Source organism: Dendrobates tinctorius, unplaced genomic scaffold (assembly GCF_039654945.1).
Source record: "Dendrobates tinctorius isolate UK_male_01 unplaced genomic scaffold, ASM3965494v1 ptg000145l, whole genome shotgun sequence".
Taxonomy (NCBI): Eukaryota; Metazoa; Chordata; class Amphibia; order Anura; family Dendrobatidae; genus Dendrobates; species Dendrobates tinctorius.
The window spans coordinates 15716096-15788184 of NW_027361812.1; the positions used below are offsets into that span (position 1 = coordinate 15716096).

Genomic DNA, 72089 nt, shown 5'->3' on the forward strand with positions numbered 1-72089 from the left:
CGATGAGCTTGTGCAAATTGTAGCCTCAGTTTCCTGTTCTTAGCTGAGAGGAGTGGTACCCGGTGTGGTCTTCTGCTGCTGTAGCCCATCTGCCTCAAAGTTCGACGCACTGTGCGTTCAGAGATGCTCTTCTGCCTACCTTGGTTGTAACGGGTGGCAATTTGAGTCACTGTTGCCTTTCTATCAGCTCGAACCAGTCTGCCCATTCTCCTCTGACCTCTGGCATCAACATGGCATTTCCGGCCACAGAACTGCCGCTCACTGGATTTTTTTTCTTTTTCGGACCATTCTCTGTAAACCCTAGAGATGGTTGTGCGTGAAAATCCCAGTAGATCAGCAGTTTCTGAAATACTCAGACCAGCCCTTCTGGCACCAACAATCATGCCACGTTCAAAGGCACTCAAATCACCTTTCTTCCCCATACTGATGCTCGGTTTGAACTGCAGGAGATTGTCTAGACCATGTCTACATGCCTAAATGCACTGAGTTGCCGCCATGTGATTGGCTGATTAGAAATTAAGTCTTAACACACAGTTGGACAGGTGTACCTAATAAAGTGGCCAGTGAGTGTATATATATATATATATATACATACATATAGGTCATAAATGTGCATACTACAGTTCACAATACATAGACATGGAATCTCGTATGTGATATAGTATAGAGGTAGAAAAAAATTAAAGGACCTAGGAGATAAATATATAGTACACAGCAGAGAGAAGCAGAAGAATAGACTATTAATGTAACTCCAGATCTTCAATATTATGAATACATAAAGGATATAGCCAAAAGGAAGGGCATATAAAGTCAAAATGAATATGATGAAAACAAAACTTTACCAGATAATGGGTCAATTTAGGTATTAGTTGCTGTAAAAGCTGAAAGAATAATAAATATTGCTATGAGTCATATGGCCCAGATTAAATCTGTCCAAACCAAAGCTCAGTGCTTGGTAAATAGATAGAATCTAACAGCCGCCCACCAAATAAGTCCTGTGCAGAGATTGAGCAAACCTTGCAGAGGAAGAAGCACAATCGTGCTTATGGAAGGGCGCTGAGAAAATTTGCTCCGCAATCAACTTAAACAGAGACCCACACTGGAATGAGCGGCGTTATGTACTTTCGATTTAGTCCGGTCACATCCGGTCACATGATGCTGGCATGTGTACATCACCGGAAGTGATGCGAATAATGACAGATGTCGCCGCTAAGCGCCATATTGGTGGGGAACAAGTAACGCTTCCTGCTGTTATATTGTTTCTAGATTTGCTCACATATTATTAGCGCATATATAGCTCAATAGTAACCAAAAAAATGGTAAATATCACTCTTAGGTATCATACTAGTGAGAGACTAGGGTTAAAGAACAATTACAGTATATTAAGGTCACATGAGCAATCTTTCTGATGCAACACCAGTTGCTACTTGAGATGTATAGATAGTGAACAGGATCTCAAATAGAGATTTAAGACAAATAGAATGTAATTATAAGTGTGAAATAAGAAGAAAACATAAAAAATAGAAAAAAATATAGAAATAAAATAAAGAAAAAGAATAAAAAGGGGAGATTAAACTAAAGGGAAAAAACACACAAACACAATGAAGCAAAGCAAGATAAGGAAAAATAATCAATCAATCATAACCAGCCCAAAAAAACTAATGTGAAACAATAAAAGGCTCAGAAAAAATAATAATGCAAAATTATATAGCAAAATAATAAAAATAATAAAGGTGCCACTGTGGGAGGAACGGCCCCCGTCAAGTGTCCGGGCCGGAACCAATGGAGCCGTCATCTGGGTTCCGGGGGAAACTGTCCCCGGGGGGAAAGAGTTCAGGCACGGACCGTTGTGACAGACAGCTGGGCTAGGGGAGGGACCAGTATAAAGGAGGCTGGGAAGTCCAAGGACGATGAGTCAGTAGACCGGGACAGAGGCAGCAGGAGACCGTGGGAGCGACTGAAAGCTAGAGGGATTTACCAGTGCCAGGGAAGGCACTCACTGAGGACTCCAGAGTGACGGCGCCAAGGCGATCATCCGAGACTTGCTGCCCCGCTCCAGCCCGCGGCCACTGCGGCCCCAGTTCGACCCGCGGCCGCTGCCGCCTCACCTCAGCCCGCGGCCTACCCGCATTCGCCCGCAGCCGCTGCCATCTCGCTTCAGCCCGTGGCTGCGGCCTACCCTCGTTCACCCGTGGCCGCTGCCATCTCGCTCCAGCCTGCGGCTGCGGCCTGTTCCCCACCACCCGCAGCCGCCCTGCTCTCACCAGTGGCCATGGCAAGTACAGTGCCGTCAGCGGCCACCACTGTCCCGCTCTGGTCCGCAGCAGGGGCCGAGCCTCTGCTGGCCATGGACACCCCGTCGCAGCCGTTAGCTGCGCAGGTGGCCTGTGATTCGCCACCCTACATCGCTGCCGCTTGCCCCAGTCCGGGGACTGCGGCCCATCCGTCCAAGGACTCCGTCGGGGCCTGTGGGGCTCCAGCATCATCAGCGTGCCGGAGCGCGCGAAGACTTCATCAACACCTCAGCAACTGGGCCCAGCGACTACTACGCCGAAAGACCACCATCCCAAACGGCGAGGGACGTCTGGACGGCTAAGTTGACTATATAATTAAGGACCCATAGTCGGCCATACTGCGGCCCTATATTGCCGGAAGTAGTCGTATTCTACCCGTTTGTGTTTGCTTGTAAAGAGCCCCTGCGAGGGCAACCAGTGTACCCCTTTTGTTGATCAGGCCGTGACTGAGGAAAGTTTCCTCTAGTCTTATAAACGTTAATATAGAAAGCACCAAATTGTCTCGCGACTCGTCACTGCATCCTGCGTACCTGCAAACAGCACATTTGGTGTAGTCGGCAGGATGCAGTCTCCGAGCGCAGACGGCAGTGCGCCTGATCAGAGTGAGACTGCTGGTGCTGCTGATGGGGGCCCCCGATCCAGCATCTCCCTGGGGGCTATGCTAAGTAACTTGCCCCGGTTTTCTGGCTCCGATACGCTGTTGTGGAGCTGGACAGAACGTATGCGGGGCCTCTTCTGCATGCACCCCATGACCCCCGATTTAGAGGCTGAGGTGGCCCTTATGGCGCTAGATGGGGAAGCCCGGAAGTTGGTAATGTTGAGACCCCCGGGGCGTCGCAACACCTTCGCCAGCGTCTTGCAGATCCTGGAAGAGACCCACGGGGATCCAACAGACGTGGGGGAGTTGAGAAACCGGTTGTTCAGTCGGATGCAGGGGGAGGGGGAGACCATCACCCAGCATATGAACGCCCTCCAGGAGCTATACACCGCCATAGAAAGGAAGGACAGAATAGGGGTAGGGCCCATCGACATCCCCATGCGTGACCTGCTAGTGACTGGACTCCGGGACCCGCTAATCAAGCAAGCAATGCGGGAACAGGTCCGAGTGAACCCACGTTTAGCCTTCTCCGAAGTGGGGAGTCAGGCCCGGGTGCGAGAGCAAGAGCAGGGGATGACGGCTCCCGGAGCATGGAGTCTTCCGTAAGCGTTGTCGAAAATCCTCAATGGATTGAGGAAATGAGACAAGAACTGAAGAGTATCCGGGGTGAGCTGGCTGAAGTGAAGAAGAGAACGTAGCCCGCGCCTGGCCGACATGGCTACAATTCCGGGCCCTGGGGGCCTCGCAATACCCGGGGTGGCCGAGCCTCACCGCCCCAGTGTTATGAGTGTGGAGAACTGGGCCACTTTGCACGGAAGTGTCCACGGCGTGGGAAATACCCACCCAGGCGGATATTAAACTAGAGGGCTCCGGGCATGGGGGACGCTGTTCGGAGCCGGAAGCCACAACAAGGGGTGGTGGAAGTCCAGAAGAACTGGTCGCTAAGTGCCCAATAGTATGGGGCGAAGTCGAGAGTCATGCTGTGCGGTGCCTAGTGGATGCAGGGCCGCAGGTAATGACCATGCCGGCAACGTACTTTTGGCAGCATTTCCCGGAAGTGGCAAGGCCTCAGTGGGGGCCCGTGATATGACTAGTGGCCGCAAACCAACTGCCAGTACCTGTCGCCGGAGTGGTGTGGCTTCAGATGACATTGTGTGGTAAATCCCTCGGCCGCCGGGGAGTGGTCCTAACCCAAGGAGAGACTAACGACCGTCATCCGATCATCTTGGGCATGAACATACTGTGGGAGTTCGGCAATCTACTCCTCAACGATTCCACGCAGGAGACCCTAAGTCAGTGGGGTTCTCGCACGTCCCAGGGGCAGGTCTTCCAGCGGTTGGTGCGGGAGGCACGAGTGCTCCAGGAGTGTCAGGAGGGTGAGGCGCTGGGCAAGGTAATCGCTCCGGCAGTCCCCCCGCTTGTGCTTCCTCCGGGGCAGACGGTGGTGGCTCTGCCGATCCGTGCCCCGATGCTACTGGAAGGCGTGGAGGTGCAAGCGGAACCATGTTACTCGGAGCACCTGCACCCTGGCATCCTGGTGTCCGTTCCTTGGCCACAGTGTGGGAAGGGACCGGCTTGGTATGTTGTGTCAACCTGGAAGATCAGGACATCGCCCTGAAGCCCCGGGCCGAAATGGCCAAACTAGTGAGGTCATTGGAGGAGATGCTGCCGGACCCCGCAGTCCAGTTGAGGGTGCAACCCGAAGATCCCTGGGCAGTAACGGTACGAACCCAACAGACTGTCGCATCCTCGGCCCAAGAAAAAGGTCGAGTCATCCTGGATAGAATGTGGGCTGAACTTTCCGGCCTAGCGCCAGCCCAGCTTCTCCAGGTAGAGACACTTCTTGGACAATTTTACAGTGTCTTCGCCAGCCACGAGGACGACTTTGGATGTACCATGGCCATCACGCATGGGATCCCCACGGCAGGAGCGTCCCCTATCCAGGAGCGATATCGGCAAAACCACCGCAGCTATACCAGGAAGTGAAAACTCTATTAGCCCAAATGCTCTGGAAGGGGGTCATACGAGAAAGCCCGATCCCTTGGGTGGCCCCTATTGTCCTGGTTCGGAAAAAAGATGGCACTCTGCATTTTTGCATGGATTATCGGAAGTTGAACGCCTGCACCATCAAGGATTCGTATCCATTGCCGCGCATAGAAGAGTCTCTGTCCGCCCTGGGGAGCGCGACGTACTTCTCAACACTAGACCTGGCCAGTGGGTACTGGCAGGTGCCGATGTTGGAGGAAGACAGAGCCAAGACAGCATTCATCCTTCCCATGGGACTGTTCGAGTTCAATCGGATGCTGTTTGGGCTGGCCAACACCCCAGGAACTTTTCAGCGGTTGATGGAGCGGCGCCTAGGAGACCTCAACTTTGAAGCCACGTTGATATACCTGGACGATATTATCATCTATTCCGCCACCTGAGGCGGTTGGGGCAGGTGCTCGGCCGGCTGCAGAAGTACGGGTTAAAGGTAAAGCCCCAGAAATCCCAACTGTTCCGCACCCAGATCAAATACCTGGGGCATACCGTCTCGGCAGAGGGCGTCCGACCATCCCTGGAAAAGCTCGATGCCATCCAGGGGTGGCCTACCCCCGAAATGGTGAAGGACGTGCGGGCCTTCTTGGGGTTGGCCGGCTACTACCATCGGTTCGTGAAGAATTTTGCACGCCGGGCTCGAGCCCTGCAAGACCTGCTGAAGGGGGCTTCCGCCGGGGCAAATGGACGGAAGATCCAGTGGCAGCAACCGCAAGAGGATGCGTTTCAAGATCTCAAAGCTGCTCTCTCTTACGCCCCGGTATTGGCATATGTGGATTTCTCGCAACCGTTCATCCTGCATACCGACGGGAGCCTCCAGGGACTAGGACCTGTGTTGTCACAGGTGCAGGACGGCCGGGAGAAAGTGATCGCCTATGGTAGTCGGTCGCAGCACGATTCAGAACGCATCCCGGACAATTACAGCTCCTTTAAGCTCGAGCTCCTCGCGGTAGTGTGGGCAATGACGGAGCGATTCGAAGAGTACCTGGCGGGCACCGAAGTAGTAGTGCAGACCGATAACAACCCATGAGCCCATTTGGAGAATGCCAAACTGGGGGCCCTAGAGCAGCGGTGGGTGGCTCAGATGGCCAAAGTCAATTATAAGATCATCTACAAACGGGGAGCTGAAAGCGTGCACACCGACGCGCTCTCCAGAATCCGACACACCACTTCAGGAAGAAGTCGAGATGACGAATTAGAAGCAGACGAGATGCCGTTCACCCTCACCACCGCCACGCTTACAGTCAGCAAGAAGCGCCTCATCCGGGACTCCTAGGAGGGATGCTGGAACAGCCCCGTGACAAATGGATTCAGCAGCAACAGGAAGATACAGAAGTTGGACTCCTACGCTGATGGGTGGCCACCGGTAAATTGCCCACGGGCTCACAGAGATAGACTTTGACCCAAGATATGTTGCTAATGTTGCGCCAGTGGGAAAAACTAATCATCAAAAAGGGACTTTTATATCGAAAAGCCATGTCACTAACCACATTAGCTACGATATGGCAGGTGATCGTGCACAGAGCCCATCTCAACCAACTGGCCCAGGAAGCCCATGGGAAGGGGTTCTCATTTTGGTGCTTAAAAGACTTTATAATGGTTGCAGCAGATAGCGTACCACCCACGCTTGCACGCTGCTGTAGAAGAAGTTTGCCGAACCTGCCGCTCGTGCGAGGTCGCTAAACCCCCCACGCAACGAGCCCCGATGCAAACTATTGTAACATCAGCCCCTCTGGAGTTTCTTATGGTGGACTATCTGACCATAGGTCCTGCCTATCAGGGATATGAACATTGTCTCGTTATGGTGGTCCATTTCACCAAGTTCGCCGTGGTCACCCCCACTCGAGACCAAACAGAGAAGTCGGCCGCTTATGTGATTTGCAAGAATTGTATTCAAGTGTATGGCTGTCCACAATGAATACATTCAGACCAAGGAGAGTGCTTCCTAGGAAAAGTCATGGAAGAGTTACACCATCTTTATGGTATCGATAAATCGCGGACTACGCCGTACCACCCGCAGGGAAACGGAGCCTGCGAACGATTCAATCATACGCTAATCCAAATGCGGCGCACCCTGGAGAGCGACCGCAAGGCCCGCTGGCCTGAATATGTCCCCGAGCTGCTGTGGGTATATAACAATCGAGGGCATCGAGTGACTGGTTTCACCCCCTACTCATTGCTGTTCGGACGGGAAGGCAAAGGAATTACGGAGGTGGAATTGAACCCGGAGGAGTCCCAACCCTGGACCGGTGTATCCTCGTGGGTCCGCAACCACCGGCACCAGCTGCAGACCCTCCACCGTATCGTCCATACGAAGCTCCAGGATCTAAAACACCAAGGGGGAGCACTGCCCCCACCCATTGACTTTCAGACTGGGGATCGGGTAATTGTACTTGATCAATGTCCCCAAAACAAGTTAGAACCACGGTGGGAGGTGAACCCGTACCAAGTATTGTGCTGAATAAGCCCCGACGGGCCTGTGTATGAAATACAATCTGAAGGAAACAACGCGCCCCTCACTCGGGTTGTGCACCGTAACATGTTACGGCCTTGTACGTCTACCGATCCCCCGCGGCTCGAACCGACCCTCCAGGTCCCCAACCCCCCGCCCATGGTCTGGGACCTGGATGACGAGGAGGACTTCCCCGTCGCAGCTGCGGGTCGCCCCAGTAGTGGCACTATAGTAGACCCGGGAATCCCACCAGAACCAACTATTCGACCACCCCCCACCACCCTAGAAGACTCCACTACACCCGAGCTTCGACGCTCCGAGCGGTCAACAGCTGGCAAACCCCCTGAACGTTATGAAAAGGACCAGTTCGCATGGCGACAAGGACTGTCGTCCCCAAAAACTAACCCGAGTCTATGAAAACCCTTGCCTAAGGACTGGCGAGCATACAGGGCAGGGGAGTGTGGGAGGAACGGCCCCCATCAAGTGTCCGGGCCGGAACCAAGGGAGCCGTCATCTGGGTTCCGGGGGAAACTGTCCCCGGGGGACAGAATTCAGGGACGGACCGTTGTGACAGACAGATGGGCTGGGGGAGGGACCAGTATAAAGGAGGCGGGGAAGTCCCGGGACGATGAGTCAGCAGACCGAGACAGAGGCAGCAGGAGACCGTGTTAGCGACTGAAAGCTAGAGCGACTTACCAGTGCCAGGGAAGACGCTCACTGAGGACTCCAGAGGGACAGCACCAAGGCGATCATCCGAGACTTGCTGCCCCGCTCCAGCCCGTGGCCACTGCGGCCCCAGTTCGACCTGCGGCCGCTGCTGCCTCACCTCAGCCCACGGCTGCGGCCTACCCGCGGTCGCCTGCGGCCGCTACCATCTCGCTTTAGCCCACGGCTGCGGCCTACCCGCGGTCGCCCGCAGCCGCTGCCATCTCGCTCCAGCCCACGGCTGCGGCCTGTTCCCCGCCACCCGCAGCCGCCCTGCTCTCACCAGTGGCCGCGGCAAGTACAGTGCCGTCGGCGGCCACCACTGTCCTGCTCCGGTCCGCAGCAGGGGCCGAGCCTCTGCTGGCCGCAGACTCCCCGTCGCAGCCGTTAGCTGTGCAGGTGGCCTGTGATTCGCCACCCTACATCGCTGCCGCTAGCCCCAGTCCTGGGACTGCGGCCCATCTGCCCAAGGACTCCGTCGGGGCCTGTGGGGCTCCAGCGTCATCAGCGCACCGGAGCGCACGAAGACTTCGTCAACGCCTCAGCAACTTGGTCCAGCCCTACTACGCCGAAAGACCACCATCCCGAACGGCAAGGGACGTCTGGACGGCTAAGTTGACTATATAATTAAGGACCCATAGTCGGCCATACCGTGGCCCTATAGTCACCAGCTATTGCCGGAAGTAGTCGTGTTCTACCCGTTTGTGTTTGCTTGTATAGATCCCCTGTGAGGGCAACCCGTGTTACCCCTTTTGTTGATCAGGCCGTGACTGAGGATAGTTCCCTCTAGTCTTATAAACGTTAATATAGAAAGCACCAAATTGTCTCGCGACTCGTCACTGCATCCTGCGTACCTGCAAACACCACACCACCATACCATGTCCCGTGAGCAAAAGGAAGAATCAACCTATCCGTGTCTGTAATGAAAAGATGGGGGGATAAAAATATATAAAATGAATAAGATATAATTAAATGAAACTAGAAACTTCATAATCCCTATTGAGTCCTCTTGGTTCAAGAGTGTCCAATCTGTGAATCCTGAAGGATTCTCAACATTTAAATGTTTTAATCCTATTGCCTCCTCTTCTAGGTATGGGGATATGTTCCAAAACTTGGAATTTAAATTTTGAAATACTATGTTTCATTTTCTCAAAACGTTATGGCAAAGGTAAGTATGTTTTTCCACAGTGGATGCTTGATTTGTGTTGTGTGACATGTGGTCTCATATATGCAGGGTAGTCTCACCAACATATGCGAGACCACATGGACACTTTATGGCATAAATAACATAGGATGAATCACAGGTAAAATAAAAGCCACGGATCTCAATTCCCTCGCCAGTGTGAGGGTGTAAAAATTTCTCCCCTTTCTGTACATTGCTACATTGTGGACAATGGAGATTTGGAAACGTACATCGTTTGGAGGTATTCAAGAAAGTCAGTGTTGAAGTTTTTTTACTGGAACCAATGTCAATACAAACCAGTCTATTTTTTGGTTGGTCAACAAAAGCAGGGTAAGAATGGACGTTTAAATTCTTCAATTTTGGTAGTAAATGCCAGTCTTTATGTATACTCTTGTGTAACCTGTATATAAATGGGTGAAAAGTATGTATGAATGGAGTCCTAGTGTCCATACTTTCTTTGGATTTTTTGGGAAAATATCTGCATTGACTAAGTAATGTCTGAGGATAACCTCTAGTTAAGAATTTATTTTCAATCTCATCCAATCTCTTATTTCTGGTATATGTATTGGAAACAATCCAGTTTGCTCGGCTAAACTGAGACATGGGAATAGATTCTTTAGTGGCTTTTGGGTGGCTACAGGAAAAAAAAAAAAAAAAAACATATTATTGCGATTGGTCTCCTTTACATATAACTCGATATCTAAATTGCCATCAGGTAATTTAATGATCATAGTATCTAAAAAGCTAATGGAGCAAGACTCATGATGTAAAGTAAGTTGAAACACTGGCCATATGTGATTAAGATCAAAATGATAGGACAGGAGGGAGTCCAACGTGCCCCACCAAATGCAAAAAAATCATCAATATATCGTCGACAACTCAAGGCATTATCCTGAAATTTATGGTTGGTATAAATGTATTGTTCTTCAAACTCAGCCATGTAGCAATTAGCATAAGGTGGGGCCACGTTGGATCTCATTGCTTTCCCTTGTATCGGAAGAAAGAAATTATCCACAAAAAAGAAACAAATTTTCTTGTAGGACCAAATCAGAGTTCCATGAAAAATGTGCCACATTAATGTCATACAAGGAGGTGGTAAGTAATTTTCTGACTACTGCCAGACCCTTATCATGTTGTATGGAAGTCTAGAGAATGTCCACATCCCATGTGACCAAAAAGAATGAGCTAGGGACCTGTTTTAATCTATGTATTGTACTAATGAAATCACCAATGTCAAGGTAGGATGTAGAGTTTCTGACCAACGGTGTCAGAATTTTCTACAGTAAGATACTAATTGGGGATAAAACTTAATCAGTTGATGCCACTATAGGACGTCTTGGTGGGTTATTGAGACATTTGTGAATCTTGGGTAATATATACAGTATGGGAGTGATGGGATGTTGATTTATCAAATACTCTCCAACCTTACGGCCCCTTTACATTTAGCGCTGCACCAGCGATCCCGACCACGATACGACCCGGTCAGGATTGCTGGTGCATCGCTAAATGGTCGCTAGTGAGCTGTCACACAGGCAGATCTCACAGCAATGCAGCAGCGATACAGCGGTCGTTACTTACCTTTCAGACGCGGCGATCCTGACGTCCTCCCGTCCGCGTCCACGCGCCGCTCGTCGGCGCCAGCAGGAAGCCCAGCAGGGAGCGACCGACGGTCGGAGGTAAGTATCACACATAGCGATATCGCTAGCAATATCGCTGCTGCATCACCAAATCGGTGATGTTTTAGCGACATTGCTAGCGATATCGCTATGTGTAAAACCCCCTTTACTGTCAATTGTACCGTTCAATAGATAAGGCTCAATGTTTTTTAATCTTTCAGGTAATGAGTTGTGGGGTTGGAAGACAATGGTTGATAGTGGAATCTGATAGTTGTCTCATCATTTCTTCCACATAATCAGTCTTATTCATAACTACAATAGTTCCCGCCTCATGAGCAAGTTTAATTATTGCATTTTTGGCCTTAATGAGTCAGTCTAGAGCTTGGCATCCTAGGTTAGCCATGTTAGTTGGTTAGTTAATTTTTCTTCTGAGTATATCCTGTTTAAACATATCAGCTTCCGGATTAATGAGGCTAATGAAGGTCTCAACGGGAGGACTGTTTTGGGTGGCATAAAACTACTTTAAATGTGCAGATTAAGGTCTCTAAGATTAATGGGTGTGGAAGCAGTCATACGGATTAATAGTAGCAAAATCCTTATTATCAAAATGTGTTTTTAGTCTTAAAGACCTAAAAAAGTTGTAAATCCATATTTAATTGAAAAGTGTCCAATTTATAGGTAGGGCAGAAAGAAAGTCCTTTTTGGAGAAGAGACTCGTCAGGATCCTGGATTAAGCGAGTACATCATGTTTTTTGTTTCATATCTGAGGGGAGGCCCTCATACATTGTAGGAACTAGTGTAGTGGGCTCTCATATAATTTGGGGGTTACTGCACGGGTCCTTCATACATTGTATGGATTACTGTGGGTGCCCTCATACTCTGTGTGGGGCCTCCATAATGTGTGAGAGCTATTATATATCATAGGAGCTAATGTGGGGGCCATCATAAAGTTAGGACCTACCGTTGGGGCCATCCTACGGTGTGGGGACTACTGTGGGGGTCATTATACAGTGTAACACCTAATGTGGGAGCCATTATACAGGTTGGGGGTGATTATACAGTGTGGTTGTCATCATAAAGTGTGAGGACTAATGCAGGCTTCATTATATTGTGTATAGGGAAGCAGTTGGGATATCATACTGTGTATAGGGAAGTTGAGGGCCTATCTGTCACGATGACCCGTCCTGTGTGACGCGACACGCAGGCTGGTAACTAAAACAACAAGACGCGGCACGTGATACTGTCCTGTGTGACACGGCCCTCAGGCCGGTAACTAAAACAACAAGACACGGGGAAAGGGGAAACAGTTACAATGGTGGGCCCTGCGATAGGGAAAGGGGACGTGGAGACCTCCTGCACTCCCCTGAGTCAGTGTCCCTAACGCTCCTAACGTTCCCTATGCCGGTTCCGCACCGGGCGCTGATCAGGAACCTGTCGCCCTAGCACACCCTACACCTATCCCTTGCTAGGGAGCTGGGTGGCGCAGGCACTGGCCCCACCGCTGTACTAATATACACTAAGGAAAAACACAAACAGGGAAACACCACTTAGCTTTACTCTGTTGCACTTGCTCCTGGCAACAGAGTCCACCACCAGAATGCAGCTCTCCTCCTGAATCGCTGCCACCAAGCTCTGTCAGAGCTACAAGGAAATTCCTTATGACTCCTTCCACACCAGGGCTAAGACAGTGCTGCAAGGAACGTTCTCCAGCTCCATCCTCCACCAAGGATGGTTGAAATAAACGCTATCACCAACACTGATTGCAACACCTGTGACTCTTTTATAGCAGCCAGAGCAATCACACCTGCATTATAATCATGTGCACTTAGCTAAAGAAACAAGAGTGCAATGACGCTCACCACCACTGGGGGCAAACTTGGAACAAACGACACCACAGTGTAATAATCCTAAAGGCCACCGAGGGCAAAAACCAAACTTAAGCACAGCTTAAGAAAAAAAAGGTTACCTGTGCTTTTTATCAGTCCTGATCCAGCATGGATCATGACACTATCATACTGTGTATAGGGGATCTGTACATGGGAGTCTCAGGCGACATTATTACATGTTAAATAGGCACTTGAGAAGTATTATTGTTATAGGAGCACTCAGAGTATTATAACTTTCAAAAGTGCACATGGGGCACCATCTCTTTCTAGGGGCAAAATATGGGCACTGTTTTCTAGGGCACTTACACAGACAGGGTATTAATATATCCCAAGGGGCAATTTTACCATCTAGAGGGCACAAAGGAGGCATTTTACTTTGTAGTAAGGGGCACAGTCGTCTCATTATTATGTGGGGCAATAAGAGGAGCCCTGTTTTTGTGACAAACAGCAGGTGCAGTAATAGGGACACATATGGCAGCAGCGGCTCAGCATTGGGGTATCAGTAGGATAAGGAGTTTGTGCAGGTTGGGAATAGATGGAGATGGTGCTGGAAATGTGAGAAGTCATATGTGCTTTTGTTGTAATTTCAGCAGACGAGCCCTGTTTGTAAGAAGATGTTATAGCAGTCTGGGCAAGATGCAAAAGATGGAAAAATTAACAATTCATTCAGAAAGAACTTCAGTTGTAAATCACCTTTTATAACTTGTATGCTCTGAATTACTGATATATACCACTATATGGTCACAATATGGTGGTAATATCGGTGTTGGTCTTTGTTTAGAGATTTGTTTTCAGTAACGGCAAAGTCATCTGCTGAGGTTCCCACACTTAGTGTCCACCACCATACTTGTAATCAGGGTTTCAGGTTAGGGATCCACTCAGAATTTTCACCCTCTCCCCTGAGCTGAACCTCTAGATACGCCTAGAGCATTAATTATTCTAGGTACATACTGTATACACACAGTTTTTCAAGGAACTTGGTAGGTAGTTTGCTCCAAACATCTTGGAAACTAACAACAGATCTGTGGATGTAGGTCTGCACAAATTTTTCTCTGACTTCATGATAATGATATTCAAGTGATGGAAGAATAAATACACAATTTTCATACAATCTCAATTTTTTCAAAATTGAGTATGAGCATCTTGTTCAGAAATTTTCACACTTACATACCTTAGCATGTTATTATTGAGGTTCTTTTTGGTTGTCTGGGGAATATCCTGCCACACTGAATGCACTTGGACATGTAAATCGTTAAGATTTGGTGCTGGCAGCTCACTTTGCTAATTTTGACCACTGACTTCCCAGATGTGTTCAATGGGAGACAAGTCTAGGGTTCAAACAGGTAACACATTTAGACTACTCAGGCTGCTCATAGTAGCGTGGTCCAAAATGCGATCTCGCTTGGTCATGTTGAGAAATGGGTCCTAGACACTTGAAGAAATGGCCATACCAGGCCAAATGAATGTAATGCCAAACTGTTAGTGTAACTGAAGCAAAGATTGAAGGGGTTTAAATATAATACATTTTGGCTCCCCACACCATAACCCCAGGAGTAAGGCTGGTGTGATGTTCAATTGCTAAGGCCTCATCATGGCATTACCCACATTGTCATCTGTCCAATTTCTAGCTACCATTGTGTTCAAAACAAAGAGGGACTCATTACTGAAGAGGATAGACCTCCATTCCATTTTCCATTGCTGTCTTCTTTGCACCATGATAACCTTTGAAAGTGCTTGGCACACGATCAATGGAACACCTGTAGCTGGATGTCTGGCTAATAGTCCAATGTTGTGATCTACTGGAGTGCTAAAACAATGTCTCTCATTCAGGGACTCTGTCTCTATCAGTTTAGGAGTAGTGATAAGTGGTCCATTGACAAACATGGGGCATGGCACAATCATCCCATGAGACTTGATCCAATTTTTGTGGGTTCATATGTCTACAAATAAATTTGACTTCATTCTAGATTTTATGTCTCTCTCACATGCCATAAATATGAACTATGTATGAAGAGCCAGTATTTGTGGACATCAAGTGTGCTGCTGGATTAAAAATGGATCCGAAGACAAACATAATTTAAGGTGGTTTATTGTTAATACCTTTCAGAATCAGATCGGACTCCTTCCTCAGGACTACTGTTTTTTAAATCAACAGCACACTTGAAATCCACAAATCCAGGCTCTTTATACATTGCATACCTTTCTGTGGATGGTACAGAGGCTGACAACTATGCTATGATAGTGGTTGTGTCACACAAACCTAGCAGGTGAGCAGATTACCCTATTACTCAGATAAGACCGTATCACACTTTATATCGTGGTTTTGATTTGAACTAAGTGATTAAAATTGGGGTCTTTTGTCGTTTTTAGCGACATCTGCTATTTGTTCATTTGCATAACCCCACAGCTTGTCCTTCTCGGTGTTGCAGTTTAAATGTTGAAGAGTGCATGGAGTATAAATAGCGCCTCAATAAACTTACATCTCACAGGCTACATCAAGGGATACATGAGAAGTCCATGTTCTACCATCTCTGGCAACGCAATTCATCCAACCTAAAAGTTTGAGCAATTTAGTCTGCTTTTGCTAGAAATATTCTGTGTGCCATGCTGTTTTAGCTTTACCACAGTGAATGTTTTATACTGGTTATTAGGCCTCATAATATAGCAATGAACAAGTTCCAAGCTGTAGTGCTGCACCCATGGAGGTCTACGAGATTCTGCTGTCCCATTTTAAGCCTTTTTTTTTCATACGTATCATTTAGTGGATTTTTTTACCTGTGCAGAACCCAAGGAAGACAAATTTATGTCTTGTTCTATAGGATGCCATACTATAGAGGGGTTCTTCCGTAAAAGCTTCGCTTTGGAACATAATCCCACATGGAGGACCAAAGAGCGTCAACAGCTCAGTAGGTCCAGAAACTTAGGGCCTTCATGTCCACAGTTGTGTGCGCAGCAACTTAGATTGGGTTCATCAACATGACGTGAAAAATCTTTTGTGGATTTTGTTGCGAATTTGCTGATTTTACCTTGTTTATTGGAAAGGGTGGGATGGCTTCTATGTTTTTTTTTAAGTACCCTATGTTACTTACATGTACTATTACTATTTGCGATACTTATTTGCTTACTGCAGGGTATTTGCTCATTTTGTTTTTCTTCTAGGTTATGTTTGTTAATGGCCACAGTGTGAATGTGCACCTAGACATTGCACTTACTATGTGCTCCAGATCATTTCTTTGGTTTTGCTTACATTTTTTCTACTTTTAATCTACAGGGGCCTGACTCCCCCTTTTTGGGCATTTAGTTTAAATATCGTTCCACGGGTAGGTGTCTAAACAGTCAGGCCTGGGTCTGCTCTGCCCTCTGTCTATTGAGGCCTCTGACACATAGAAAGGTTTAACATTATCCTGACTGGGCACACCTTGTCATGGTGGGATAGCTTTTATGCTGTTTTTTATCAAAACGGTCTCAGTTCTCTATGTTATTTATATGTAGTATTACTATCTATTTATTTACTTACTACATTGTATTTGCTCATTTTCTTTATATCCTATGTTATACTTATGCATTGGAAAGGGATCGAATTCATGGTGAAAAGCCACGGAAAGATGCACTCCATATTTCTGCACAGAATTTATTTTCACAAGAAGTAGATATCATTTGTTATGTCCACTGGCTTGTGCAATTTCCAACTAAAATAACAAATGAAAACTGATGGAGGAAATCATCCTATTGTTCACAATGGCACCCACCCCACCTGTTTGGCGAATCAGTTGTAGGTGGCTATCCAGAGGACAAATGATATTTCATTATATAATATTGTGATTATGTCATGCACCAACGCCTGTCAGAAACTGGTTAAAAAGACTGATGATAGCTGTTTGTCATTAGTTGTAATTTGTTGAGTTGCATCCAGATAAAAAAAAAATGAGCCTGAGGCAAATAATACATGAGAGCTCAGCCTTACAATGTCAATCACTTTTTTGCTTCAGTAAAATGCTGCAAATTGTCCACACACAAATCCAGATGTAAAATTCGCAGCATATCCACTACATGTGAACATGCCCTAAGAGTGGCTGTTAGGCTAAGTTCCCATAATGAGTTTTTGGTGAGTTTTTTTACATTGCATATTTTCAAAAAATGCAAGTAACCTATTTTGCTTGATGGGTGCTCAACTGGCGCAGAAAATCTGCAACATCAAAAGCTCATTGAAGGAACGTAGCCTTAGGGTTTCCACTACTAATCGTGTCACTGTTGCTAAGCTCTCCCATCTCTAATCCATCCTGAATATAACAGCCAGGATCATATTCCTCTCCAACCACTACACCAATACTTCTACCCTGTGCCAGCTATTGCACTGGTTGCCCATCTGCTACAGGGTCTAATATAAAGCACTCTCACCCACAAAGTGTTCCATGGTTCTTCACCGCCCTACATTTCCCCCCTCATCTCTATCACCCTATCAATGCCCTCTGTTCTCTTAATGACCTAAGACTAACATCCTCCTGCTTCTCTGGAATACGCTACCCAGGACAAGTGTGCCCTAAAAACACACTTCTTTTCACTGCCCTATCACCTCAGGTCACTTATGTAACTATTCCAGTTTTGTCCATCCAAAAATTTCTTCCAAATCTGGTTCCTAGTAGCATCTGTTTACGCGCCCTCAATACACTTGATGGCACTCTGTGTCTGTATACACATATCTGCTGATGACCGGTTCATGCAGCATTATGCGAATACCCTATTTATTATACTGATGGCTGGACCGTACAATATAAGCACATTTTACCATCCACCTTTCGTGTCTCCCTATTTCCTTGTAGATTGTAAGCTTACAAGCAGGGATTTCACTCCTCTTGATATCTGAGTAATTCTACAATGTCTTTAGTGTCTGTATAAGTCCCCTCCAAAATGTAAAGTGCTGCAGAATTATGTTGGTGCTAGAGAAATAAAGTTATTGTTATTCAGATGCAGATATGAATATAAAATATTTACATATTTATTCTAGTAAATCTTGTTTTATGAACGTATCACTGTATATTCATATAAACAGTATAATATACAACATCTCTATAACAAATACATGAATATATAGCATTACTTTGAATACTGCAAAATTATTGGACCCAGAGGAATAACTTGAAGATATTGGGTCCCAGTGAAAAATCTGCAACAGGGTAATCCCCTACTACGTGCCGCATTATACTGGTCTTTACTTACGTGACCTTTGTGTTCCCTCAGGTACCAGGACCTGCTATCTCTACACCTACCAGAGCTACTATAATGATTGGGGACGAGCTGAACAGTCCTGTACTACAGCCATGTCTGTAGTAGGCCAAGGATGTGGGTGATTAAATACATTTACGAGAAGGAAGATATGCAGTCAGTCTTCCTGTAGGCCAAACCATATTGTCATCCCTTGGTCCCTTGGTCTGATGTGTTCACATTGAAAAAATAAATAACATTATAAACATTTAAGTGTCTGTGTCACTGTTTAAAGTGCGGTGTACACTGTGTAAATGAAGTGGCATTTCTGTGTATTTTATAAAGACATTTGCCAACGTTTGCCAAAATAAAGGGAACACTATAAGTTGGATCAGCCCTTGTTCCCTTTATTTTTTTGAGCAGTATATATATATATATATATCATACTGTGCAGATGTACAACAAATGCTGCAAAATAGAAAATGCTCTAAAAAATTGAAGTGTTAATAATTTATTTTTATCAATTAATAAAATGCAAAGTGAATGAACAATAGATACATTTAAATCAAGTTAATGTATATTTAATTAGCTGTTGGTAAATGTGTATTTAAGAATATACATTTCTTTAAGTGCATACATTTTATAAATTTGCATTACATAGATTTCATTTTTCCTGTGTGAAACAGCATCTGGCATTACAGTTCAATACGTCTTCATATTGCAAAATTTAGACTATACAACATCCCATCAAACCAACATTTTCAGAATTGTATTATTCTAGATGTAAAAAATAAATAGGAAGACAGATTATTTGTACATAGTTGATTATTCATTGAAACACATCATTAACTTTCTAGATATTTTTTTTTATTCTGCCAAACTTAACATTATCTGCATGCATATGGACAACTTCTAATAGCATAATGTGTGTCGGTATATATAGATTTGCATAGGTCTTCATTATTGCATGTAGCCTCCTGATCATTATGGAGTAGGAACTCGTTTAACCTAACCTGACTGCAGTACTGTTATTTATGGATATACAATATAGATGGTAGATTTAGATAGACAGACATACTGAAAATAGATAGATAGATAATTCAGAAAAAAAAAAACAAGTGAAAGTGAATTTACTTTAATTTTTGGAGTTCTGTCTGTTTTATTCTGATTTTTCTATTTTAGAGGTTTGGACATCACCTTAACAGGTTTTATTGCACCCGGTTTCTTTTGGTAGTGCTGCCAAATTTTTCTTTAGATATGATAGATAGATAGATAGATAGATAGATAGATAGATAGATAGATAATAGATGAGTAGATAGATAGATAGATAGATAGATAGATAATAGATGAGTAGATAGATATAAAATAGATAGATAGATAGATAGATAGATAGATAGATAGATAATAGATGAGTAGATAGAAAGATAGATAGATAGGCAGACAGATTTAGAAATAGTCTCATACTACATCCTATTAGTTGGTAAGTGTGCTGTGGATATTCCTTTATCTGTCTTTATCTGTGTTTTCTTGTATCCAAGGGAAGAATGCTGAAACCTCCTCAGGCCTGCTGCTTTGTCTGAGCACCAAAAACAGCAATCATGTGAACAGCCCTGCAATTGACACATCCTGTCATAACATGTGCTATAACTGCTTGCTATCATAACTCCTTCTGTTACTCCATGGAACCACTCCCCACAATACTTCCTGCAGCAAATGGAGAAAATAGAAGGTAATTTTCCGGACACACTAACACATGCAAACTAAAATAATTTTTGAACGAATAATTATACTTGAACAAATATTTATTTTACACGTAATTTGCATACATTTAAAAATGAAAAAGATAGAACACTTCATGATTAAATCTTAGTACATGCAAGGTTATTTTTTAGAGTGTATGAGAATTTGCATAGTTAAATCATATAAATCTACATAACAGATTGTCAAAAGGAGCATGCATTGCAGTGTAATGTTTAAACTAAAATATATATCGTTTCTCCTTTTTCTCAACCTTCAATCTAAAGAATCTGTATTTTGAAACTATATGAAATTAAGAAAAAAATTTCACTAATATCATCCAGCTCTAGGAATAGATCTGAGGTGGTAAAATGTCAATAAAACCAGCGCAGCATATAATATTATTGCAGGGTATTGGTACTTTATAATAATTGAATCAATGTTTGGATGTTCTACAGAATGGAAGTGCAAAGGTCTGGTTGTGAAATAAAGCTCAAAGGGCATTAGTTTAATAAATATATATATATACATATATATATATATATATAAAAGCTGTGAAAATAAGAAAGATGGATTGATGGATGGATGGATGAATGGATAGCATTTTGCTGATCATAACATTTTTATTTTAAAAAATATATATTCCAGTTCCTCATATGAATAACTGACTATTAATATATGACTAAGTGAACACATTTCCATGTTTTATGAATCTGCTTGGGATGGCATCACTCTTATTTGCCATAAGAAGTAACAATACCTGCCTCCTGCTAGATTATGCCCTAATTCTTGTTCCAAACCATTTAGAATCCGGTGTCCTGATATGATTATTCTAGGTTTATTATAGCCCAGCCACTGAAGCACTATTATTCCTATCTGCTGAATTACTAGTAGTCTGGATGGATTTTGCAAGGTGCCGTGGTAATTTACCTTCCTTCTGTACATATTATCCTATGCAACCCGACATTGCCATTTTTTTTTTAGAATAAGTATTTTGAGAAGGTTTTGGCTAATAGAAACTCTCTCGATAGTGTCTTCTAAACGCTTCTTTGCTGCTCATAAATATTTGTGAAATACCCTTGACCATGACTATGCTCACACCTTATGACCTTGACGCCAAGGTAAAACTAATGAAGGGCACCGGTCTGGTCTTGTGGGCAGAAGACAGCACTGGGCACGGTAGGCTCAGGGCTTGTCAGCTTTGTGTTTATGGACCAACAAGGTGCCATTTGAAGTCTAGACATCCAGACTAATGGCCATCCATAAACACAGGGAAGGAAGTGGATGTGCGTTATGTCTTTTCTTCCCTTTGTGTGCAGCTCTTTCAAAGAGCTGAGCTGAGTGCAATCTGCCCCTCTCTCTGTGTCAGCAATGAGCTGGAGGGTAACATGGTCGTGTAAAAGTGATCAGACTGTGCACACTCCAAGCCCTACACTCATCGCCTGTGCTCTGGATGCAACTGGCTGGGCCACAAATAGGTAGGAAGCGCTGAATGTCGGTGTATTAGTCCATTCTTGTGTTGTCTCCTGCCTATTGGAGATGGGGGTAATACTATATTTGTGCCCCCTGTTTCCTATATTGTTAGTATTTATATGAGTGGCATTTTGTATGTGCAGCTTTGCACTATGGTATAACGCGTCCTCAGGCTGATTGAAGGGACTGTCTGTTAAATGAGTATAAAAATGAAATATATGCTTGCTTTGGGGAATCCTGAACATGGGATAATTTAATGGAGAGACGGTATCCTCTACTGGCCAGGGAGGGAAGAAGCTGCAGCAGCTGCAGGTCTCTTATCGGAACAGATCTCCTACAGCTGTCTGACAGTCTCTTCCCTCTTCTTCTCCTCTCTGTTGTCTTTTTGCTGTTTGGTCGCATTTTTTTTTTTTGCTTTTTTTTTTGTATAGTCCAGGAATAACATTATAGTTTCTTACAGCAGTTTTACAATCAGTTTTTATTTTTGCTCGAGTTTCCTCAAAGCTGCAAAAAGTATCATACCTTGTGAGGTTCTGGAAATGATGCCAACTTCTGTTTTTTTTGTATCAGTTTACATCTAATTGAAATGAGTAAGGTCAATTAGGAAATCAATTTGTTTTACTACTATAGAAGGAAAAACAAAGAGACATACACAAGAGGCTTTTATTATACTTCCTTCCCTTCTTTCATTCTTACTTTCTTTTTTCATCCTCTTTTCCCCTCTTTTGTTTGTTTTCTTTCATGTTTTGTTTTTTTATTTCCTTCCCTTTGCTCTATGCCAACTATTCATTCATACTCGGATATTTTTTTTACATCTCTCACTATATATTCATATCATTATTTAACATCATGTCTGTATTTCTCCAAGCCTCTTCTTTTCTAATATATATGTTTTTCTTTTTCATTGCTACCTTTCTGTCATCCAACAGTTTTCAGCTATCTGGATAATCTATATAGATATCCTTGTATTGTATGCTTGATTTTCTTTATGATCATTGTAATAATAGATGAACATTTTCCTCTATGTATGTCTCCATACATTGTTTCATTTCATTTCCTCTAGATTTAATCTATTTCTCCCATTCTCCTTACTCTCCCCTATCCCTATTTTCTGTTTCTTTCTCACTCTTTGCACCCCCAGTGTCTCTCAGTCTCATACCTCTTAAAAAGGTAGTGCAGCAGTCAGCATTTTCTGCCACATCTGTTCAATTGCAAACTCTTAAGATATGTTTTATTATGAACCCAGACCCGAGGTAAATGGCTCAATGTGCTGATCAGAACTGGACAGGCTCCAATAGAAAACATGCTGTCTAAAATACTTCAGCTCATGTGGAGGGGAACTTGGCAAATCTCTGATCATGGAGTATTTGGACAGCTATCCTAACAGGGGAGCGACACAATCCTACTTCCCATTGATCTCAATGAAGACTGGAATTAACTAGTCTTTTTTTACAGGAGAAAAAAAGGGGGATGGGGCAACTGGGAAGTGTGTGATCAATAAAGAGGCACAATGTGCTCATCTGCTGCTCTCCAATGTCACACAGCAGTGACAACTGAAATGCTGTTTTTCTCTTTATAGTGTACAGTATTTGTACTTTGCAAATTTAATATGTCCACACTATTGTAAGATATGGGTGAAGAAGAAAGAAAGAAAGAAAGAAAGAAAGAAAGAAAGAAAGAAAGAAAGAAAGATGAACAGTTCATAAAGGTACATGGATACTATAGATAGATAATAGATAGATGATAGATAGATAATTGATAGCTAGATAGATAATTGATAGATAGATAGATAGATAGATAATAGATAGATCGATAGACAGACAGATAGATAGATAGATAGATAGATAGATAATAGATAGATAGATAGATAGATACAGTAGATAGATACATAGAGAATAGATAGATAGGTAATAGATAGTTAGATAGATAGATAATAGATAGATAGATAATAGATAGATGATAGATAGATGATAGATAGATAGATAATAGATAGATAGATAATAGATAGATAGATAGATAGATAATAGATAGACAGATAGATAGATAGATAGATAGATAGATAATAGATAGATAGATAGATAGATAGATACAGTAGATAGATACATAGAGAATAGATAGATAGATAGATAATAGATAGATAGATAGATAGATAATAGATATATAGATAGATAATAGATAGATAGAAGATAGATAGCTAGATAGATAATAGATAGATAGATAGATAGATAGATAATAGATAGATAGATAGATAGTAGATAGATAAATAGATAGATAGATAGATAATAGATAGGTAGATAGATAATAGATAGTTAGATAGATAGATAGATAGATAGATAGATAGATAGATAGATAGATTAAAACAATGTAAAATTGTGAGATGCAAAATCATCTGCTAAAGAGTGCAGTGCAGTGGACTGTAATCAGAGACCGCTATTAGTGTCATCAGTAAGGCAGAATTTTTGCCTGATAAAGTGGAATTCGTTTTCGAATAAAGGCAAAGGGGGATGCACAAAAGCTGGTAAATAGCAAGAAGCCATGATCAATAAAGGTTTACAACTCCAAGCTATTTCTCTCCTGCAATCCTCCCCTCCCCCTCCGCTGTCTCAAGGACTCATACAAAGGGTTCCCTTAACACCCTAGACAATGACCTTGAACTGGAGCTTTACAATTTCATATCTTGGTTGTGTTTTAATATGTGTCTGCAAGCAGTCCTGCATTACAGCCACACTGGGCTGTCAGTGGCCCTGCTTTGGTCCTTTGGCATATTTCTGCAATGACTATCATTTTGGATGTATGTGGCCGGTCACAGCACATATTTATCATGAGACATTGCCTTTTAAGGACAAACTTTCAAGCCGACCCTTTATTTTCCTTCCGATACTAAGAACTGACACTGAAAGAGTTGCAGATTTGGTGTAGATCCTGAGACACCAACTACAATTTAAGTTATTTAGAAAGCAACGTAATAGTCTTGTGTACATATATATTATTAAGAGCAGCTGGATTTGCTGTACTCACATTTTCAAAATATAGCTGTGGGCATTTTTGTGTTCCTACAGTTTTCTCTCTATTTTCTTGGGTTCTTTTTATTTCAATTGCTCATCTAGCGATCAACTTGGATAGATGATATATGATCCTAAATTCTGAGTACATTGAGAGACAGTGATGGGGGATGGAGATGTCCTTCCACTCAGTATGATATGAAGTGATCTATTTTAAAAAATAATGACTATAAATAGTATTATTATTATTATTATTATTATTATTATTATTATTATTATTATTAATAGATTTTATTGATTATTATATTTATATTTTCCATATGTATGCATTTATTCATACACGAAAAATACATGCAAATCATAGGTAATGGGAAAAAAAATTCCAATGAACACTGTTATTGTTTTATATATTTTTAGATACTTAGAGATTAGAGATAATTACGCTTTTATATGTACCCTAACTACACTGGTTGAGTGTCCTTTGTGGGAATAATTACATATATAATCATGATGTAAATAAACACATTAACATGAATATGAGAGAATCCGATGTTTACTGTGATCTTATTCATAGATTTGTTGTCAGACCCTCAACACATGTGGATTCCGGCGGAGATCGGATCTGCAGATCCAAACTAAATGGACAGTAATTGGCAGCAATTATTCAACATTGCAGCCATAATGGAAGCCATATATATTGAGGGTGTAACGTATGAATATGAGTCTCTGGAATAAAACTTATTATTTATTATTTATATATTACTTATTTATGCATTTATTTAATTATTATTTCTAACGTCAGCTCGGATGTAATACTGTGCCTATATCTGTTGTCTAATTTTCATTAAAAAAAGAAAGTCCATGAGATGTACAAGTCACATAGAACGATATAGATAGATAGATAGATAGATAGATAGATAGATAGATAGATATTATTTAAAAAAAAAAAAAAAAGCAAACTAAAAAAAAACAGCTGGAGAAAAGCTCAGTATTGTGTTTGGAGCCGAAGTGTTACTATGTGCTATAGGTGAATAAACTTACGTCTATTTTTTATTGAAAGTTGGAGTGCTGTCTTTTATTCTTGGATTACTGGGTAATTATTGTATCCACATAGAATGTGCTGCTATAATAAATGAGTTTATAAATCTATGTAGATAAATGATAGATAGATAGATAGATAGATAGATAGATAGATAGATAGATAGATAGATAGATAGATATGATTAAACCATCTTTATGACTCTGCAGACAGACAGCTTTATGTAACATTCTGCCCCTCTTGCAGTAGATGAGCTGGTACATTTTGACATGTTTCCCAGCAATGAGCAGTTTGGGGGCAGCAGGGTGATAGCAACAATGTGGGGGCAGCAGTAGGGGCAGCAGCAGGGTGGGGGCAGCAGTGGAGTCAGCAGGGTGTGGACATCAGGGTAGGATCAGCAGTGAGGGGGGCAGCTGAGTGATGGCAGCAGTGTGGGGGCAGCAGGGTGTGAACATCAGTGTGGGGCAGCAGGGTGTGAACATCAGTGTGGGGGCAGCAGAGTGATGGCAGCAGGGTGGGGGCAGCAGAGTGATGGCAGCAGGGTGGGGGCAGCAGGGTGTGGACATCAGTGCGGGGGCAGCAGGGTGTGGACATCAGGGTGGGGGCAGCAGGGTGGGGGCAGCAGAGTGTGGACATGAGTGTGGGGACAGCAGAGTGATGGCAGCAGGGTGGAGGCAGCAGGGTATGGACATCAATGTGGGGGCAGCAGGGTGTGGACATCAGTGTGGGGGCAGCAGGGTGTGGACATCAGTGTGGGGGCAGCAGGGTGTGGACATCAATGTGGGGGCAGCAGGGTGTGGACATCAGTGTGGGGGCAGCAGGGTGTGGACATCAATGTGGGGGCAGCAGGGTGTGGACATCAGTGTGGGGACAGCAGGGTGTGGACATCAGTGTGGGGGCAGCAGGGTGTGGACATCAATGCGGGGGCAGCAGGGTGTGGACATCAGTGCGGGGGCAGCAGGGTGTGGACATCAGTGTGGGGGCAGCAGGGTGTGGACATCAGTGTGGGGGCAGCAGGGTGTGAACATCAGTGTGGGGGCAGCAGGGTGTGGACATCAGTGTGGGGGCAGCAGGGTGTGGACATCAATGTGGGGGCAGCAGGGTGTGGACATCAGTGTGGGGACAGCAGGGTGTGGACATCAGTGTGGGGGCAGCAGGGTGTAGACATCAATGTGGGGGCAGCAGGGTATGGACATCAGTGTGGGGGCAGCAGGGTGTGGACATCAGTGTGGGGGCAGCAGGGTGTGGACATCAGTGTGGGGGCAGCAGGGTGTGAACATCAGTGTGGGGGCAGCAGGGTGTGGACATCAGTGTGGGGACAGCAGGGTGTGGACATCAGTGTGGGGGCAGCAGGGTGTGGACATCAATGTGGGGGCAGCAGGGTATGGACATCAGTGTGGGGGCAGCAGGGTGTGGACATCAGTGTGGGGGCAGCAGGGTGTGGACATCAGTGTGGGGGCAGCAGGGTGTGAACATCAGTGTGGGGGCAGCAGGGTGTGGACATCAGTGTGGGGGCAGCAGGGTGTGGACATCAATGTGGGGGCAGCAGGGTGTGGACATCAGTGTGGGGGCAGCAGGGTGTGGACATCAGTGTGGGGACAGCAGGGTGTGGACATCAGTGTGGGGGCAGCAGGGTGTGGACATGAGTGTGGGGACAGCAGAGTGATGGCAGCAGGGTGGGGGCAGCAGAGTGATGGCAGCAGGGTGGGGGCAGCAGAGTGATGGCAGCAGTGAGGTGACAGCAGGGTTGGGCAGCAGTGTGGGGGCAGCAGTGCGGTGACAGCAGGGTTGGGCAGCAGTGTGGGGGCAGCAGTGCGGTGACAGCAGGGTTGGGCAGCAGTGTGGGGGCAGCAGTGCGGTGACAGCAGGGTTGGGCAGCAGTGTAGGGGCAGCATTGCGGTGCTGTGCACGGAGATGCCAGTGAGACGCGGTTAATGGTGAAGTTCACACTGATCAGTTCTGTGTTCAGCAGCCAAGAGAGGGGCGGGGCTTCCCAGGCGTCTCGGGCTGCTGCCCACATGACCGCTCTGGGCCAATGGGCGTGAGCTTTAGGTTTGACTATGTTTAATGTCAGATGGCAATAAAGTAGAAGCTGCTGGTGAGGCCCGCGGACATGGGCGAGCACAATCTGCTGAATCCCGGCTTTGTGGGACCGCTGGTCAATATTCACACAGGAGACACCTTCTATTTCCCCAATTTCAGGACCTCAGGGGGGCAGTTACCTGGGCTGCCCTCCTTGTCTTACCCTAGAAGGGACAATGTGTGCTCCCTGCCCTGGGCATCCACAGAGCCCTGCAATGCCTACCCTCAGCCCTATCTCAGCAGCCCCATTAACCCTTCCTTCAGCAGAGCCTGTGATCTGGCCAGGGTAGAGGACACCAAGTGCTACTACCGGGAGGCGTGCCCCGAAGCCCCCAGCCTGAAGCGAGAGGAGCGCCTGCGAGACCCCAATGTTCTGATGCCCCTGGACGGAGGGATCCCTAATGGCATGGGCGCAAGCACTTTATACAAGTACGACTATGGGGCCACAGCAGATGCCGCCCCCCACGACCCTCCATCCTGTCAGTCCCTGGAATCCGACTCCAGCTCTTCCCTGGTCAATGAGACCCCCAAGAATCAGAGCAGTGAAACAGTGACCATGGCTTCTCCGACCACCAACTCTGGCGGCAGCAGCCTTCCCTCCACTGGTGAGTGTGTCTGATCCTGCCCCAAATATACCTACTGATGAGTGTGTCTGATCCTGCCCCATATATACCTACTGATGAGTGTATCTGATCCTGCCCCATATATACCTACTGATGAGTGTATCTGATCCTGCCCCATATATCCCCACTCATGAGTGTATTTGATCCTGCCCCATATATACCCACCGATGAGTGTGTCTGATCCTGCCCCATATATCCCCACTCATGAGTGTATTTGATCCTGCCCCATATATACCCACTGATGAGTGTGTCTGATCCTGCCCCATATATCCACACTCATGAGTGTATTTGATCCTGCCCCATATATACCCACTGATGAGTGTATCTGATCCTGCCCCATATATACCTACTGATGAGTGTGTCTGATCCTTCCCCATATATACCCACTGATGAGTGTATCTGATCCTGCCCCATATATACCCACTGGTGAGTGTATCTGATCCTGCCCCATATATACCCACTGATGAGTGTATCTAATACTGCCCCATATATACCCACTGGTGAGTGTGTTTCATCCTGCCCCATATATACCCACTGGTGAGTGTGTCTGATCCTGCCCCATATATACCTATTGATGAGTGTATCTGATACTGCCCCATATATACCCACTGGTGAGTGTGTCTCATCCTGCCCCATTTATACCCACTGGTGAGTGTGTCTCATCCTGTCCCATATATACCCACTGGTGAGTGTGTCTGATACTGCCCCATATATACCCACTGGTGAGTGTGTCTCATCCTGTCCCATATATACCCACTGGTGAGTGTGTCTGATCCTGCCCCATATATACCCACTGATGAGTGTATCTGATCTTGCCCCATATATACCCACTGATGAGTGTATCTGATTCTGCCCCACATATACCCACTGGTTAGAGTGTCTGATTCTGCCCCACACATACCCACTATATACCCATATACCCACTGGTGTGTCTGATACTGCCCCATATATACCCACTGGTGACAGTGTCTGATCCTGCCCCACACATACCCACTACATACCCACTGGTGACGGTTCCTTATCCTGCCCCACGCATACCCATAATATACCCACTGGTGAGAGTGCCTGACCCTGCCCCACACATACTCACTACATATCTATGATAGAAGGTGATTTATATCAATCACACTTTTAGGTTTACATTGTCTTATATGACTTCAGAATTAATGCTTTCAACTGGAAACTTTTATAAGGTTACAGTTTCTATTGGACCAGCACCACTAGGGGTAGCACTAAACACCGCCATTCTTTATTAGGGGATGCATGTTTTAAAGGAGAAAGCAGGAGAGGAGGGATCAAGCCATAAACATGTAAATATCTCATAAAATTAAAACACCATCAAGTCAGTGACAGGCTATTCTCACACATTTAGAAATAGAATGACACTGTCTCCTTAATTGCTTTCATATCTTGCTTCAGTATGTATGACTGGGGCAACTACAAGTGTCCTGCAATGCATGCCTAGCTTTTATATTTGTATTATTAATAATAATAATAATAATAATAATAAAATCTAATTTGCAATATAAAAATCATATGTCAGAAATGTCAATGGTCTCCTATACATGATATATCGGGCAAGAAGATAAAGCCATATTGTAATATTTAAAGTTAAATTTAGTTGTATGTATTTTTATTATTATTATTATTATTATTATTATTATCATCATCATTATATGAATGCCTATAAAATGTAATTATCATCTCTGTCCTCTGATTGTATGCAGGGGCTTCTGATATCCCATGCACACCAGATCCCTCTAGAATATGAAGCTATGTCTTCAAACTCAATGTGAAATTTAGCTTTGACTGTTGTAGTTGTTATTTTTATTGTTATGATTATTTATTTAACATATGGAGGGCTATAAAATGTAAATCTCATCTGTATCCTCTGCTTCTCTACAGGGGCTCCCTGGTATCCCATGCACACCAGATCTCGCAAGAAGAGGAAGCCATATTCCAAGCTCCAATTAGCTGAATTGGAAGGAGAGTTTATGATCAATGAATTCATCACCAGACAACGGAGGAGAGAACTGTCTGACCGGCTGAGCCTCAGTGACCAGCAGGTCAAGATTTGGTTCCAGAACCGAAGAATGAAGAAGAAGAGACTACTCATGAGGGAGCAGGCTATGTCCTTTTTTTAAGGTCTCTGCTTCCTCTGCTCCCATTTGGGCTATACCTGCACAAAAAAATATATTCTCTTAACTACAACTAGACCCGAAGATTCATGTCTCTAGATCACCAGCTCCATGACTGCACAATCTGAAGCCAAAAAAAAGACAAACGTTGAGATAAACTGAAGAGCTGTGGATCTGATTGAGAAGAGATGGACTCAGCTTGGAGCAAGCATTCCTTCCAATGCAGGTCTAGGGGGGGTTTAGTTCCCAGTCCTTCCATCTCTGACCTCATCTTTGGTTTTGTACTTGTTCCAGAATCAGCTGAAAAGGCAACAACACGGGCCATTGTGATCCCTCTCTTATTAAGGTGACTGCACCCTTACCCTAAGTGAACTCTGTTCTGTCCTGGTGGAGAAGGGGGGAAAGGATATGCTCAGAATGAGTCATGTCATGGTCATGCAATATTTTGGATGTCAGCAACTCTAATGTATTTTCTATCATTTTTCTTCACAAAGGTGCAATGAATCGCTACCGATTGATCAAGCTGAACTGCATGTCCTGCAGTCATAAATCTAGAAAAGATTCTATGTGGAAATATTATCTGTGAGGACCTCACATTGGTGCTATTTCTAACACTTAGAGATTAATATGAAGGACCCTATCTGCATCAATATTGATGGGTCTGTTATTACCCTCATCATTTCTAGGCAGGGGACTGAGAACACACAAACACTATGTATAATACTCAGACAGTATTAATGATAAAAGTCGCAGCATGTGCACATATAATGGCTCCAGTACAGAGCAGCACTACATCCAAATACATTTCATTTTTTTTTTAAATCTATATATGTTTATCAGTAAATGTATGTATATATTTATTTTATCGTACTGAATTGTGAGTCTTATTAATATGTGTTTTCAATACATTAAATGACAACACTATGACAAAGAAGAAATAAAGTGAGCTTATCCTTTTCATCTCCTATTAGGAACCGAATGACATTTCATAACACTGGCATTAAAACAGTAACAATATGAAATGCCCTCCGTTTGCAAAGTTACTTTGTAACCATAAAACGTATATTAGTATGCAGTCTGTAAATTCATTTAATTGGCCTTTGAAAATGCAAGAAATCATATAAACATGGTGTCGGTGAGTTTAATTGACACTATTAAATTCACGGAAGTGATCCTGTTTAAAGAGTGAGAAGTGGGTGAGTGTGTGCGGGCTTTGTGTCTGTGAACCTTATAGGTATATGCTGTGTGCTTGTATGGGGGCCAGAAGGGCTTCTACATGTATTTTGTGTCCTGTGTGCACGAATGTGATGTGCATAGCCATGTGGTTAAACAAACCTGTGTATATGTGAGCGTATATATCTATCTATATATATATATATATATATATATATATATATACATATATATGTATGTGTGCATAGATATATGTGTATGTGCACATTTCTACATATATATGTGTGCATATGTACATATATACATGTGTGTGCATATGTATATATTTATATGTATGTGTGTGTGTGTGTGTGTGTGTGTGTGTGTGTGTGTGTGTGTGTGTGTGTGTGTGTGTGTGTGTGTGTGTGTGTGTGTGTGTGTGTGTGCATGTATATATATACAGCTCTGGCAAAAATTAAGAGACCATTTCCAAATGTTCAGTTTGTCTGATTTTCCTCTTTACAGGTATATTTTTGCGTAAAATGTAAATTGTTCTTTTAGTCTATAAACTTCTGGCAACATGTCTCCGAATTTCCAAGCGATAAATTTTGTATTTGTTTCTGACAAAGAAAAATGGTAAAAAAACAAAAAAAAACAAAACAGTGCTTTCAGACCTCAAATAATGCAAAGAAAACAAGTTCATAATCATTTAGAAACAACAATACTAATGTTTTAACTCAGGAAGAGTTCAGAAATCAAGATTTTGTGGAATAACCATGATTTTAAAAACAGCTTTCATGTGTCTTGGCATGCTTGCCACCAGTCTTTCACATTGCTTCTGGAGCAAATTTAAGCAGTTCTTCTTTGTTTGATGGCTTGTGACTATCCATCATCCTCTTGATTACATTCCAGAGGTTTCCAAGGGGGTTCAGGTCTGGAAAATGGGTTGCCCGTGACAGGGTTTTGATGTGGTGATCTCTTAACTTTTGCCATAGCTGTATATATATATATGTGTGTGTGTGTGTGTGTGTGTGTGTGTGTGTCTGTGTCTGTGTGTGTATATATATATAATTGTTATTTTCTTACTTCTGTAGCTGTGAGCTGGGCTGAGTACCAGAAGTGAATGGGGTATCTGCGGAGATAACAGTGTGTGGGATGTTTCTCCTCTGCAATCTTTGCTCCATTCCTTTTATTTCAGAGAGGATTAATTTTATTACGAAGCAGCCATTTCTTGGATGTTTAAATTACCACCACGTGCTTCCCCTTTACGTTCACGGTCATGGCCGGGCAGAACTGGCTCAAGGAGTCTTATTTACGATCTGTAAGGGATGAAGTCGATCCCAAGGAGGAAAAAAAAAATGAATGGTGGCTGCTTTTCATCAAGTTTTTTTTTTTCTGCTGGCCCACACCACTTGATTGTTGGCCACTCATCAGTGCTGCTAGTAGAAGGGTACAGTATGCAGCAAAGAGAATAATGGACACATCATAAACAAATCACCTTAATTGCTGCCTCCTGACATGTTGTGTTGTTATCCAATCCTATGGGATCCTGATTTTACTGGAAGTCAGATCAGCTCTAGAGATGCAATTAGATATAAGGGAGTTGAGTGCTGAAGCTGCAGTGCGGGGTATTCCCTGCAGATGATCTGTCACATAATCTGGGACTGATTCTTATGCGACTTCTAGACCGAAATTACCATGTGCATTTATTGTATTCCCCATCAGACAGGGCAATATTGTGTTCTGGACTATGCTGGCTCTCTATAGCGCTCCGCTCATCGTGTATTAGGACCATATGCCTTCAGTTTAGTCTGTTTTATGAAGGGTAGCTTGTCACGATTCCTGCCCGACATAAAGTCCTGGACACATCTGATCGTTATATAAATAATCTGCATAAATGATAACAACCATCATGTATTTTATGACATTTCTCGTATTAAATCGATTTATCAAACTTTTGGACTGAATTGGCTTTATTTATCCATTTATCCGTATGAACATACGGAACTAGTGATGTTTGACAACAAAACCATTATTTTGATTATATTTAGTTTTTTTCCAATAATGTTCACACCATCTTTTAAACACATCTTAAAAAATAGGATTAAAATTTGATTTTCCAACACACCATCTGCCAGATGAGGGAAGGACTTTCGTTGTGTTCAGAACAGTGTACATTTGAGTGTTCCTTTCACACTGTTTGGGGACAAAGATGATGGCTGACCAATTTGCATCTTTTATTGTAATGTATTAACCCCCCAAAACTGCTCTAAAAACATTTGTAATTATTCATTGCAGTGCTTCTACGAAAATGCATTTTAATTTTATATATTACTAATCTGTAGCCTCCACATTTTTCTTACCTTACATCAAGGCACTGATCAACTGATTCCATTACTTTGCACCTAATCTGAAAAAAACATAGACTAAACAAAGATGTGCTGTGACCAATCCACTGTATGACTTGTAGATTAAGAAAAGAATATGAAAATCTGAAGCATTTGATAAATCTTAATCATATTTTATAGGAAACAAAATAGATTTAAGTAAAATAAATAATAATAATAATAATAATAATAAGTAATAATCATCAGCCTGCAAGGTCTTTGGATCCTGAAATATATCCAATTGTTACCACATGCTTTTCTTACGGTAAACTAAGAGATTTTCTGGAATATGCTAATCACAATATCCACTCCAATATCTCGCTTTCCTGCCATGTATGTGTGTGTGTATATATATATATATATATAGTCAGGGTACATCTGTCTTTTGTGAATGCTGATTAAGTAAAATAATCTGATTAAACTTCATCAGGTTTTGGCACAAAAAAATGCAGCAACACCTGATACATGCGATTTTGCAACGTTTTATTTCCCTACTCATTGCTGGGTGAAAACCGCTGAAAGAAGTTACATGCTGCATTTTGCAGAAACGCAGCTATTTGACAAACAGAAAAAAACAAGGTGTGTGCATGAGATTTATGAAATATCAGACTTTGTTGGTGAAACGCAGCTAAAAAATGTGCATAAAAACAAAAACGCAACGTGTGAACATATCACGCTACGCTAGCGTTCCTCTCTCTGATGGAAATGTGACCACTGATTTTAATGTGGGTCTAGAGCAAGTAAAGCATACCAATTCATCCATCTAGGGCGTGTGTGTGTGTGTGCGTACGTGTGTTGTGTGTGTGCGTGTGTGTCTGTGTGTGCGTACGTGTGTATATGTGTGTGTGTTTGTGTGCGCGTGCATGTGTGTGTGTGTGTTTGTGTGTATGTATGTGTGTGCGTGTGTGTGTGTGCGTGTGCGCGTGCATGTGTGTGTGTGTGTTTGTGTGTGTGTGTGCGTGTGTGTGTGTGCGTGTGCGCGTGCATGTGTGTGTGTGTGTGTGTTTGTGTGTATGTATGTGTGTGCGTGTGTGTGTACGTGTGTGTGTGTGCGTGTGCGCGTGCATGTGTGTGTGTGTGTTTGTGTGTATGTATGTGTGTGCGTGTGCGTGTGTGTGTGTGTGCGTGCGTGTGCGCGCACATACGTATTTTATTTATTTTTTTGCAACTTATTGTTCCCATCAGCATTGATATGGTGATCATATCATTATACCTCATATTATATATTATATAAAAATTCAGACGCGTTTTGGTTTATTATTTTGCTTTGTATTTCACTCTGATTTTTCTGCATGATTTGTGTCCTTTGGATACACTACTTATTAGGTGACAAGGATTGCCAAAATTGACTAACATGGCTCCTGCGAGTTCCAATGGCCTTTGCTTTTTACCTTTTTATGGTGTTTCTAAGAGCTTGACTCCTGCAGACCTCCATGAGATCACCGGCTGGTGCAGTGTCTTGGGGCCAGAGATGCTCCTTTGTTGCAGTCTCAGATCTGCTCGGAATAAAGATGGCCTACATCTTTCAGCTGATTTGATGCACAGTATTTCTTCCAGTAGCAGCAATTAAAAGAGCACACAGTGTTAAAAAAAAGGGTTATATTTTCAGACAATAGATTACCAGTCACATTGCTAGTCTGCTTCCCACCAGTGGTCTGGAGGAGCTGTAGCCCCCCCTAGCAGCCACTTTTGAGTTTTCACATACACTTTATTTTTCAAACTTTTGGATATAGTAATGTGTTCTGGTGGTATATTATGAAAGATTAATTACTCTATAAAAGTAGTTAATAGTATTTATTAGAAAATGACAACCCAAGGAAAGAAAGGTATGAACAGATTAATCACTATTGCTGCAAAAAAAAAAAAAAAGAAGAGAGAAACAAATCGAAATGGTGAACTTTGTTTAGATTGTTGTGTTTATCGATGCGAGCTCATTTTATTGTACGGTGTATATCGTTCTCTTCTTTCTCCCATGAGATTTCAAGCTCAGTCACAATGTAATTTTCTGTGACATTATTGCTTGCAGTGAGCTCTGTGAGTGATGAATATTCAGCATGCGCCAGGCGCCCCCAGCTGCTGGAGCCTTACAAGTACCTGGAATGTGGACTCTTCTGCCGAGCTCTCGCTTTCTACAAAGAATTTGGCCCTATGTTCGTAAGCAGATCATGAATAAGTGCATTAATAATAATAATAATAATAATAATAATAATAATAATCATAATAATAATAATACATTACACATATTTATATTTTATTGTAAAGCTGGTTTCTTAGCCATTGGATCAGGGTCAGGTTTCTTGTGTCTCAGCCGATGAGATCTGATGGCAAACCAGCATCAGTTGTCAACACTGTTCTACTAGTGTCTACCGCAACATGTATGGAGCCTTTTCTGATCCGGTTCCTTGGAGGTTCCGGTATCGTCAGATGAACGGGAAGGAGCAAAATATAAGGGGGAGAAGAAGCCGAATGGCAGGATCTGCACAAATATACTTTTTTTAAACAGTACTCCAAGAAGTGTCTTCTCTTTAATTATTTATATATTTTATTTGTGATAACAATGTTTCTTGTACTAAAGTGATGATGATGATGATGATGATGATGATGATGATGATGATGATGGTAATAATAATAATAATTGATGTTCCAACTCTATTCACTGTGGGGGTTTTTTGTTTGTTTTCATTTTTATTCATGAGGCCTGTTCTATCACCCAAATTTCAATATTTTTTTTCCCTGTGGATTCATATATATTATTGTCATGCACTGAGACATTAAACAATCGTCTTCTCTCATCCTAGAGACAAATATTTCAACTTGAACTAGTTCTGAAACAAAAAAAGGCTGCTCACCATAATAACACTGGAGAGGTCGGGGTCACTCTTCAGATATGTCCTGGGTGCTAGCAGGACAGACAGACAGACAGACTGACAACTAGCTGTGAGCTCATTGCTGGCTTCCATTAGAAACTGACTAGAAGACTGAACGGATTATCTGTCTTTGCAAATGATCTATTCTACTATTTTCTGTTCTCTTGCTTTCGTATATATCTATGTTTGTCTGTCTATCTATCTATCTATCTATCTATCTATCTATCTATCTATCTATATATCTATCTATCTATCTATCTATCTATCTATCCATCCATCTATCTGTCCATCTATCTTTGTCTATTATTCCCCCACCCTATTTGCATTCCTTGGATCTTTGTCCCAGTACATTTCTGCATTCTGTTTCCCTTGCCTAGGAGACACCAGAAAATACATTTTGTTGGAAAAAAAGGACTCCTAGTGGGTGAAATGGGTGTGCGCATTCCACGCTGCACACATGGATGGCAGCGGCCTCCTCGGCTTCTCCCGTGCACAATGTGTTGCTTTAAAAAATCCTTTCAGCTACAGCAACATTATACAGACATTCACTACAGAACTGTGACTACTAGCAATGATAATAATAATAATAATAATAATAATAATAATAATAATAATAATAATAATAATAATAAATATACAGCCAGTGTCAATGCTAATCCTGGAGAATTTTAACAAGAAAGCCAGGGTTCGGCCATGTAAAGCGGTTGGTGCAATAGTTATCCCAGTCTAGACTATAATCGCATCGATCTCTCATTCAGAAATTTTTAAATTCTAAATTTTAAAATATGTGAAAAAAACGGATCAGAGCGGATTGTATTTTATTCTGTTCCTTTTATTCTATTACAGAGCGAATTGAACCTAAAATGCCTGTAATTTCTTAAGTCTAATAACATGTACACTGTGTTTTGTACGTCTATTTGTGGGTAGTAAACTGTATAAAAAATAGGTTTTTTAGTGAAAAATAATCAGGCAGATCAATAAACGGGATAAACGCTATATGCATGCACACACATCCATACAATATTAGAATATAAACCTATTCACACAGCGTGCTTGTGGTATACATATATATATATATACTTATTCAGGACACGAAGCAGTGGCAAATAAGACACAAGATAAAACATATTGCGTATATATAGAATGTGCACAGACTATCAATACAATGCACACGTTACACGTCTATGTATATAATCAGTGTTAAAATTAGTATATATATATATATATATATATAATATTATCTTGTATTTTATTTGCAACTGCTTTGGGTCCTGAATATGCACAAGACGTAGATAGATATTGCATAGATAGATAATAGATAGATAGATAGATAGATAGATAGAAAGAATGATAATAGATAGATAGATAGATTTATATAAAAAGCAAGTTAAATGTGTTTATCCTGCACAGATGCTAATCACAGTAGTAAATGTATGTATATGGCTGTGATCATCTAAATCCATCTACATTTTTTTGTTTCCATGTACATACAAAAATTAATGACTTCACTATGTACATGTGCATCTATAAATGGATAGATTACTTCTGGGTGATGCACAGTTTACTTTTGTGATGGTGTGTGTGTGTGTGTGTGTGTGTGTGTGTGTGTGTGTGTGTGTGTGTGTGTGTGTGTGTGTGTGTGTGTGTGTGAAAGTGATTGTATCTCTGTACGTATATGTATGTATTCATGCATGTTTGTATGTGCGTGTGTATATCTGTGTGTATGTATGTGTGTACCTTTGTGTATATGTATGCCTATGTATGTGAGTGTCTGTGTGTAGCTGTGTGCGCATGTGTGTGTCTGTATCTGTGTGTATTTCTATATCCATATGTGTGTGTGTTTGTAGCTGTGTCTGTATGTGTATGTATATATCTGTGTGTGAATCTGTGTGTAGTATGTCTGTATCCGTGTGTGTGTGTGTATCTGTGTGGGTTTGTGTTTTTGTGTCTATATTTGTGTGTATCTGTGTTTTTGTGTGCGCGTGTCTGTATCTATCTGTATGTGTGTGTATATATCTGGGTGTGTATCTGTGTGTTTTGTTTGTCTGTATGTATGTGTGTATCTGTGTGTGTGTTTGTGTTTTGTGTGTGTCTGTGTCTGTCTATATCTGTGTGTGTCTGTGTGTATATATTTGTGTGTGTCTGTGTCTGTCTATATCTGTGTGTGTCTGTGTGTATATATTTGTGTGTGTCTGTGTCTGTCTATATCTGTGTGTGTCTGTGTCTGTCTATATCTGTGTGTGTCTGTGTGTGTATATATTTGTGTGTGTTTTTGTATGTCTATATCTGTGTGTCGTGGGTATAGCACAAAGATAGCTCCATAGAGCAGATAATTAATGACACAATATGCATTAACCTGATTCCACAAGTTTATCAGGACTTTCCTCTATTTCTGTGGGATACTTTGGGCTCCTGGGTCTATTCGAAGTTGACTTTAAGAATTTCCTAACAAAAAGGTGCATTGTAGAGAAGGAAGCAGTGCTCTTGGTGCAGACACATGAAATGACTGGCTGGGAAGAAGGGATTATTGTTTTATTTTTTCTTTATCCCTCACTACAAATTCCAGTCCCATTCTCCCCTTTGCCGAGTATTCCGGATGTGGCAGATCAGCCCACCCCTGGAGATCTGGCATACATTAGCTCTCCTAGCTTTCCATTTCTCCCCTGTTCTCCCCCATCCTAAAAGAAGCAGCTATTATTCCCATTATTACTCTGTCCAGTCCCAAAATTGTGCGGCCAACTTTTGTCTTTTGGTGAAGTCGCAGCCCACAATGCATTAATGTTCACACCTATGTGATGAGTGTTGGGTGCTCTGGGGATCTGTAATGGTGTCAGCCTGCTGTCTACTGCTGTTTACAACTGTCTGTCTGGGTGGGAGGAGCACGATGCAAAGTGAAGGTCAAGTTAGCATCCTGCCTTCTATGGCTGCCGGGGTCCTCCATTTTCACCCCTTTTGTCACAACAAGGCTAAAGGGGAAATGCCTGGCAAACATTGGCATAGACTCCTATTGCTTGTCCTACTCTTGATTCCCCCAGGAAGACCATGGAGAGGAGTGCTGGCCAAGGTCATGCTGACAGCAGATCTTCTCGTTTTGTAGATTCGACCTTCGTAGGAGAATTCCTTTCCGAAATCTGCGAACAGCAACGTCTTCTCTGGAGGAAAGGATGTCACGTCACGCAGGAAAAAAAAGCCACTTACACTTTATCTGAGCAGTGGAATATCCACTGCAGAAACCAATGCAAAGAAATCGGTAAGAAAGAAATGCAAACACGTCTGCTCGTCTGTGCCATCCCCAAGTAAAAACAGGAGTGTGCAGGTGGAAAGATGGAGCAGAGCTGGATTTAGGATCCTTATCCAACCGTGGGACATCTGCTTAGGCCCAATGACAAACACAGCAAATCCACCGACAAATGCAACTTCATAAGATCTATACACAGGAGATGAGCTGTGTATGAGCTTGGTCCCAAACATATGTCTGATAGATGTCCCTAGAATATATATATATATATATATATATATATATATATATATATATATATATATATATATATATACACACTAGGGATTTTTCAACTTATTAGATAGATAAATGGATAGATAGATAGATAGATAGATAGATATAGATAGATAGATACTTTTCTCAATTTAAGTGTGATTATGTAGTTCCATCCTCTATTTCCCATTGTCAGTCTTTTTTTTTTAAGATACCTGTGATTACACCTAGGGTGACATTATGACAGGCTGGGAGTTTTCATCACAGTTTAATTGCTATGTACTAAGAGTCGCTGTTAATATCTTCTATTTTGGACAGTCTATGTTATTCAAGTTCCAACAGTGCAGTGAGGTGTGATAACGTCTGGGACCAAGCTGCACATTTTTATGTCAGTGGATATATTCCTCCTCACTGATGTCCAATATACCCTTTACTAATGTGATTACATAGGGCATGACACCCCTTACTAAGTGGCACAGTGACTGGTCACAGGCTGCTCGATTTCACTTGAAGCAGTGGAAATGAATGTAATGTATGAAGTATTGTTACTCACTGAGCGCTGGTTCTCTGTGTTGTACATGGCTTTAATGACCAGATCTGTTCTTTAAAGCTGCACCTAATCTGTACAATCTGTGGCCAGGACCCCATTTTTGCCAGATGTGTTGCTAAACTTCTTGGATTACAGTACTTGATCTATGTTGTCTTGTGACTTGGTTCACTTGTGTAATCAGGACAGGAACTTGCACCTAGATGGCGATTTTGAATATTTACATCAAAACTGAAGAAGTTGGTCTGAGTCCAGGTCCCTTCATGCACATAGAACAGATCCTTATACTGGTCATGTATGAAGAATGTACCAATGCTCTATCGTGCACAGCATGAATTCTACGTACAAGCTTGTATATTCATCAATATTTAATGAAGGACTTTCCTAGAGAATGATAATAATTGTAAATTGCCTTGAAGAATCGGATATTATTTTAGCATTGCTTTACCATCTGGTGTTATGGGCCATTTACCTATCACCCATACAAACACTATAACCACTGATTCTTTACGAAACGATTTGGTTCATACGTAATAACAACACATTAATGAAGTTGTATTTATTATGCAGTTAGTTATTTCTTCATATCATACATGGATGCCAAAAGGAGTGTGGAACTAGGTTATATATTGAGGTCATGTTTGGTCTTATAGTTCCACAGCTGTAAAGTTAAAGGTCCTTGTTGCTCTATCTTCAAATCGGAGCAGATATATAATACACAGGCCGAGAAGTGTCTGTACACACTTTACAATATGCCTTTGGTTCTTATATTTCATAGATTACATAGATAATGAAATAATGACTTGAAGTCTAAGTTTAATTGTAAGTACTATTTTACGGCAATATAAATAGTAAGGGGTAGACGCAGATTATCACAAAAATACATCTGTAATAAAAAAAAAATTATTACAAATAGATATTGTGATAGATTATTACATTTTTGGGGGGAGTAACTAGAAGTAGATAGATAGATAGCTAGATAGATAGATATTGGATAGATAGATAGATAGATGATAGATAGATATATAGACAGATAGATAGATGATAGATAGATAGATAGATAGATAGATAGATAGATAGATAGATAGATAGATAGATTGACAGATAATGGAGATAGTTTCATATCTATGTTAAACCTCTAATCAAGTGGATTGTGATTACAGCAAATGTAATAATAAAGCATAGTGTAAACAGTTAAGTCCCAATATACCCCTGAGTCTCCATGGTACGATCCATTTTCATACAGAATGTTCCTTTAATTGAAACCACTAATTCATTGTGGTTATTTAAACAATCTTTTAAATATATGTTCCTTTATTGTCGTCTGCGTTTATAATAAATCGTTTGGTATATGTGTAATTAGGATTATGAAGATAAGTGACAAGATTTTTGCTCTGGATATATTCATCATTAATTAAACAACAATCATATACCTTACACCTCCATTAAAGCCTGAATCATAGCTCTCCAGTTCCAATCCCACCCTGCTACAAAGCTGCAGTGTGTGTGGCTCTGGAGACATGTTACCTGCTTTTATCTCTATTGGTTCCATATGATCTGGGACCTACAGCTCAAGTGTAAAGAAAGCCAGTCTCCCTTTTTCTCTACGCTTCTCTCATGCTATTTTTCTCTCTCTTCTCCCTTCATCCTCTCTTATTTTCTCAATTTCTCCCTTTTATACGCTTTGTGGTTTTATTCATCTTTCCCCTTTTCTGTCCTTTTCTTTCACACCTCCTGACTTTTTTGTCTCTACTCCCCTCTTTGCCTTATCCTCCTCCCCCTCTTCTCTCTGTCTCAGTCCTCATTGCTGCAATTTTTCCTCTTTCTTTCTTCTGCATCCCTCATATACATATATATACATATAAATCGTCTATTACTTACTTTTAAATGTAATTTTTTTATATATCTATGTAACTGAGTTCATATTTTATTTTATTCCATAGTCCTAATATACAACCTCTATAGATAAAAATAAATAGAAGTATTATTAGCTTTTTATATTTATCTAAAAATGTCTCCCTTTTCTCTTTCTGTCTGGCCTACATCCAATAAAATGTGTAATTTCTGCCATGTGGGGCATTAATATTGGTCCTCGTTTGCCACTTGTGGCTCTTTTGCCGCAATCCTGGTTTCCCTCTCCACCAGGCGGGATTCAGTCATCTTTGTTTCTGGCTGCGGGTTGCAGTTGTTTTCTTGTGCCCAGAACTCATAGTTAGGAAGTAATTACGGCGCTGGATTGGTGGGGAAACATCTACTTAAAAGCATCTCACAGACAAGTCATAAAGGGAAGAATGCTGCAGCGAGGAGGAGAGGAGCAAATATTTACTAACAGCTCCTCTCTGCCCGCAGTCTTCTATGAGCCTCTTCACCTATAGAATGCAGAAAGCCTGTCCAGGCAGGGAGACAGCTATGCCAAACTATTACTATGGATGGTCTAGCATGTGCCTGTAAATTATCACAATATAGATAGATGGATGGATGGATGGATGGATGGATAGATAGAGAGATAAAAAGATAGATAGATAGATAGATAGATAGATAGACAGACAGACAGACGGACGGACGGACGGACGGACGGACGGACGGACGGACAGACAGACAGACAGACAGACAGATAGATAGATAGATAGATAGATAGATAGATAGATAGATAAATAATAGATAGATAATAGACAGGCATATAGATAATAGATAGCTAGAAAGATAGATATGAATAGATAGATAATAGATGGATAGATAGATAGATAGATAGATGATAGATAGATAGATAGATAGATAGATAGATAGATAGATAGATAGATAGATAATAGACAGGCATATAGATAGCTAGAAAGATAGATATTAATAGATAGATAGATAGACAGACAGACAGACGGACGGACGGACAAACAGACAGACAGACAGACAGACAGACAGATAGATAGATAGATAGATAGATAGATCACAGATAGATAAATAATAGATAGATAGTAGACAGGCATATAGATAATAGATAGCTAGAAAGATAGATATGAATAGATAGATAGATAGATAGATAGATAGATAGATAGATAGATAGATAGATAGTAGATGATGTTTAGATATATTTGATTTTCTGTTGGAAGGTTTTATATCACCATTGACAATATAAACAAGGAATAGTAAGAAAATAAAAACGACGTAAAAATACTGGTTCCTCCACCTTCTTCTTCTACTTCTTCTTCTTCCTCTTCTTCTTCTTCTTCTTCTTCTTCTTCTTCTTCTTCTTCTTCTAATTCTTTTTCTTCTTCCGAAATCTGTTTTGTATATTGATAGTTTGTGGCATGATAGAAGGTCCTGGCTATCAATAATGCTAGACTGGTTGTCAACTGACATACTATTAGATACAGGAATTAATTAATAAATGTGTCTATTGTGGGAGAGAAATGATTCTATATAAATTGGTTTAGCATTGTGGCACAGGTTTAATGTATCTGTATTATGAGGTTGAAGAGCAGATTCATTAAGTAGCATAAAATCAGCCCCTTTTATACCTATAATTCAGCATATGGAGTTGCGTGTGCAAAGTATCATTATTCTCCCAAGTAATCAGATTATTTTCTTCATTTAACTGTTTATTTTACGACTCCATGCATATAGATTTGACTGGAAAAGCAAGATTACTCTAAAGAAAGCCATAAGCAGACACTGGATGAAAGCGTTATTAATTCTGGGTCCAGAACTAAAATATAAACTTTTACTTTTCAGACTTTATTTAATAGAATCTACCCTAAACACAATAGTGTGATCGGGGGATGGAGAGTAAAGGTTCGATTGTGTGTGTGAGCTGCACTAAGCACATGGGGTATGGTGGTGTTGCTAAAGCTCTGGGGGTTGGGGCACCTAAAGAAAATCCCAGACTGCAGCTCTATTCAGAGTTTTATGGTGGTCAGGAAATTGACATTGGTCAAATTCAAGTGCTCTGACTCCCCAGCTGTCTCTGCTGCAGAACCTTGCAGTCAGCTATGAAATCTTTACTCTTAACTTGGTTTAAGCGACAAAGCCTAGGTCAGGCTTAAGTGATCTGCACATTTAATGTGAGGTGCCATTCTACTACAGCCATTACTGGAAAGCATCAATTTCCAGACTGACTAATAGCTAGGTCCATAGGCTGTGTGCTGCATCCTATTCTCCTGTGTCTTGTGATATTGTGCAATTCTTCTATTGGTTCCTCCTCATAATACATTTATTACACATATTCCCTAAATACGTTATAATATTCAAGTTCTTTACTTTACAATGGATATGTTGAGTTTTAAGGTGGACTGTCTATGGCACATATCTGGGTTAATACATAATGTCCACAGCTGTAGAGGAAAAGGGCTACAGACAGGGAGGAAGAGAGAGAGAGAGAACTGTATGTATTGGGATAAACACGCACACACATTTATACATATACACTAATACACACATGTATACACACACTGATACTCACACATATTTGTACATACACTAATACACACCCATTAATACACACTAATACATACACATGTATACACACACTAATAATCACACATATTTATACATACACTAATACACACATGTATACACACTGATACACATATTTATACATACACTAATACACACTAATACACACACATTTATGCACATACTAATACACACATGTATACACACACTAATACTAATGCATATTTATACATACACCAATACACACATTTATACACACATACACTAATACTCACACATATTTATATATTCTCTCATACATACTAATTCATACACACACTAATGCACACACAGATTTATACATATACTAATGCACATATTTATACACAATAATACACACATATTTATATATTCTCTAATACACACACATTTATACACACTAATACACACACATTCAGTTATACTCGCATTAGTACTGATACGAATGTATAGATATTCTACTACACACACATGTACCCATCCATGCACACACACGATGTATGTCCACCTAGATGCAGGGTGATGTGTTAAGTTATCTGTACATTATATTCGATATTGTGGCTGTCTGTGCTGTAATGGATGAGAGGCAGCAGGAAATAACGACTCCCATAAACAATAGCTTAAGGTTATTAGTTTGTATCAGGTCTATCAAATGCCAAGTAAAACCACGAGTGACACTTTAATTAAAACTTGTGCGCTGCAGGCGACCTCCCCACAGTAACGCAGGTAGATTGCAGACCCCCAGAGTGGAGCTGATGGGGTTTCTAGGAGGTCCCTGCATATGGACAGTGCATCCAGAATTCCCCTCTGATCCATGAGACCACTGAAGTGTACACTGTCCAGAACTTAAACAATACCATAATAATTCATTCCAAAAGTACAGAGAAACTCCCCGGCTATATATCCCTGGTATCGGGTTCTCTTCATGGCTCTTCTTATATTGGAATCTGTTTCATGTTCAAATTCAAAATCTCAGAGATTCAGCGATGGAGATTGTTACTGGCGCTATAATTGTGCACATACCACCTGATGACATCTACAAGACTGAATACATCTGAATGGAAGTTTAAAGCTGATCCATTAAATATGTTTATATATAGCGAACGGACAGACGGATATATATGTATAGGTCCGAGATGCATGTAAATGCATATAGAAGTATCTGTCTGCACGTCCAGTTATTGATTTATTTTCACTGTCTTTTTTTAATAATATAATTTTTTTTAGATATTTTCCTTTTCATTTCCAGAAAATTACTATATCTAGTAACTAAATCAGTTATAGGTTGTAGATTAACGAAATAAGCAATATTCTCGTTTCGTGTTTGTGTAGAAATTCTAGCACATGAACCAATATCATTTATTAATAATTTTTAATAAATATACATTGCTTATGTTGGTAAATAAAGGAAATTCAGCTCTGCAAATAGAAGAATATGTATATATGAATTCGTATACGTTAATAAGTTGCGTTTCTGATGGTGGGAGTGACGAGGTGATGAGAAGAGGAAAATAAATTGCTTGGACTCTTATGTAAATTTTGGGAATATCGACATATGCAGGAAGACAAAAGCTAGACAGACTGACGGATAGATAGATAGATGATAGATAGATAGATAGATAGATAGATAGATAGATAGATAAATAGATAGATGATAGATAGATAGATAATAGATAGATATGGGATAGATAGATAGATAGATAGATAGATAGATAGATAGATAGATAAATAGATAGATAGATAGATAGATAGATAGATAATAGATAGATATATAAATAGATAGATAATAGATAGATAGATAGATAGATAGAATACCAATACTGTATATAAAACTGTACAAAGCGTAGTATGTCCGTCCTCATCATAAGAATTCTGAATTTTAATATAGGAAAAAATTACTTGAAATAAAAATAATAAATCATTAGCTGTTGTTTATCATGACAACCAATCTCTCTGTGCTCCTTGACAGCTACTTTTAAGTAGTACAACTATAAAAGTAATACAAGCTGTAAGAAGATGCAATATATATATATAATATGACATATTGCACTTTCATAGTATATACATATATAGAGCTCCTCTCAAATGCACTTCCTAAAGTAACAATACATGCTTTTGACCATGCCAGAGCTGTATTTGTGGCTTCCCCAGCAGATATCTGGCGGTCTGTGTGACTCCCAATGTGGCAGCCATACCACCCATTGCGGTGAGGGTGCTGTTATTTTACAAGCCTGTGTAATGTGGCTGGACACAGGCTGCCCTGGCTTCATGCTAGGTGTGCTCTGAACTTTGTGTGTCCGCATTTTGTCATGCTAAGCCTGGCTTATTTGAAGGTCTCTACCTCCAGCGTGCTGCTGATTTATTCTATGGCTGACATAAAACAATATCCTTAAGAAAAGCAATTAGTTATCAGAAGACGCCTGGTCATTATTCTCATACAGAGCCCAGGAGTTACATCAATTGTGCACAGATGTACACGTCTCTGCACTTAAGCTGCATTTTACAAATGTTTCAAGACTTACTGACCCCAAAACCTGTATGCCCCCCAGCAATTGCATTTGATCTATCCAGAAAAGCCTTAGTATGTGTCCCCCTCAAAGTTTTGAAGCATTAGGTGGGAAAAAAAAACTTGACCTATTTCTAGTGAGTGCAAATCCCCGTGACAGGGGAGCAAAATCTAGAAAGCAGAGACCAAATTGAAAACTTCAAAAGCCCCCCACCCCAATCCCCCCTCCATTTTACTCCTTCCCCATTCTCCCTCCCAGCCACCCCCTGAATTGCTCCTTCTACTGCCTCTCCTGCACATAAGGGGAGTTGCCTAAAAGAGAGAGAGAGAAAAAAAGGAGATGAATACAAATCTGCAATTGATTTTCATAATGTTTCTGCGGTGTTTGAAAACCAATCGTTGTTGAACCTCGGTGAGATCTTACCTAAGTGAACCCTCCTACGCATCTAAGTGCTCGGGACTGATATATGGCGATATCTACTGGGGCATCACGTGCTCCTGGGGAGAGACTAAGACGGACAGCGCGTCATCCAGCCTTCCCAAATTTTTCCCCCTCTGCAGATCGCCTCCAAAACATCTATCTATAGAGCCAGAAAGGGAGAAAGATGTTTAACTCGGTCAACCTGAGCAACTTCTGCTCCCAAACGCGCAAGGAGAGGAGCTCAGAATTTGGGGATCGACCAGGCTGCACCTCCAATCTGTACCTCCCCAGCTGCACCTACTATGTCCCCGAATTCTCCACTGTGTCATCCTTCCTCCCCCAGGCCCCCTCGCGACAGATCTCCTACCCTTACTCCACCAACCTCTCCCAGCCAGTCAGGGAGGTCTCCTACAGTCTAGACCCTTCCAGTAAATGGCATCCTAGAAGCAATTATGCCTCCTGCTACCCTGCAGCTGAGGATCTGATGCACAGAGAGTGCCTCCCTCCTTCCTCCAGCATGACCGAAATGCTAATGAAAAACGAAAGCGTCTACAGCCACCACCACCACCACCACCACCACCACCACCCCAACTCCAACCACCCCTCCACAGGATTCTACACCAGCATGAGCAAGAACACTGTGCTGCCCCAGGGCTTCGATCGCTTCTTTGACAATGCTTATTGTGCCACTGACAGCCAGGCAGAGGACTGTGTGCCCAAGAGCGACCCCAAGCTGGACGCTGACCCCCAATCCAGCGCCCTCTCAGCCGGAGGGGACCAAGGACTTGACCAGGAAGACGAGGAGGAAAACACCAACCCCGGATCGTCAGCCTCATCCTCGTCTGTCAACAACAAGGAGAGCAGCAAAGGCAGCAGCGGCCCCAGTAGGTAGAGGCAGGACCGGGGGAGGGGGCTCAGGGGCTGAGCCCGGTGTTTGCTCGGTCACGTTTTATGTGGAGTTTTATAAGCATTCAAAGGATTTTATTAAAGCTACAAAAGCTCTTTCTTCCAAGCAAGGGGGATTTTACGATGGGAAAGCTCTTTGGGGGAGAAACTCTTAGAGAAGGGGAACAAATAAACAAGTGGCTTTTACACGGCCCTTTGGAGACGGCGCTGGCTGCTCTGCTCCTGCAGGATCCGGGCGGATCGCTCACTTTGATCATGAACTTTCAGGGGCTTTTTAGACGGTTTTGTTTCTGTTCTGTGGAGGTGAAAGCCAATTGGGCAGAAAATAACCTTGGCTGCTTCCTGTGCCTGCATCTCTCTGCCCTCTCCTGCCGTGTGTGCTCCCTGTTCACACTTACAGTGCCATCCTGCTCCTAGTTCTCCCTTCACCCACTGTTCGAATGGTCAGCTAGCCTCTGCATTGTGTGTGGGAGAAGCTATGTCTGTGGCTGGCGATCTCTCCCATAGGAAGGCATGGCACAGTCTCCCTTCATTGCACAAACTGTGTGTGTGTGTGTGTGTGTGTGTGTGTGTGTGTGTGTGTGTGTGTGTGTGTGTGTGTGTGTGTGTGTGTGTGTGTGTGTGTGTAGCAGCCACAATATCTGCCCTGTGTCCTGTGCAGGTCTGTGCAGATCCTCACTAATGCTGATCACGCTGCCCTCACGAGGATGATGGCTAAAAATAATGGCGAGGTTATTTCAGGAATACAGTGGAGTAGCTTTCATTGTGGACTGACTTTTTCATGATGTGATTGCACGATGATGTCCATGGAATGTAATGCATGTAGTAATATCAATGCACTAGCTCTTTGTCTTTGGTAAAAAGTCTTCCATGCATTTATGTAGGGTAAATGGATGTTACAGTATATGACTGTGTATGTGTACATATGTGTGAATACATATGTGCATCTATGTCTCAATATACAAACGTGTGTTTATAAATATATATGTGTGGGGGGGGTATGTGTGTGCTTGTGTATGTATATTTATATATTTATATGAGGAGGTTGTATGTGTGTGTGATAAGTGTATGTCTATGTATATTTATTTATATATATTTGGGGGGTTGCATGTGTGTACATACATATATATGTGTATTTATATGTATACGTGTTTATGGGGGGTGTATGTGAGTACAACTATATATATGTACATATGTGTGTATTTATATGTATACATGTATATGTGGGGTGTTGTATTTGTGACAACTATATATATGTGCATATATATAAATGTGTGTGTGTTTATATGTATATGTATGTATGTGTGTACAGATCTATATATATATACTGCTCAAAAAGATAAAAGGAACACTATTCCATTTGCAACAGGGTGTTTGAGTTCCCTTTATTTCTTTGAGCAGTATATATATCTATATATATGGAGGGTTGAATGTGTGTGTATGTGTGGTAAGTGTATATGTATGTATATTTATTTATATGTATTTTGAGGGCTGTGTGTGTGTACAACTATATATATATATATATATATATATATGTATTTAAATGTATACGTGCGTGTGTTTATATTCGGATGTGTGCATATTTTATGTGTGATGCAATGTTGTAATACAACCATATGTACACACACTGATATACACTAAACTAGTATATTTAGGTTAATTGCGATACAATATTAAGGTTGTGTGTCTAGTTACGTGTTATATATACTGTGTGTAGTACGATTAATGTGATTACTGTGTACTTTCTTGATAGCATATTACCACAGCTATATTTTTTAGTCAAAATGCATTTGGTCTTCTATGTGGATATACAGGTGTGCACACAATGAGGCATATTGTGGTATATTCAGCTGCAGGGAGCGGCTTCATTAATATGTGTCACATGTGTAAGGTACAGATACATGTGAAGGGCACATATACATGACTTACTCTATTAGTAAATCTTCTGTGATATGAGCATATACATATACACACAGACGCATGCGTTAGTGTGTGTGTCGGTGTGTACAGTGTGTGCGCACAATCGCGCATGAGGGCACATAGAGATGTGTGCACGGTAGCTTGGGGTATATATTGGTTGTTGTATTGGTTGTTGTGCTCAGTATGGTATCAGCTACAACATTTTTAATGTGATTTTTTTTTTTCAGGCGCTCCCCGCACAAGGAAGAAGAGGTGCCCTTATTCCAAATTCCAGATTCGGGAGCTGGAGAGAGAATTCTTCTTCAATGTGTACATCAATAAGGAGAAGAGGCTCCAGCTGTCCAGAATGCTGAATCTTACCGACCGCCAGGTTAAAATATGGTTTCAAAACAGAAGAATGAAAGAGAAAAAACTAAGTAGGGACCGACTGCAATACTTTTCTGGGAACCCATTGCTGTGAAGCATCTGCCTGTGAGCCCCTCTCATGCACTGTTCTCGTACTGCACAGGATCATTGACACATGGTTTGCAATCTGAGCCCTCAGCCCAGCTCAGAGTCTCAGCTCTTTACATATTTGTATATGTACATTATAATTATTATTATTATTATTACCAGGGAACTGAAGGAGCTTTTTTTGAGGAGCACTTGGTGTAAACTGAACCCAAGAAGGGACAAACATGGTCTTCTTGACTTTTTTGTTTTATTTAAGCAACTGTTGAAGACATGGATCTCTTCATTTTGCTAGATCATTGCTTGCAGAAAACGTCTGCAGCTGTGAAAACACTTTCTATCTATGCTGTTGTTTGATAGACTCTGAGGACTCGCCAATCACAATGAAGATAGTGAAGATAGTGGCCAAAAGTTCTATGAATTGTGGTATTTCTAGATGAATGGATGTGTGATCAAGGATCTGTAAATGCCAATGAATGAATGTGTTAGAAATGCGTTATTTCTCTACCTTATGTTTACTACAGCTGATCCTGATCTGTTAATTAATGTTGTATGAATTACAGACCTGTGTGAAGGGGTTAAACTGTGAACACAAGGCTCCAGTCACATGCACACATACATAGGGTCCATGACGTAAAATATGACCTCACCCCAAGGCATCAGTGGCTTGGTATTGTCAGTGGATATTGTGGAAAAAAAAATAAAAATATATATATATATATATATATATATATATATTTATATATACATATATCATGGGGATCGGGTGTATGTGTTTAATCCCTGTGTGTCAATGAGTATATAAGTGTGAGTGAATAGGTCCATGCCACCATGTTGGCTACAGAGCTGCAAGGTAATGCATTGTAATGGCCTCTGTCAGTCTGCATTTGGGGGTCAAAGTGTTATGGGAGGGCTTGTGAGTTATACTAATGGCCCCCCCACTTTTCAAAAGTTTTCCCCAAGACAAACTATGTGGATCAGTGCAATACAATGGGAATAATTCGCAGGAATTCCATACATCAGATTAATATTGTTTCCTCTTTGGCCCAAAGATCTGTAATTGTAAACCTGTGTCTTCTTTACTCCTTGTAATTAACCCTTTCCATAGTCACAGGGAAAATAAAGTACTCTTTTTTTAAGAGGTTAGTTATAATTTATACACCGACCTACATGGGTTTCCACTAAGGGTCTGACCATTACACACAAAAGCACAACTGTTTTCCTCCGAAGAAAGGATCATAAATATAACAATGAAGAAACTAAAGAAATAAATAACCACGGAGCAGTTTGTTAATGAATAAATCAATTGATAATGTTTCATGCATGTATCATTCTGTGTAAAATAAAGAAATTACGCCTATTTGTACATAGTGTCACCAGAATAGCATTTTTCCAGATCACATGTGGTCAGCAGGAGAGTGGCCTCCGAATGCTCACATAGTCAGCAGACCTTGGGAATACCAATAATCTCATTATTTGTTTTATATGGGGAAAAGGGGATGATCTCAGGTCTGCACTATAGGTCAAAAAATATACAGAATTGCAAGGCAGAAAATTCTGACAAATGCACACAGTGAAGCATGTACAGGGGAGATGACTGGGTCATTGTGCAAATGTGCAGAATGGTGTTATAAGGCCATGTTTCACATAAAGCAAACAAGCAGGGATTAAACAGCTGCCATGAATGCTTTGTGTACAGCACGGTTTAGTCTATATCTATATGTCTGTAGATTTCATTCATGGTGGCTGCATTCAGTCTGGCCTACTGAAAGATGAGCCTCATGAAACTCTTTTGGACTCTATATTTGTCTGAATATTTTTAGATATGGTTCCCTTCTATATTAATTAGCTATGTCTGTGTGTTGCATCAGTACTTATTAATAGATGAGGTGGACATTTCTCCATTATACTTATGCTCCCCTCCTAGTTTTGCCTGAAAAAAACACTGACACCACTCGTATAAATGGCCTTACTGTATCTACATACACATGTGTGTTACATATAAATATATGCAGGCCTTAGGATCCTGGTCAGTAATCCACAATGTATAGTCCAAAAGATTAAAAACACAAATCCGATATTTCATTTCGGGACTAGGCTTTAAAACTTTCTATCTGTCTGCACAGAAACAATGCACGGGGTGTTCGGAACGATGGCTTGTAGTTTCCTTGTGTTGTCATATTTCATATATATACATTACACAAATACATTTAAGTCATGCATTGTATGCAACCATATATATGGGTCATGTGTGCAGATCTGTCTCTCTCTCTCTCTCTCTCTCTCTCTCTCTCTATATGTATATTAGGCTAAATGTTCAGACGATGGCAGCAATTCCAATCTCTCTCCTTTTATTTTTATTTTTTTATTATTAAATTTATTTTTTTTCATCTATCTATCTATGTATCATCCATCTATTCTTTGCTTTCTTTCTTTCATCCCTTCTTTCCTTTTTACTTTCACTCTTTCTTCCTTTATTTTTTTCCTTATTTCTATCCTTTATTTCGTCTTTCTTTCTTTCTTTCTTTCTTTCTTTCTTTCTTTCCTTCTTTCTTTCTTTCTTTCTTTCTTTATATTATTCCACCCAACTTGAGCCTGAAAAATAATAAAATGTCACTAACAACCTCCAAATGTAGGGCAGTTAATTCCTGTAACAGCTGAGGATGCAGTGACAAAAGAGAACAGTCTAGACAATGTCATAAAGACTGCAGCACTAAACTGCTTATTTTTTCTTAATTACTCTGTGGGGCCATAGGCAGAGACTTCCGCTGTAAACAGTAAACAAATAGGAAAGTGTCTGCAGATATTGGGGGGCGGTCCAGCAGTATGGATGGCTATAAGTTTGTTGGTTTTTTTTTTTTCCAAGGCTCTAATCCAAATCACTGACAAAAATCTAGAGGGCTAGTTCAAAGTTTCTCTGAGCTGAAATGGAATGTTAGCTGTAAAACCCAAGTTTATTGACCATGTGGGAGTTTACAGCATATTGAGCTGCACTGCCAAGTAAGAAAGTGCATTTAACTCCTAGAATGCTACGGAAAATCCATTTTCCTTTAACTTAAATTCATGAAACTGAAAAGAATTGAGGTAGTCATCAGATAGATAGATAATAGATAATGATAGATAGACAATCGATATATAATAGATAGACAGATGAATGGATAGATAATGATAGATAGATGATAGATAGACGATAAATAGATAATACATATAGATAGATAGATAGATAGATAGATAGATATACAATAGATATATAGATAATAGATAGTAAAAAGATAGATAGATAAACAATAGATAGATAGATAGATAGATAGATAGATAGATAGATAGATAGATAGATACTGATTGTCTTAAACTGGCCATTCTACAGAAAGCCTCACACCACATTTAAAAAAAAAAAAAGACATCGAAAATTGTTTTCTATTATCATGTGACTAAAAGTTTGGTGTCTATTGTCTTATAATGTATTAGGAGTAAAGTGAATATTAAATGCCTTTGAACTTCAGTAAAGTCAAGTCCATTACACTATTAAAAAAGAGGAATCGGTGTTTAAAAAAATCCCCACCAAAGATGGAAAAGGCAGGAGAGGATTAAATATGCATGTTAAACCAAAGGTGGTGTTTATGGAACATAATATTAAGCTCTGGAGTCAGTGCACATGAATAACGTGGGATTAAGACATTCTCATTTTTATTATTGTTAGTAACCGTTTGATATGTTAAGGGAAGAACGTTATTAGGACTTTGTTTAGCATAAAACTTTTACTAGATTTACTAAATCTTACTACCTACAGTTCCCGCAATGAATATTCCAGAGAATATCTCATTTTTGGCCACCATTCCATCGTCATTGGAGGAGAGAAGTATCACATCTCCCTGCAGCATTGCTTGTAGAGCTGGGAGGGGATTGAATTCTAATACTTAATAAGCGACAATCTAATTGCTTGGGACTTCCTATGTGACGTAGAAAGCAGCAAACACTTCATGAAAGCCTGTCTTATATTCCTGTGTGTGATCTTCTAGTGGTACATCCCCAAGAGTGACTGCAGAAGATTATCCGGTTGTGAGAGGTAGAAATACTTGTGGAAAGCTAGTGACAGGCATATCACACAATGCCACACCTCACTCCCTGGGTATGTGACATTAAATATCATCATCATGATGGCTGTGGTGATGGACAGTCACTGGGCCCTGCAGAGAGAAGGCACATGGGGCAGCCTGTATACCAGAGGAGGCTGCAACTGCTGCACACACACATACACACAACACACTCATTCATATATCTATACAAATACATACATATAAACACACACACATATATACACACTCAAACATATATAAATATACACACATGTATATATACACATTAATACATATATATATATACATACATACATATAAACACATATATATACACACACAAATATATATAAATATAAACATACTCACACATACATAGAAGCACACACATATACTGTATACACAAACATACATATAACACATTATATCTAAATAAACATGCACATATATATATACACACATACATAAAATACATATATATAAATATACACACATATATGTATATATACAAACAGGCACACATGATTTATCATGGCTACATGGAAGCAGAAACTCTTAAACATACACACACTCTCTTTTGTTTTAAATATACCCACACTTTTCTTTATTCAAACAAAGACAGATATAAATGCAAAATTACTACACAAACATATACAGCTTCCCATTAATACACACAAATATTTAACATGCCTGCAAACAAACACACACACACTCACACACATGCATACATACACACATACATATACATACATACACACATACACACACATACATATACATACATACACACACTCACACACACATGCATACATACACACATACACACTCACACATACACATACATACACACATACACATGCATATACATACATACACACACATACACTCACTCACTCACACACATACATACACACACATACACTCACTCACACACACATGCATACATACACACTTACACACATACATATATATACGCACACACATATATATATACACACACACACACATATATATATACACTCACACACACACACACTATATATACACACATACTCACACATATATATATATACACACACACACACACATATATATATACACACTCACACACACACACTATATATACACACATACTCACACACATATATATACACACACATACACACACATATATATATATATACACATAAACACACACACTCACACACACACATATATATATACACACTCACACACACACACACACTATATATACACACAAACACTGGCGTCTCAGGCCGTCAGTCATCATTCATTCTCAAGTGCTCAGTAGTTGTGAGAGGTAAACTTGACTGCACAGGTTTTAAAGCCATTACATAGGGGGACGTTGGTGCAGTGAGGACTGTCCAGACGTGGAGGGACAATCAGTGGGGGATGAGTGTCTGATGCCCCCTCACAGGATGCTGCAATCCCTTTGTTTTGGAAGAAGGAGTGCAGACTGGAATGTGAGATATCGCTGGGTGAAGGCAGTGGCTTTGGCAAATGGACTTGAGGACAGCAGCCATAATGTTGATGTGTTCTCCGGCTGTGGACTGGACGAGGGATCCGAACTCCACATCCCCTGCGACATCTGACAGGACATCTGGGCTGTGGCCCCAGTGTGTGGCCCCTCACCACAACCTCCACAGAACCCAGCACACAAGCGGCTGCTCCTCCACTTACCTATGCTCCCTTTGTTTACACTTTAATCTGTGTTTACTTTCATATTATTAATCTTGGTGTGTTTATTTATTCCTGCATCTGCAATTTCTGATTTATTTCTTCTTTCCTTAATGTGTAATTGCTGCTAAAATAGCCACAATAGTTTACGAAAAAAAAAATATCCTCCTATGGATCTACAACTTATACTTCCACAAGGCCTTGGCCTTTCAAAATACATGTATGTATCTATAGGGACGTAATGATCATCTCTATCTATCTATCTACTATCTATCTATCTATCTATCTATCTATCTATCTATTATCTATCTATATATCATCTATCTATCTATCTATCTATCTATCTATCTATCTATCTATCATCTTTCTATCTATTATCTAGCTATCCCATATCTATCTATCTATCTATTATCTATCTATCTATCCCATATCTATCTATTATCTATCTATTATATATTTATTATTTTTCTATTATCTATCTATTTATTATCTATCTATCGCTGTTTTATAATTATCTATCAATATTACATTTAGATTTTCAGTCCTCACATTTTGATTTGTAGATTTTTGGAAAATGTATGTGTAGTCTTGAATACATTCGATTAGTTTTCAAACTTGAAGCTAGTATATAGTTTGTAGGCATTATTTCTACCACAGGAGCCACAAAATAGTAACTTATCTCACTGTTCAACACTAGAAATATAATAAATAGAAATGCAAGAACATATATATAATTTATTTATTTCTTTATTTTCCACAAGTGTTCTCCCTGTTCTTTGCAGGCAGCCTCTTCTCTGTTTATAGCGAGTAATAGAAAGTTAGTTTTGATTTGGAAATAATTGTAGAACTTTACAAGGAGATTCATTGTGTTCATTACTGACTTGATTTGAGTATATAAAAGGCCACTAATGTGGTGTTCTAATAACAGCCACAACTAGGATTTTTGGGCCTCTGAGGTTGGAAAATCGGCCCTGGTGCTTTGTGGCATGTAATATCTGAATAGTTTTCTGTGTATCCACACTTTGCATCAGGGACATCTGGATAATTGGGAAGCATGTGCCGTGTGCTAATGTGTCACTGTCTATGAATATACATTACTACACTTCTAGAGATGAGTATCGCATACAATATCTGATCAAATTACAATCCAAATACTAAAAATCTCTATGATTGTCTTTCCTTTACGGCGTAGAAATGAATTCCTTGTGGTGCAGCAATTGGATAGGGCCCGAATTCCACATGATCGGCCTAAACTGTGATCATTCTAGTCACCCCATTTAATGTAAAACAATGTTGTAAACGTTTGTGCATTTCCTGCTTGTTTTTGTTTCCTCTTTTAAATATATATAACGTATTTATTAAAAATCGATCAATATTTTAAGAAATCAAACACAGCTGATTTGTAACTATAACCTTTTTTTTTCAATAAACTTTTTTTATGGTTAACTAATTTCATATAATTATACATGTTAAAAAGATGACACGATCCCATAAAAAATACACATTTCTATTACAAAAAATCACATAATATGTAGAATAGATTTTTTTTCTGCTCACCCGCAAGCATCTCTTAAAGCTGCATTGTTCAATAATATTACAGTGTCAATTATCTTAAAACTTCGAAAGCATCAGAATGGATTTTGTTAATAAAATATATTGTGTGTTATATACATGTGACTCTTTATTTACAATTTTTTCTCCACCTGCATTGGATTAAAAACATTGTAATGTTACAATAAGATATATGGCTACAGATAGGACAATTAATAAATAAAATAATTCATAGACCTATACGATAGATAGATAGATAGATAGATAGATAGATAGATGGATAGATACATAGATAGATAGATAGATAGATAGATAGATAGATAGATAGATAGACGATAAAGAACTGCATAGCTAATATATATATAATACATATATTTATTTACACATATGAGCGTATGTGTGTCTATATATATATATACATACACATATATATATATAAATACATAAATAAAGATAGAGATGTGTGTATGTATATAAATCACAAATATATATATATATATATATATATATATATATATATATACAACATTCAGATTGACAGTTGATATTTACATGCCTGAGTCCAGAAGTTGATGGAACAATAGAGCATGAGATTATCCCCACGAGCTGTGCATATTGTGACCCTCGTAGTGTGGAGCAAAAATACATTTAATAGATTTTATCGCCAGATCAAGTGCAATATAATCTGGTGCTGTGATTCTGAGACTTATGTTACCAGCAAAGAATAAGGCAGGATGCAAAGATGCAGAAAGTCTTTAATGTTTAATGGAAGGGGGTGGGTGCAATCAATATACACTTTTTTAGGGTTGGTATGGGTTTCAAATAATATCATAGTTTAATCTCAGGATCTAAGGGCTAGTCAGTGACACTTCCATCCTCAGAGGAGCAGTGGGCTCCAGGATCTTCTCACAGTCATGCTGCATACACATTTACAACAACCGAGCTCAAATGGGCACTGGGGATACTTTATACTAAATGGTTCTACTACTGGTATCAGGGGCACCTCATCCACTATTTACTTGTTGGTGCATAATAAACATGATTCACTGGAGTAGATGAAATAAACTGAAATCAAGATGTGATCTCACACTTATCTTCACTGAGGGACAATGAACTTCTACGTATATATAGCTGAGCACAGGAGCAGCATACATCTATATTGATCATGGTGGGTGGAGATGGTACTGGATCCCCTTATGGGGTCAAATCTCCCAATCTGCATCTGTTTCTAAGTCCTGATCTATACTAAAGCTATTAATATTTTAGTATTATTGCCCTCCACCCCCTCACTACTCCATTGGCCCTTTGTCTGTAGCAAAGCTCCAATGTACCAGCCAACACGTGAATGTGCTCTATGTGTGAGGAGCCGCCATACATTGTAAAGCCTCCAATGTAATGTATGATGTTTGGTATTTATATTGTGCAATTAGACGAAAGCAGTTGTCCCAACGGGGGCTCTATTTAGGGTGATGAATATTCTATCTTTCTACTTTAATGATCCATGTTTATCATAATAGTAATTATTTTTAACTTTAAACAATATCCGGTCTCCTGGAGACACTGCTTGTGGGTTTAATGGCTTTCTCCATAAAGAAAATAATGAACTGGTTGATTTGATAGCATGTAGTGTAATCCTGGATATACTCTAGTTAACTTGAAAATTAATAACGCTTCCACTTAATACTGGGCTCTATCTATCTATCTATCTATCTATCTATCTATCTATCTATCTATCTATCTATCTATCATCTATCTATTATCTATCTATCTATCTATCTATCTATCTATCTATCTATCAATCTATCATTTATCTATTATCTATCTATCTATCTCTATCTATATCTATCTATCTATCTATCTATAATCTATCTAGCTATCTAACATCTATTATCTATCTATCTATCTATCATCTATCTATTATCTATCTACAATCTATCTATCTATCTAACATCTATTATCTATCTATCTATCTACAATCTATCTATCTATCTTCTATCTATTATCTATCTATCTATTATCTATCTATCATCTATCTATTATCTATCTATCTATCAATCTATCTATCCATCTATCATCTATCTATTATCTATCTATCTATCTATCTATCTATCTAGCTATTATCTATTTATTTATTATCTATCTTTCTATCTATCTATTATCTATCTATCTATCTATCTATTATCTATCTATCTATCTGTCTATCTATCTCTCTATCTACAGCAACAAAAAGTTTGAAGCAGCACACCATGTTGTGTAGAAAAAAAAAATCCAATTTAATAGCCCATGAGGAGACGTTTTGGCTCCAATTGTGAGCCTTCCTCTGAGCTTGAAGAAAGGCTAACACTTGGAGCCGAATCGTCGCCTCATGGGCTATTAAACTGAAATTATTTTTTTTTTCTACACAATATGGTGTGTGCTGCTTCAAACTTTTTTTTGTTGCTGTACTTGAGGTCTGGTATGTACCTGGGAGGCTTTGCACCCAAACTGCTGGTGCTGCTTTTTTCTTTTTCTGTCTATCTATCTATCTATCTATCTATCTATCTATCTATCTATCTATCTATCTATCTATCCATCCATCCATCCATCTATCTATCTATCTATCTATCTATCTATCTATCATCTTATCCAATAAATGTCCATGCTATCTATCTGTCAATCTATCCATCTTCAACTATAATTTAATGCAATTTTAAAAAATCGAATACTCCTTTGTGAGATATACTTATGAAATAAAAATAAAGACTGATTATATTCGATTTGGTTTTGAAAATTCTCCTATTTTGTTATGACATCAGCCATCTACTTTCTATGTCATCAGTTATAGTTCCAAAATCTATAGGTGATAAAACATATACACATACATACACACATACACACATATATTTATATACACATATATACACATGCCCAGATATACATACACACACTTATATACACAAATATATATATATATACACTCTTCTTATACACATGCATAATTAAAAAAATGAAAATATATTAAAAAAAAACAACAACAACAACACGATATTGATACCAAGCACCAATGTACCCACATTACCAACCCAATCAATCCCAACACCTCCAGGAAAATACTGGAACTGTAGGTTTCCGCATATGACTGAAAAAAAAATACTGGAAAGATAATAAATTATTCTCTAGTACTAGTAAAATACGAAAAGGGAAATAAAGATAGATAAGATGCCATAATAAGAAAGAATCAGGGTCTCGGAGTCCTATAAATTAAGATATGATGGTGTCCATACTAAACTTTTATCCTGGGCTTATAAATATGATGTGAATTTTCTTTGCTTACCATAAAACCAAACGATTTCGTCCAGACAGTTTTAGAAGTCAAAGCAACTAACACAAATAGAGGCCATAAAGTCTCAAATAGCTTTCTAAGGAAGCCAAATGGCGTCTGGAGTGAGGCTTTTACTGTTTTCTATAGGTGAAGCCATATACGCATTTTAGGGTAGGCCAGCGGAAACTCGTCTGTGTTTTCACAAAAGAGGATCATGAACTCCCAGCGAATCTCCAAGGTAAAGCCTCACAACCTTTATTTTCTACTTCTAACATTCTAGCCACAATCTCCATGTTTCTCTATAGACAGACGTGTAATAATAACATATTACATATAATACAATGGAGCCGGGAGTCTTTACAGAAAACGCATGGCCGGAAAGCTGGAGGGCTCAACTTGGCGTTGATGGAGTTGTCCTTGAGACATGGGAAGTATTCAGCCATCTTCTAATTGTTTTCTTATTTTCTTTCTTTTCGACTAATTGAAACCAGAGCAGGGTCTGACAAATAAACAACCAACAAAACAAATAATAATAGGTGAATGCAGCTGTCGGAAAATAAAAGTCTTCTAACATGATAGGCAATTTTCTCTGCCTTTATAGAAACTATTATTTTTTTTTAATTGTAGAACAAAGGATTATTTATTAGAGACTAGATAGGATAAAGCATTTGTGTTCTGAGGCGCTATATCAGTACTGTGTAACTGAATAATATACAATGTAAATTAACCCTTCAAGATGTATTAATATTATTATTAGTAGTATAGCATTTTATTCGACTTATTTTTCATGCATCTGTGTTCCTCAGTCAAGCCCCCCCCCCAAGGCAGTAACATCTGAAATATACATATACAAAACATATTATTAATATATGAAATATACATACAATGCTTTGTATATGTAAATTTCAGATATTACTACCAGAGGGGGCATGACTGGGAAACACAGATACATGAAAAATAAGTGAAATATATTTATATATATAGTTAGTTAGTTAGTTAGTTATTATATATACATGCATATATCATGTTAAATTTACATGTATCATAATATATATATATATATATATATATATATATATATATATATATATTAAAAAGATGTCTGGAGTGAAATTATAAGATAGTTTAACATCCTGTTGCCATAGAAGAATATCATTATACCAGGACCTAACATTTAACAATGGGCACGGTGGTGGCATTGTATGCAGATTAGATACATCAATTATTGGCTTTGCAAAGCAAATTGTTCCTTTATTGCCTTGAGGACGATGGTATAGCTCTAGTTATCGAATATAAAGATTCTACAAACATCTAGATAACGTTTCTAACCCTTGCTGACCAACTAAATAAAATTAAATGTATGCAAGGGAGGAATTCTGCTACCTGTATTTACAGACTAGACATAATAATAAAAAATAAGGAGATGGAAGGAGCGCTTGAGCATTACATTTGGTCTTTTTAGCTTCCTCGGGGTCTTAGAGGGGTAGGGGATGAGGATAGAGGTGTAACGAAGGTGTAGTTAGGGATATTTTAAGATATGAAGTTGCTTCGGTGCACGATCACAGTGCTAGATGGGGTTATTTTGAGCTCACCTTTGTTTTGGGGGGACGTATAGGGTAAAGGGGGGATAGGGGGGTTAGAGCAGAATAGAATGGGCATGCTGCGATCCCTAGGCAGACGAACCTTGTGTGGAATTAGGCTTTACCTCTGGATGAGTCCTCTTCTCTTTTGCACTTGCGATTGTTCATTGGTAAACAAAACTGCAGCGTTCTCTCCTTTGTTCAACTTGAAGGCGCCCGCTGCTATACCCGATAAAATCTGATAGATGGCGCTCTTGCTCCACGCTTCTTTTGCAATTCCCCGACAACTTGACCCTTGTGACGTCATCCGCGTCTGAATCACCAAGGCCATTTTCAATCCTCATTGGCCTGACAGTCACGTGGTGGGGCCAATGCCTGGATAATTATGGTGCTGATATTTTTCCCTAAAAAAAAAGATGTCAGCCTCTGGCTGTAGTATTCCTCTTTAAAAAGCCTCTCTGAAAATGTCATGTCCCAGCAATGTGACTCCTAACTCGTTTTTGATGGACTCTAGCTGCAGAGGAGACAATTATTCCTCCAACCAAGGGATGTATATGCAGTCTGGGAGCGATTTCAGCTGTGGGATGATGAGAAACTGTGGAATTGTCCCGTCTCTCTCCAAAAGGGATGAAGTGAATAACCCCAGCTTGTCTCTCAACTCTTACCCCTCTTACCTGTCTCAGCTGGACAATTGGTGTGACCCCAAAAATACTTATAGGATCGAGCAACCTGTTGCCAGACAGCTCTCCTCCTGCTCCTTTCCAACCAATGTCAAGGAGGAGAATGTGTGCTGCATGTACAGCGCTGACAAGAGGGCAAAGAATGCCACCGAGTCTGCCCTCTACCCGAACCAGATGCCCGACTCCAGAGCCAGCGACCATGAGGTGCCGGTGCCCAGCTACTACCGTGCCAGCCAGGGCTACTCCATGGACAAGAGCCACAATGCCAGCGAGTTTGACACAAGTTTTGACAACAGAACAAGTCTGAATCCAAGAAGTGAAATCCTGGAACAGCAGCAGCAGCAGCAAGCGGGGGGCAAGGTGGGCTTCCCCGAAAACACCAAGACGGATACTAATCAGACCCTGGCCACGAATCTGAGCACCAACCCCAGCAATGCTTCAGCTAATGAGATCAAAACAGAGAGGAGCCTCCCAGCTGCCAAACTAGCAGCACCAGAGGCAGACAAGGAGATGGCAAAGAACACTGACACCAGCACTGACAACTCTGACAACGAAGCAAAAGGTAAGAGACCTGCTGCCTCTCTGCAGAGACCCCAGTACACAGGGTGGGCTCAGCAAGGCGAAAGAATACACAGAATAATCACATGTCAGGAAGCTGGATAAACAAATGGCATTTTTCTTTTATCCCTGTCTTCCTACCTGCCTATTACTTGTAAATATATTTATATATTGTGTGCTGGTTGTTCAGGTGGCTGTGATTTGCTGTCTTGCTATATTTGTTGTAGAATTATTTTTGTTCTCAGTTCTTTTTTTTCTTGTCGATTTTGTAGTTAATGTTTTGAGATAATATTCTCTACCTATCTATTTATCTATTATCTATCTATCTATACAATATTTATCTATCTATCTATCCAATATCTATTATCTATCTATTATCTATCTAATTATCTATCTATCTATTTATCTATCTACCTACCATTTATCTATCTATATTCCATATATCAATCTATTTATCTATTACATATCTGTATGTATTATATCTATCTAATCTATCTATCTAATCTATCTAATCTATCTATTTATCTATCTATCCTTCTTCCTATTATCTAACTAATATCTATCTATCTCTATCTATAATCGTCATTTATTCCCAATTTACTGTATATTATATGGACATATTTGAATTTAACTTAATTTCCAGTCCACCATCTATATGCCCACTATTTATCTCCACTTGAGTACTTGCATATTTTACTGCCCAAAAGAGTATATATGGTGGACAAATGTATGTATGTATATATATATATATATGTGTGTGTGTGTGTATATATATATATATATATATATATATATATATACTGTTCAAAGAAATAAAGGGAACACAAACAGCCTGTTGCAAATGGAATAGTGTTCCCTTTATTTTTTGAGCAGTATATATATATCTTTATATATATATACATGCACATATGGTATATTTTATCTCTATTAGTGTATGTATTTGTAGCCCTATTTGTAGTTGTGTGTGTTCCTCTGCAGAAATGCACAAAGATATTAGTGTATTGTGCTTTATATTGTATTGTGCTTTATTTATTCCAATAGAAAACAGGGAGGGAAAAAAATAAATAAAAGAACTGTGCAGCTTAATACTATAAAGCTGCAGTAAATCAGTGAATCCAGTGTAATAGAGAATGGAAAGCAGCCATTGCTCTAGTAAACACAGCAGTAGTAATAGTAGTCGGGGAACATCGTATGTTTATGTCTGGTGAAGATCTGAAAGCTTTGGGACTTGTTTATGTAGAGATGCAGTCACTGGACTTATTCATTAAGATTGTGAATTTTCAGATCTAAAAAAACCCTCATCTATGTATGCTTCTCTCCATAATAAACGTTTAATTTTAAGACAAAAACGCAATTATTGTACCATGCAAAGTCAAGTTTACGAAAACAGATCAGAATCAAGCCAGGTTCCATTCGTGATCTGTTCCAGATGTTCTATTAATTTGCAGGACATTAGCATAAGAACAATAGAGAATCCCGCATTTCAGGCTGCTGCAGCCTCTGGGGCTGCTCCTTGATTTCCGGTGCAGTTTGGGGCTAGTTTGGAGACTTTTGTGGGTCTTCCTCGGCTGTTGTTATATTGTTGGTCATTTATTGGTTGTCTGGGTGCACTTATTGCCTGCTGTGTAATGGTTTCCTCTGCTTTTATTCCTTGTTGTCCTAAAGTTGCTGTAAATGTTTGTCTCCCGGTGTAGAATGGCTTATTTCCTGCTCTGGTGCCATTGCTGCATGCACACAGCTGCATTGATGCTGATACAATCTGCTTCTTTCTTTTATAACTTTGAGGGGTTCTTGCAGCAGTGATTGTATACAGCAATGTAGTAGCTAGTATTGCCCTGTGCTAAATACCTGAATTAACATGGCGGCACATTGCTATGCCTTATTACATGATATTTCCAATAATGAAATGCAGAAAAATACTGCAAGCATCCATGTATAAATCTAGGTGCATGTATATGACCTTATAGTACATGCAGATCAGGAATACCCTGCTATGCACAGGCACAGAGATGTATACCTACATCAGCCATCTGCTTCCAATTATTGGTATGTATATTGTGAGTATTCTAGAACTATACACTAATAATGTACAAGTACAATAATGCATAGAAATAAATCATACACTACTAAACCCACATCAGACACTTATATATTAATGCAAAAGTACACAAGTGTGTCCAGAAGGGCTGAGATGTGCAGCTGCAGTGATACATGTGTGTGCACCAAGCTCCCATGTACACCATCACCTAATCGGGGATCATTTACACCTTTATAACAAGCACGAAGGGCTACATTCCAACTACACAAAATATGCAACTGAGGTCACACACACAAGTGTGTGCACATGTGAAGGTCACGTATATGTGAGTGTCTGCACACATGGACTTGTGCAAAAGGGTATGACTGGCAAAGAATTTAGGTTTTGACGAACATTTGCATTTATCACTATATATAGAGAGAGATCCTTTATGTGTTACATACTAGTTGACGTCATGCATAGGTATATGTATATGTATATGCATACATGTGTCCACTTGGCAAATGGGAGCGTTGATCCCACCATTATATGTCCGCACACTACAAAAGTACAAATGCTCCAATATATCAGTATTGTGCGAATACTGGACCCGCATGAGCATGGAGCATTAGATGGATGCAGAGATAGAAGGATCAGTAAATAGCTGAGTACATACTTAGATGGATAAATAGATAGATAATAAACAAAAAAATAATAAATAATAATAATAAACAAAAAAAAAATACAAGCCAGCACCAATCAAGTACGGACCACTTGACTACTGTAGGTGTAAAACAATAAATGGCTTAATTCCCTTTTCAAAAAGGTGAAAATTTTACTTATTCCAAGACCATTTGTACATGGGCTCGAAAAAAAGACAATTTTGTACTTTTTTTAAATTGGAGTGCTGATATTATTATTATTATTACTATTATTATTATTATTATTATTACTACCTAATGGACCTTTGTTGGGTTTCACAATCTATCTATCCATCCATCTATTATCTATCTCCTATCTATCTATTATCTATCTCATATCTATCTATCTATCTATCAACTATTATTTATCTATGTATCTATCTATCTATCTGTCTATCTAAATGGAAAAAAATCAGGCAGAACTCCAGTTCAAGGAAAAATTGTAGACTTTAATCCAGCACCAAGTGGTGCAACGTTTGGACCTCACAGCACGGTCTCTGTGTGCTTGACAAAGACTGTGTTATGCTGCCTTTTTTTTTTCCATTTATATTTTGCGTTGGACAACCGCATTACTCAGGAAGTATTGCACCCAAAATCTGCTCAAGTTTGTGCTGTTGTATGTTTTTTTTTTCTATTCATCTATCTATACATCTATCTATCTATCTATCTATCTATCTATCTGTCTGTCTGTCTATCCCATATCTATCTATCTATCTATCTATCTATCTATCTATCTATCTATCTATCTATCTATCTATCATCTATCTATGTACGTATCTGTCTATCCCATATGCATATTTAGTAAGTACCTAAGATCAATTACCTGAATTTATACAATGGCCACTGATGGCTAGACAAATATTTTATATACTTCTAGAAAAAAAAATAAAGGGAACGCTAAAGCATTTGGAATGATGTTTAAGCGTTCCCCTTATTTTTTTGAGCAGTATAGTTTGATATATATATTTATGTGTGTGTGTAAATATATATATATATATATATATATATATATATATATAGCCATTAGTCTAGCCATCAGACATAGGATTATATACACTAATTGTATGATGCATGTATATGTATATACTACATGCTGCCATTACACTTACTCACTTTCTAAACCTCGTGTTGCACTGGGGAATCAAGAGCATCTTACAATTGTCCAGTGCCCACATGGTTAACAACACTTTTCTCTTCAGTAAAGAAAATAACCTACAAATGCTTAAAGACAAGTATTTCAGCAGTGCAGTTTTGTATACAGATCTTTATAGGGCATAGATGCATTGATAGATAGGGGCAGTGAACTGGATGGACAAACAATGGATAATCAGTCTGTATTAAGACACACACACACACATATATATATACACACATATATATGTATATACACACACACAGACACACACACACACACACACACACATATATGTATATATATACACATATATATATGTATATACACACACACACATATATGTATATATATACACACATATATATATGTATATATACACACACACACACACATATATATATATACACACACACACACACACACACACTTTATTTGTGTTTTCACACACGTTTCCAAGGTCTAAAATAAATAAATATAAAAATCCTTCCTGTTTGATTTTGGCATTTATATTGGGGATATTAGGGAACGTTGAGATCCTAGACTGTGATCTGCAGACTGTAAGGTTATACTGCACGTTCTCTTTGAAGCCCACCCAAAATTGAGTATGAACCCCTCTGTGACGTGTGCCATGCAGTCAGTGCCACAGAGCAGGGTAGGCATCATCATCTCATGGTTTGTGCCCAGCTGGGCTGGTGCAGCAAGGTCTTGCCTGGGTGTGTGGGCTCTTGTGCCCTGCTGGTGTGTGCACATGTGTATGGGCAATCGGTAGGGAGCATGGACTGCCAGCTCTGATGCATCTATTGCCACACAGCAGAGTATATTCTTATACTTATATTTAAATATTATCTTCAACAGAGGATATAAAGGCAGAAAACGCTGCAGGAAATTGGCTGACAGCTAAGAGCGGAAGGAAGAAACGGTGCCCTTACACTAAGCATCAGACCCTGGAGCTGGAGAAAGAATTCTTATTTAATATGTACTTGACCCGTGAGCGCCGCCTAGAGATTAGTAAGAGTATCAACTTAACAGACAGACAAGTGAAAATTTGGTTTCAAAACCGCAGAATGAAACTGAAGAAAATGAACAGAGAAAACCGGATTCGAGAACTGACATCAAATTTTAATTTCACTTAAAATGAAGGAAGACTCAAAAAAAAAAAAAAAAAGAATCCTCTGACGGAATCCTAATCCATCCCCTAGGCCCCTCCACTCCACCAATAAGACGACTAAACATAAAGAGCAAAACCCAATCCTCAGCTGAACATTTTTCTAGGTCATTCATGCAAGGCTTTCAGATAAAGCAGGTAGCCAGAATGTCAGACTAGGTGGCCCCTTCTCTCCCTGCCCACAGACTGTACATAAAGACAGGCTCTTCAGTATAATGCATGATCCTATTAAATATTGCATCCTTGTTTCTATGTATAAATGGTCAGTGAGCCAGCTACTGAAATTGCATTTAAGTTATTTACTTCCAGCACAAAGAAAAAAACAAACTCCAGAGACCTTTTTTTAAAAACTCATAACCCTTCCAAACAATGCTTTAAATAAACAACAACAAAAAAATAAAAAAATAATAATAATTCAAAAATATATATATATATATATTAAAAAAAAAAATCCAACAACAAATTTGCTTTCTTACATCCGTGTAACCTGTATATTGTATCTGGAACTCGAATCGAATTTTAAATGTTTGTAAATGAGAATTTGCAGTGAAGTTATGAACTTTCTCTCTATATAAGAAAATATATATAGAAAATCTATATCTCATGCAGTTTCTTTATCTGGTCCGCTGCATATTTAAGTAAGGGGAAAAAAAAATAAGACAGTATTGATAATCCTTAAAGAATACATTTCTCGTGTCTGTTATTTAAATACACTATGTATGTGTCATTTTTTTGCATGTATTTTCCTTTGTGGACATAAAAAAAAAAGAAATAAATTTCCTAGAACTGAGATTACTTGACTTGTTCTTGCAGTGCATTTCAATAACAGCCTGGTCCCAGACAGCCATCCTTCACTGTTTGCTCTTTATAGAGTTATATCTATTTTAATATTACTATTCTTTTTGGGGGTCTTTATTATTATTATTGGAAGGCTTTTAGGAGACCGTACCAGGGAGAACATAAGTGAGAGAGCAAAAAACGTTGATTTAAATATTATCCAGGTGACCACAATAAGTCAAGGTCATAAAACAGTAATGTCAGGACAGTCTTTGCTAAAGCGGTGGAGGTGGATTTTATGATCTGCAAATATAATGTGCCGCGGCAGTAAAAGATGCATTTAAAGGTGACTCCAGAAGAGGGAAGGGACTCATAGTCTGGGCTGCAATCTTTGGATACACACTTCTTATGGCTTTGGGTGCTATTTTTTTTTTAAAGAAAGAATCAGCCACTGTACATGGCAAGGAATAAGCCAAGCAGCACAAAGGGATAACATCTCAATACTATGACAAGTCCGGCACACAGAAAGGTAAGTGCATGCTTTTTTTTATATCCTTTATCTGTTCGAAGATGGTCTGCTATTAAATATGTAGTAATGGAGTTGGGGGTTCAAGGTTGTGGATGGCTCTTACCCTGCATTATGTGGCTGCACAGAGTTTGCTGAGATGTCTTGCTTTCTATATTATTGATTTGCTGTCTACTATGGGGTTGTGCAGAAAGAACATAGCATGGAGGATCGTGGGCTCTCCTCTATTGATGTTTTGCATTATGAGAATAGTAATAATGATGATTATTATTATTATTATTATTATTATTATTATGAAAGCATTCGCCTTCTGGATTAGTATCTGTCTGTGTCTATGTGATTGCCATCTCTTGGATCGGAAGCATCCGAGCAATTACAGGTTAAATGCCTGAATCCTGACAGTCTGGCGAATGCTGAGCGGTGCCTGCTCCTATCACTGCAGGATGGGATTGAGATACCTTGTTAGATGAGTGGGATCTCTGAGCATTGGGGAGGGAGGAGAGCAGTGGGGGCTGCGAATGAGAACATCCCTTCTCCTTATTAAGGGTTTGTAAATGAAAGAGATGTGAAAATCTGGCAATGGCTGTGAAGCTGAGCTGTCCTGAGGCAGCATCTACTGTAGACAGGGGACCGATAGCCTCCTAGGAGGGACACTCTCCCAATTACACCCATTTCTTTCTCTTTTATTTATGCTTTGCTTCCTCCTTTTTTTGTATCTGACAAGGGATTGTGGATGTTGCATCTTGTCACCCAGCTGATCCGTGGTTTAGGTAGTTTCATGTTGTTGGGATTGACTGTTTTAACGCGGCAACAAGAAACTGCCTTAATTACGTCAGTTCGTCTTCATCAAGAACAACGATTTCCTTTAATGTTCTGCAAGTGGCTTCCTAAGAGGGCGAGTGATCGGATCCTCTAAGGATGCCAGTGGCCGACGAGTCATGGGAAGGGAGCCCCTAAGGAAGCTGGTGCCCTGGAAGAAAGGGGAGGGAGCCCCAATGGATGCCACTGCCCTGGAAGAAAGGGGAGGGAGCCCCAATGGATGCCAGCTGCCGGGGAAGGAAGGGGAGGGATCCCCTCTAAACATGCCACTGCCCGGGAAGGAAGGGGTGGGAGCCCCAATGGATGCCACTGCCCGGGATGGAAG

At 40.3% G+C, this 72089-nt stretch overlaps 3 protein-coding genes across 3 annotated transcripts; all 3 read left to right on the plus strand.

Moving 5' to 3' along the window:
* The first annotated feature begins 27337 nt into the window (after positions 1-27337).
* On the plus strand, positions 27338-30858 carry HOXC12 (homeobox C12). The gene is made up of 2 exons (XM_073546076.1): positions 27338-27911; positions 29835-30858. Exons 1-2 carry the CDS (start codon positions 27338-27340, stop codon positions 30071-30073), a joined length of 813 nt encoding a protein of 270 aa, XP_073402177.1. The 3' UTR covers positions 30074-30858.
* Positions 30859-47910: 17052 nt separating this feature from the next.
* HOXC11 (homeobox C11) lies at positions 47911-51866 on the plus strand. The gene is made up of 2 exons (XM_073546077.1): positions 47911-48788; positions 50958-51866. The coding sequence occupies exons 1-2, from the start codon at positions 48089-48091 to the stop codon at positions 51188-51190; spliced, it is 933 nt and encodes a 310-aa protein (XP_073402178.1). The 5' UTR covers positions 47911-48088; the 3' UTR covers positions 51191-51866.
* Positions 51867-63810: 11944 nt separating this feature from the next.
* Positions 63811-69646, plus strand: HOXC10 (homeobox C10). The gene is made up of 2 exons (XM_073546078.1): positions 63811-64628; positions 69333-69646. The coding sequence occupies exons 1-2, from the start codon at positions 63851-63853 to the stop codon at positions 69608-69610; spliced, it is 1056 nt and encodes a 351-aa protein (XP_073402179.1). The 5' UTR covers positions 63811-63850; the 3' UTR covers positions 69611-69646.
* Positions 69647-72089: the final 2443 nt, after the last annotated feature.

Coding starts and splice junctions, on each gene's coding strand:
- HOXC12 (XM_073546076.1), top strand. CDS start 27,338: ATGGGCGAGCACAATCTGCTGAATCCCGGCTTTGTGGGACCGCTGGTC. Junction 27,912..29,834: donor CAGCAGCCTTCCCTCCACTG/GTGAGTGTGTCT, acceptor GCTTCTCTACAG/GGGCTCCCTGGTATCCCATG.
- HOXC11 (XM_073546077.1), top strand. CDS start 48,089: ATGTTTAACTCGGTCAACCTGAGCAACTTCTGCTCCCAAACGCGCAAG. Junction 48,789..50,957: donor CAAAGGCAGCAGCGGCCCCA/GTAGGTAGAGGC, acceptor TTTTTTTTTCAG/GCGCTCCCCGCACAAGGAAG.
- HOXC10 (XM_073546078.1), top strand. CDS start 63,851: ATGTCATGTCCCAGCAATGTGACTCCTAACTCGTTTTTGATGGACTCT. Junction 64,629..69,332: donor CTCTGACAACGAAGCAAAAG/GTAAGAGACCTG, acceptor TATCTTCAACAG/AGGATATAAAGGCAGAAAAC.